Here is a 62,529-nt window from a genome sequence, read left to right as displayed (position 1 = left end):
TAGTGAAGTAATTTTTTCTAGTAGGATTTTTCCAACTGCCATGGCTGTTGCTTGCCTGCAGGGAAAAGCTTCAACCCAATGGGAAAACATGCAGACTATTACTAAACTATAATATACTAGACTATACCGATAACCTTGAGATGATGGCAGCTGGATAAAATCATGCTACCATACCTCAAAAGGTCCAGCTGGAAGGGGAAAATGACCCTGGACCCCATGGAGGGGTTTTCCTGGGTTATATTTGGGACAAATAACACATCAAGGGTAAACTTTTTGTGCCACTGTGAGGATGGTTTCCAGTAACATTGCTTACATCAGGATATAATTTTATCTGGATTCCAGTGGGTTAGGTTGTGAACACATTCCATAAGGGAGACCTGACATCCCATTGGAATAATGGGTTTATTATTAGGTCCACACCATATTTCAGTTTCGGGAGACAAAAATCCCCCTGCCCGTTTCCAGGTAGATTTCTCTTTTGTAGGAGCTATGTTCTGGGTTTCTTTCAACATGTTTTTAAGTGTTTCAGGCTTTATGGCCATTTCCCAAATTAGGGCTCATGGATCAAATGCTGCTCTTTTAACTGTGATATCAGCCAATTGGTTACCCCGACCTTCTGTGGTATCTGAGAGTGACCTGGGATTTTTATAACTGCCAACGTTTTGGTTTTAGAATGGCTTCTAACAGCTCTGATACTTGTTGTCCATTTTTTATGACTTGCCCTGAGGAAGTTAAAATATCCTCTCTCTTTCCATAGCCTCCCAAAGTCATAAGCAACCCCAGAAGCCTAGCACTATCAGTATAAATGTTTGCAGCCTTGTCTCTTGCTAATTGACAAGTTCAGATCAGGACAATCAATTTGACCACTTGAGCTGATCTGACTTGGGGAAGAGGACTGGCTTCAATTACCTCTAGTAAGGAAACCACAGCATATCCTGGTCTAAAATTTCCATTCTCTCCTCTTAAATAAGCCCCATCTGTACACCATTCTATCTCAGCATTATCCAGTGGCATCTCCTGTAGGGCTGTCCTGGGTGTGAGAAATAGGTCAGTTACCGGAACAGAGGCATGACGGGTTTTGTTGGAAGGGCCCAACAAGAGTGGCCAGGTTAAGATTATTACAGTAGCAAATGGTAATATTGGGAGATGATACAAGAAGAATTTCATAAGAGGCTAACCAGTTGACAGAGAGATGTTGAGTATGATGAGAGTTTAGAAGGGTTTCAAGAGAATGCAGCACAAAAATGGTAAAGGAGGAATCCATATTTGTTTCTTCAACAGACTTGTAGAGAAGGGCCATGGCTACTATTGCTCTCACACAAGGAGGCAGCCCTTGAGTCACAGGTTCCAGCTGTTGGCTATGACAGCCTCTAGGTCTCTGCTGATCACTGTGTTTCTAGATGCAGTACCTCTGATTTCATGTGTGAAAAGGGAGAAAGGCAATTTGTAGTTTGGGTGCCCTAAGACTAGGGTATTATAATTTCCTTTATTTGTTGTACAACTAATTTTCCCTCTGGAGTCCACATGATGGGATCAGGTTGTTCAATTTTTAGGTATGCATACAGAGGTTGAGCTATAAGGGAGAAATTTGGTATCCAGTTTCTACAATAGCCTGCCAGGCCCAAAAGTCCTCTAAGTTGATTCTTGGTGGTGGGCATTGGGAAAGCTAAAATTCCTCTCACTCTATCAGGGTTAATACTCAGTCCTTTGACTGAGATAATATGCCCCAAATACATAAGTTGTGGTAAGCGTAGCAGCAGTTTGTCTTTAGACACTTTGCGTCCCTTGGTGGCTAACTGACTAAATATAGACTATCTTCCAGAGAGGAAGACAGTGTGTCTGAACAAAGGAGAAGGTCATCCACATACTGGATGAGTGTTGAGCCCTGGGGAAAAATTAATCCTCTAAATCAACTTTTAATATTTGGGAACAGTAAATGGGACTTTCTGTGTACTCTTGGGGGATTACAGTCCACGTATATTGCCATTCTTTTCAAGTAAAGGCAAACAAATACTGGCTGTCCAGACCTACAGGAATACTAAAGAAAGCACTGCAGAGATCCACAACTGAGAAATACTGACTGGTGGTGGGTATAGCTGATAGAAAGGTATGTGGGTTGGGGACTACTAGGTCTCTGGGTATTATATTTGTTATTACCCTCAAGTCCTGTACAAATCTCCATCCTCTCCCACATTTTTTTTTAACAGGGAACACAGAGCTGTTGCAGGGGCTTGTGGAGGGAATAATGAGCCCCTTTTTCAGATCATCTTATATGATGGGGCAATTTCATCTATGGTTTCTTGTCATAGAGGATATTGTTTAAGGTTGGGTAGGGGTTTCTTTGGGTTTATCTCTACCTTTATAGGAGTGGCTGAGAATATTTTCTCTATATCTGTATGTGACTGAGACCATAAGTGGGAGGGGACATCCTTGAGTAAGTGTCCCGCTTCTGGGGTTAACAGGAAGATTGTGGAAGCCAAAAGGAGTTTTACTGTTTCCTGCTCTTTATTCCAATGTCCTCTCTTCTCCCCTAATATTTCCTTCTCTGTCTCCATTTCACTTTCCTGGTCACAAGATGACGTTTTAACATTACTAGTACTAAATTGTGGTACATTGTCAGGACATTTTTGAATTTGGTATTTTTGGTCTCCTGGCTCCAATTCTTAAAAGAGTTCATTTTTTGATGAAAAAGATAATGCCATAATCCCATGTGGGCATTATGGATGTTGAGGAGATCCTGGCCCAAAAGATTGATAGGGGCCCCAGGGCACATTAGAAATGCTTGGGACAGACTGTGCCTGTCACACTTAGAGCCTGTGGCGGGGGAGCTGAACCCAACAAAATGGTAAAGTATAGGCTTGGACTTAAAACATGAGACAGTTTTATTTAGCCACACCCACCATGTTAATTCTTTCATTACTCGGAGGAATGGGGTTTCTAAATAAGGTGGGATTTATAAGAGACGTAGTTGCTCCTGTGTCAATTAAGGCAGTTGTAAGCTCATGGTGTATTATTATACAAATCTCTCCCAATTTCTTTGTCAGGGTAGGCTGTTTGGAGAGGTGAAACACCTGAACTTCCTCGGAGCACCCCTAGTCTTCCCAGCTCGCTGAGTTGCACTTACCTGCCTTTTCTTTCGTTTCCCTCTAAGGCAGTCTCTTTTAAGGTGTCCTGGTCTCTTAACGGTGGAAACAGACTGGGCTGGAAGAGTCCTTAAACTGAGGGAGCTTAAAGTCTTTCCGGGACTGAGAGACTTGAGAAGTTAATTGCTTTAGCTGTGAATGCATAACTCAGGCAACCTTTTGTTTTTCGTTTTTTAGCATAGTGCAGGATAATTGGTCAGCTAAGTTAACTAGTTCATTAGTTCTGGCCGTGGCCCAATTTGTCATGTGGCATTTTACAAGGGTGGCTAAATCATCATCTAGTCCATTTAAGAAATTTGCACTTGGCCAGGCGTGGTGGCTCACGCCTGTAATCCTAGCACTTTGGGAGGCCAAGGCAGGTGGATCACCTGAGGTCAAGAGTTTGAGACCAGCCTGGCCAACATGGTGAAACCCCCGTCTCTACTAAAAATACCAAAAAAAAAAAAAAAAAATTAGCCAGGCGTGTGGCTAATTACCACAACTTATGTATTTGGGCACCTGTATTGGGCACCTGTAGTCCCAGCTACTCAGGCGGCTGAGGCAGGAGAATGGCATGAACCCAGGAGGCGGAGCTTGCAGTGAGCTAAGATCGCACCACTGCACTCTAGCCTGGGCAACAGGGTGAGACTCCATCTCAGAAAACAAACAAATAAACAAACAAAAAACTAAGACACACACACGTGAGCCTAGGCTTGTAGAGGGTCAAGATTATTAATATCACTGTCTGCCACCTCCACATTTTGTCTCACTGGAAGGTCTTCAGGTGCAATAACATGCATGGAGCTGTCATCTCCTATGATAACAACATCTTCTTCTGGAATCCCTTCGAAGGACCTGCCTGAGGTTGTTTTACAGTAAACTACTTTTTTATAATTACTCTAAAATAGTGATAAAAAGTCAGTGAAGTAGGTTTATTTACAACAGCATCACCAAAACTGTGAGTAATGTGTTGCACTATAATCATGACAGCTATATCATTAGGTGATTGAAATTTTTCAGCTCCATTAGAGGAGCTAAAAATGGTAGCCTTATGGGACCATTGTTGACCAAGATGTCATCATGCAGTACATGGCTGTATTTTTAAGACAATAAAAACTGATAGAGCTTATTGCCATCAGACCCTCACTAAACAAAGGCATAACTCAGGGTGGCCTCAACAGCCAGAATGGAACTGAGGCTTCCATTCAACGGTCTAAGAACCCAATCCTGTCAACAGTCACCGGAGTGAGCTTTCTCACTTGAGCCTTGAGATGACCCCATCCCCAGGTGACACTTTGATTGTGGCCTATGAGAAAAACCCTGAAACAGTGGATCCAGAGAAGCTATGCCAAATTCTAACCTCCAGAAACTGAGATAATAAATTCGGTTTCAAATTGTCAAGTTTTGGAGTAATTTGTTAAGCAGTAATAGATACATAGCAATGCAACATTCTTCAAGAATAGTGAAATGGAACCCAAAGGATGGGGCAAAGAGGCAAGAAAAAATGATATGCAAAAAATTAGCAAAAAATGATATGCAAAAATTAGGGTAAATCCAAGCAATGACCAATTAGAAAATAATGACAACTACTATATTCTCATCAGAGGATTTTTTTGAAAAGCAAGATAGAACTATATTACTGGACCCACATTCATGTGGAACAGGAACGGAGTAACAAGAGCTCATGAGTGTTATTGGCAAGACGCTTTCTCCCTTTCCTCCTTTTAATAATGGAATACCATGAATTCTAGTGGAGCACATGGCTTACCAGACGGAGACCATCTTTCCCAGCTTCTGCTACAGATAGGTGTGTTCCTATAACAAAGTTTTTGCTAATGGGATGCAAGTAGAAGTGATGAATGCAACCAGATAACCATTTTACAAGAAAGCTACTTGTTTTCCTCTCAATTGTCTTTTCCATTGGCTAGAAAATGACAACTGGAGTGATCACATGAGATCTGAAAATGAAAGCTAAACAAGATGGCAGAGCCAGTCCACCAGCCTGGGTCTTTGCATGACCTCATGCAGCAGAGCCACCCACCGCTGGGGAAGGCACAGTGCCCAAGCCCCAGCCTATTCTGAACGGTTGCATGGGAGAGAATAAACATTTCTCCTAGTTAAGATACTTATTTTAAAGTCTCCTTGTTACAGCAGTTCAGTGTCTATCCTGAAAAAGACATCATTTGAACTCCAAAAGAAAGAAGAAAAGGAGGGAAAAACATCATAGGAAAAGCACATATTTTAAAAAGCATGACATGAAAGGTTGAAAATAAGACCAAATATATCAAAAGTAAGTAGGTTAAATGCACCAATGAAAAAGCTGATTTTCATTTAGGCTGAAAAAAATCTGACTCTACCACATTTAGGAAAGACATATCAAAAATATAAAGGCACAGAAAGGTTGAATATCAAATAATAGAAAAAAAAAACTAGGTAAATCCAATGAAAATAAAGCTAGTTTGCTATATTGCTGTCTGATTAAATGGACTTTCAAGGAGAAAATGCGTTATAAAGGATAAATGTGTTACTATGTAATGGTAAACATCTAAACTAACCTGGAATATATAGCAACTCTAAGCTTGCAATTATTTAATCTGTGTGTGTGTGTGTGTGTGTGTGTGTGTGTGTGTGTGTATGTACACATATATATGACAGAATTACACGGAAAAACAGACAAATATACAATCACATTCGGAGATTTTTTGACATACCACTCTCTGTAACAGATCAAACATTAAGTAAGGATGTAGAAAACTTGACACATATATTAACCTTTACTTTACAAATAATCCAATTCCCCAGTAAACATAGAGGGAACACTTATAAAAATGGGCAATGTACTGGGTAATAAACAAAGTTTCAGTAAGTCTCAAAAAATTGGTATCATAGCGACCACAACGTAGTTGAAATAAGCTAGAGTAAAGGCTATTTACCCACCTCCATTCTAAAATGTAAGTACTTCAGAAAATGGATAGAAACTTCCCAAATGGATTTATATGTGGGCTAACTACCCCTGAGCTCTGTAGAGAGTTCTGGTATTTTAAGGTTGGCGTATTATGTTTTCAGTACTATCTTGCACTGCAGCATGGAAACATGGATTAGTAGCTCTTAATTCATACTCTCATTATTAATTAATAAAAGTGAACTGCAGAATGTTATTTAAGTTTTAAGTCAGAAAAAATAGCCGGGCGCAGTAGCTCACACCTGTAATCCCAGCACTTTGGGAGGCTGAGGTAGGCAGATCACAGGTCAGGAGTTCAAGACCAGCCTGGCCAACATGGCAAAACCCTGTCTCTACCAAAAATACAAAAATTAACCGGGCATGGTGGCAGGCACCTGTAATCCCAGCTACTCAAGAGGCTGAGGCAGGAGAATGGCTTGAACCTGGGAGGTGGAGGTTGCAGGGAGCCAAGATCCTGCCATTGCACTCCAGCCTGGGTGACAAGAGCAAGATTCTTGTCTCAAAAAAAAAAAAAAAAAAAAGGTCTGAAACTTCTTTAACTCTACAATTTTAGAAATGTAGTATAGGCCGTGTGTGTGTGTGTGTGTGTGTGTGTGTGTGTGTGTGTGTGTGTTTTGAGACAGAGTTTCGCTCTTGTCACCCAGGCTGGAGTGCAATGGCATGATCTTGGCTCATTGCAACCTCCGCCCCCTGGGTTCAAGTGATTCTCCTGCCTCAGCCTCCCTAGTAGTTGGGATGACAGGCATACGCCACCACGCCCAGCTAATTTTGTATTTTTAGTAGAGACAGGGTTTCACCACATTGGTCAGGCTGGTCTCAAACTCCTGACGTCAGGTGATCCGCCCCCTTTGGTCTCCCAAAGTGCTGGGATTACAAGTGTGAGCCACCATGCCCGGCCTAGGCTATATTTTTAATTTTGGAAATTTGAGCCAAACCATTTCTTGCCAAGAGTTTCCAAAGATCCAGTTTCACCAGGAGTAAGAAAACCACCCAGTGCATTTGTGCATCTATGTGTGAAAGTCCCAGTTGAAACAGATTTGGCATTGCCCTTAAGTGACAGCAGTGATTTTATTTTCTTGCCCATAGCTCAAAAGTTTTCTTTAGCCTCAGACCTGGACTAAGCCATCTCAAATGTTTATAGAATAACAAATTGGAATATTGTGCATCAAATTCATCTGTGATTCAGATGAATGTGTAGCATGTGGTGCTGTTTATTCCTTCCTGGCATGTTTCATTTTAATATTTTTAGTACAAAACATGTAATAAGTGGACTTAAGTTTTATGTCCTTGCAAAATATTGCTACTGTGGCATATTCATTGTCTATTGCTGCTGTAACAAATGTATTATTTTACAGTTCTATAGGCCAGAAATCTGCAACAGGCCTCGCTGGGCTAAAATCAAGGCATCAGGTGGGCTGTACTCCTTTCTGGAGACTCCAGGACAGAATTTGTTTCCTTGCCTTTTCTGGCTTCAAGAGGCTATTTGTGTTCTCAGCTTACTTCCTCTATCTTCAAAGCCAACTAGCTAGTCAAGTCCTCCCCTCACATCTCCCCGACCCTTCTTCTGTCATCGTCTCTCTCTGACCTCAGCAAGAAAGCTTCTCTGCTTTTAAAGGCTTGTGATTAATTTGGGCCCAGGCTGATAATCCAAGATAATCTCCCATCTCAAGGTCCCTACCCTGAATCACATCTGTGAAATCCCTTTAGCCATGTTAAGTAGCATATTCACAAATTTCAAGGATTAGGGCATGGACATATATGGAGACCATTATTTTGCCTCCAGTACATCAAACAAGTTCAGCATTGACACTAACCACGAGAGAGTCCTTTCTAAGGACAGAATTGTAACACAAATATAAACAATTGTGTCTTTGTTCATTTTTCCACTTTCCAGGCTTTTTCTGACAACTGTGCATTAATTAAGGTTTCAAGACTTTCTTCAACATACACATTAGAAATAATGTATGTGATGCCTACCATAGGTACTATGTCCAAAGAGTCTGCAGTCATAGGAAAATTTTCACTAACAAAAGAATAAATATAATAATAGCTGCCATGTGTTGAGTGTTTACTGTATGCCGTGCATTCTTCTAGATGCTTTACATGTTTTGATTTAATTTTTTTTTTTTTTGAGACAGTTTCGCTCTTGTTACCCAGGCTGGAGTGCAATGGCACAATCTCAGCTCACCACAACCTCTGCCTCCCAGGTTCAAGCGATTCTCCTGCCTCAGACTCCCAAGTTGCTGGGATTACAGGCATGCGTCACCATGCCTGGCTAATTTTGTGTTTTTAGTAGAGACAGGGTTTATCTATGTTGGTCAGGCTGGTCTCGAACTCCTGACCTCAGGTGATCTGCCCACCTCAGTCTTCCAAAGTGCTGGGATTACAGGTGTGAGCCACCATGCCTGGCTGTTTTGACTTATTTAATCTTCACCAAAAACCCTATGAGGTGGGGATCAGCATCCTTAAAATTTTACTGATGAGTAAACTGAAGCACAGTGTATATTTAAAGTAAATGAGGTTTGGGGTGTTACCAAAAGAAATGATATTAGACAGCCTTTGGTATAGTAGTTTTTATAACATGTAACCACAGCAGATATAGTACATATTTTATATAGCATTCAACTCCTTAAAATTGATTTATTTAACTTAGAATTAAGAGGACAATAGAATGGAATGTACACATTTCCATTTCTTTTAATCTGAAAGAAATGCTTCTGCTGGTGTGTGCGTGTGGAGAGAGAGAAAGAGAAAGAGAAACGGGGAGAGAGGGAGTTTAATTAACTTGATATAAAACAAAATTTCCTCCAGCTCTGTTTCTCATCTTGTTTCTGCCATTCTGCTCAAAACACCAGATATGTGTAATGTCACCTTTGGAGTTTATTAACATGCAGTTATTAATTTGGAGTTACTAATACAAAGGATGGATAAGAGCCCAACAATAAAGAAACTCCAGTTAACAGTGCTGGGAGAGTTAACAGTTCAAGGCCAGTGCTCACGAATGCACCATTTCATCTCTCTGGTTTAAGATTGAGTAATTTAAGATTGAGCAATCGCCAAGCTTCCTTGAACTTGGCCGACAATATGCTTTGGATTACAAAGTAATATTTTGCTTTCAATGCCAATTGTTATTTACAAGAGGTTTTAAATATTAACTGTGAAGCTTCCTATTTGGGGGACACTTTGAAGAATCTATTTCTGTCAAAACTCACCTTAAATTTCAACTTCTCTTTCTTTAAAAGCTCTTCATGCAGATTAAAATCGCTCTGCATATCATTTTTCCTATCAGATTAGTTAAAAATCCAACATTTGAACACATTGTGTTGATGAGGCTGTTGGAAAACAGGTGCGCTGATATATTGCTAGTTGTGCAAAATAGTCTGAATTTTGTTGAGAGCAATATGACATTTTTATAATGCACAATTTAATTTACTCTTTAACCTAGGAATCTGACTTCTGGGAATTTATTCTACAGATCCACCTGTACATAATACAAAATGATGTCTGCACAGTGTTATTTATTTGCAGCATTTTCTGCAACAGCAAAATGTTAGAAACAAGTGTCCTTCTTTAGAAGATTCATTCAATAAACTATGGTTCTGCCCCACAGTTGAAAAATATGAAGCTGAAAAACAAAATAGAGAGAAGGTGGCTCACTGTGTACTGATGTATGGTAATTTCCAGAATATATTATTAAGTGAAACAAGTAAAATGTCTAACAGGAAAAGGGAGAAAATTAGAAAATTTATATTTATATCTTTTGAACTTGGCATAGAATAACACTGGAAGGATAGATAGGAATAAGATGGGAGCAGGAAAAAGGGTAAACAGGTAAGGTAGGGAGCTGGACTCTTCATTGTGTCACTTGTGATAGTGTTTTAAATTTGGGCAATGTAAATGCATTGTAAATGAAGTGTGAGACCAGTCAGGGGTCTGCATGTAAATCAAAACTAAACGCAACAAAATAAGTGAAAGTTTCAAAAGAAAAAAGATTCCTCTTTCTATGTGTCACAGATTTTCCTAAGCATGTTGTATTTTGTAATAATCATGTATATGAACTCATTCAGCAAGGCAGGAGCAAAGGGGGCAAATGCAACAGTCTCTTAATGGAGAAAACTTAAAGGCTGGGTATGGTGGCTCACACCTGCAATCCCAGCACTTTGAGAGTCCCAAGCGGGAGGATCACTTCAGCCCAGGAGGTTGAGATCAGGCTGGGCAACACAGGAAAACCCTGTCTCTACAAAAATTTTTTTTAAATAGCTGAGTGTGGTGACATGAGCCTGTAGTCCCAGGTACTCGAGCGACTGAGGCAGGAGGATCACTTGAGCTGAGGAATTTAAGGCTGCAGTGAGCCATGGTCATGCCACTGCACGCCAGTCTGGGCAACAGAGCAAGAGCCTATCTCAAAAACTTAGAGCCAGCATGTGAGAAAAAACTAGATTTAGGAGATCACAAAATGATATATTTCCTAGCTAGTAGGTTCTAAATGATACTTTGTCATTTTTATAGATTGAGAAACCTGAAGCCCAAATGTTAAATGACTTACCATATTTACTCAGCTAATTTATGGAGAACAAGAGTAGAATCTCAGGACCCTTGATTAATGATCTCAGTGTTTATGTTGTTATACCTTATTGACGCTCTATATATTAACGAATAATAAATCACTCAAATGAGGTAAAAATAACATGTGTAAACTCTTTCAGCATTTTAACAGACATTATCTATTTTGACTATCATAGTATTATTATGATAAGGTAGTTGTCTTAGTCCCTTTTGTGTTGCTATAACAGAATACCTGAAGCTGGATAATTTATAAAGAAAGGTTTATTTGGTTCATGGCTCTGTAGACTGAGAAGTTCAAGGGGTGCGGCTTCAGCATCTTCTTGGCTTCTGGTGAGGGCTTTTGTGCTGGGTCATAACATAGGGAGAGGTCAAGAGGGAAGCAGACACGTGTGAGGATGCAAAACACTAGAGGCAACCTCACTTTTATAACAACCTGCTCTGGCAAGAACTAATCTATTCCTGTAAGAACTAATCCAGGGGAGGCCGGGCACGGTGGCTCAGACCAGTAATCCCAACACTTAGGGAGACTGAGGCAGGTGGATCACTTGAGCTCAGGAGTTGGAGACCAGCCTGGGCAACATGGTAAAACCCCATCTCTACTAAAAATACAAAAAATTAGCCGAGCGTGATGGCTTGTGCCTGTAGGCACAGCTATTTGGGAGGCTAAGGCAGGAGAGTCGCTTGAACCCAAGAAGTGGAGGTTGCAATGAGTCTAGATTGTGCCACTGCACTTCAGCCTGGGCAACAAGAGCGAGACTCTGTCTCAGAAAAGAAACAAACAAACAAAAAACGGAACTAATCCAGGGGAGGCACAGCAAGATGGTGAAATATAATGGAAGGCTCCACTGATTGTCCCCCATGCAAGAACACCAGTTTAACAACCATCTACGCAGGAAAAGCATGTTCATAAGAGCCAAAAATCAGGTGATCCCTCATAGTCCCTGGTTTTAACTATTCTGGGATTCACTCAAGACAGTGGCAGAAATATTAAAGGGAAATATTAGGGAAAGTTATAGGAAATAGTCACAAACCTTTTGGAAGGCCAAAAGGTTACATAGCTTGTAATAATTGAACAGGCTGAAGGCAGCGGGTTCTTACCTTAGAGCATTAGGTCATAGGGTAAATACTAGGGACAATAGAGGCTTCCCCAGTTAAGTCTGTTTACCCTACCTCCATTAACCAACCTTTTAGCCAGATGGTCCTCTCACGGGGGAGGTCGACCAGGGATATTGCCCCCTAATGGTTATTTACTTTAGACCGGTGGGTACCTGAACTTTAATCATTCATGGAACTATGTTCTTAACCATGTTAATTACCCTCAAGTGTGTTTACTCAAAGCGTTTGTTGTTAATTCCATACTCAATAAATGCTTTCAGTGCGAGCTGCTCACAGTGTGAGCTGCTCAGGTTCAGCTGCAGTGACAAGCCTCTCGGTGTGCAGGCGGTCGGACGCCCAGCAGGACTGGCAAAACAGAGTATGTGTGTGTGACAGTATGTTTTATTCATCCGTCTTTTGGGTCAGGGTCTGCGGGCAGACCCCTGCAGCTAATGCCCTCTTGTGAGGAGCAATACCTCAATTGGTATGAGGCACAAAACCACAACTGGTGCCCCATGTGAGGAGCGCTACCTCAACTGGTGCCCTCTTGGGAGAAGCAATACCTCAACTGGTGCCCTCTTGTGAGGAAGTGTGAGACCAGTCAGGGGTCTGCAGAAACAGACTCCCCACAGTTGGAGCCCCTTGTGAGGCAAGCTGCAAAGGAAGTGTGAGGACCACCCTCATGAGGAAACCTGTGAAGGAAGTGTGCAGGAAACGTGACGGACCCCCCAGGAAAACGAAGGTGAAAAACGGAACCACGCAGTCAGGTCAGTGAGTAATCAGTAAGTCATTGGTGCCTACTTGAGATTACCAAGTTCTGGGGGAAGTTTGTTCAAGTGGAGTTTTATCATGGGACAACAGTTACCAGCTCAACACAAACAGTATATAGAAGTGTTAAAACAATTGCTTAAGGCTAGCAGAGCATCAGTTTCACAGGCTCAATTAAGGGACCTAATCACCCATGCTAGACAAACTGTTGTAGTGCAAACTGTTGTGATCCCAAGCCCATGGTTTCCAGAGGAAGAAATGCTAGACATAGAACTCTGGGAACAAATGGGGAGAAATCTTAAACAACATCATGTGCAAACGCAGCAGGTCCCAGCAACAGCTTTAACGTTATGGGCTTTAATTAGAGCAACCCTGACTCAGTTACACACAGAAGAGCCTAAAAAGAGGAAGGAGGAGAAAATGTCACCTGCCATATCACCTCCTCTTCCCGGCCCTAATACTGTGTCCGGAATTGGTTCCTTCTGGTGGGTTCTTGGTCTTGCTGACTTCAAGAATGAAGCCGTGGACCCTCATGGTGAGTGTTAACAGTTCTTAAAGATGGTGTGTCCAGAGTTCCTTCTGATGTTCAGATGTGTCTGGAGTATCTTCCTTCTGGTGGGTTCGTGGTCTCGCTGACTTCAGAAGTGAAGCCGCAGACCTTTGCAGTGAGTGTTACAGCTCTTAAAGGTGGCGCCTCCGGATTTGTTTCTTCCTCTTGGTGGGTTCATGGTCTCGCTGACTTCAGGAGTGAAGCTGCAGACCTTCACAGTGAGTGTTACAGCTCAAAAAGGTAGTGCAGACTCAAAGAGTGAGAAGCAGCAAGATTTATCGTGAAGAGCAAAAGAACAAAGCTTCCACAGCTTGGAAGGGGACTAGAGTGGGTTGCGGCTGCTGGTGCTGGTGGCCAGCTTTTATTCCCATATTTGGGCCCACCCACGTCCTGCTGATTGGTACATTTTACAGAATGCCAATTGGTCCATTTTACAGAGTGCTGATTGGTGCGTTTACAAACCTTTAGCTAGACACAGAGCACTGATTGGTGCATTTACAATCCTCCAGCTAGACACAAAAGTTCTGCAAATCCCCAACCAACCCAGAAGCCCAGCTGGCTTCACCTCTCAATCTCCCCTCTAAACAGGACACCCCAACTGCTGTGGGGAATTGGGCGATGACCACTCTAGCCACTTCCTGCTGGATAGGGGTGAAGAAGGGGCCCTGCAGTTGTAGTGACCTCCAGAGGGGAATTCTCTAGGCCAGTGAAAGGGCAAGTGGATCAGTCCAGGTGTCCTTGGTAGACATTTTTAGTTGAGCCCTTTTGGGGTTCCATTTGTAAGATCATCAGTAGCTTGATGGCCTTGATCCTAGAAGAAACAAATTTGATAAGGAGGTTAAAAATACAGGGCCCGAATGTGAGTAATAGCAAGATGGCTGCCACGGGACTTAGAAAGGAGAGAAGCCATGTTGCCCAACTCCAGAGACTGGTATAAGAGTTTGAAAGGCGTTGTCTGATTTCAGAAGCCTTTTCCTGTAAATGCCAGGCAGCATCTCATACTAACCCTGACAAGTCAGTGTAAAAACAACACTCTTCCCCTAAGAAGGTGCAGAGTCCTCCTTTCTCAGCAGTGAGGAAGTCTAGGCCTTGGCGGTTTTGGAGAGTCACTGCTGCCAAAGAGTCTACTCGGGATTGTAGAGTAAGGATAGATTCTGTTATCTCTTGCAAACTGTCTGAGAAATCCTCTGAGAGTGTGGGTAGCAGGATAATGAAGTAGATAAACTGGCTATTCCAGTTCCTGTAGCAGTAGCCATTCCTAACCCAGTAAATAGGGGTATTAGTTGTATGGCTCTGCGCTGATGGACTTGAGCTTTGAGGGGCACTGATAGGGTCTGATTTCCTGGGGCAATGTTAATGTTGGGACTTAGAAAGACTAAGGTGCAGGCGCCTGTCCAGTTAGTGGGGAGGCAGATGTAGGTCGACATTCCACATAAGAAGAATACACCTTGGCTGGGTAGACAGAACTGGTTATGTATGTTAGAAAGGTGTGTGAGTTTGTTGTTTTCATTTCCCATACTCCTAGAGTACTTGCCAAGGTAGCTCTGGTGAGTGGCTGGAAAGGGGTGTTGGGAGCAAACTGAGTGGCTCCCTGTGTTCTATTTTCCCATTGGAGAAAAAACAGTTTTCTATCTACTAGGAACCATTCGAGAGTGATTGAAAGAGGAGATGAGAAGGCATTCACTAGTGGTGGGGGCGCTGCTGCAGGGGGTCCAGGGGTGAATGGTCACGCAGGGAGTATGTTTGCCATTACAAAATCTGGACTGTTTGTTAAGCAGGCAGGAGGTGATGATTTTGGGGGGCCCTGAGAAGTGGACAAGCCATCTAAATGGAGTTATTTCTGTGATCAGTTGGGGCTTGAAGTTGTAGTGTGTAATTACACTGACGCGGTAGTAGGTGCCCCAGGGGCAGACCTGATAACAGGTTGCGTTGGATGCATAAAGGGGCTTGGAAAGTTAAGACGGTATTCGTAGTTACAGGGCCATGTATGGGCTTTTCATTGCTTGTGCAATAGGTGAGATTGCAAATGTAAGGACATAAAAGTTGGATTGCACGTCCTGTTAGAGTATTCTTGGTCCTGTCAGAGACGGGGAAGTCGGCTAATGATTGCATACTTAGAAGTCGGAAAGGTTCTTTTCTTTCACAATGAGGGTGGTAGGTTAAGTTGGTAAAGACCCAGGTATTTCCAGGAATGGGAGTGGCAGTGTAAGCAGAGGTTGATAGAGAGATAAAAAGCCTACAGTCATTTGCCAGGGAAGGATTGGTTTTAAGTACTTTCCACTGACTGGCTTCGGGTATAAGTACCTTTCCTTCTTCTGTCATTAACCACCCAAGGGGAGAAAACTATGCCCCCATGAAAGTCCCCATTCTGTTTCAGTCGGGGAATACTGGGGTTTAATCTTTTGGAGGGGGTTGTTCCATACCAAGGGTCCTTCCATAGGTACTTCTAATGGGAGGTTCTGCCTGGCAGCAACTTTGGCCTCAACATCTGCCCAACAGTTTCCTTCTGCTTTTTTCCCTTCACCTTTCTGATGGCTTTGGCAGTGTGTCTGCCACCTCCTTGGGTTTTTGCACTGTGTGCAATAAGTCCATAATTTCCTTGTGGTATTTAATGGGTGTTCCCCCAGAGGTTAGGAACTCCTTTTCTTTCCATACTGCAGCATGGGTATGTAGGATTAGATAAGCAACTTGCTATCTGTATACACATTTATTATTTTTCCTTTTCCCATTTCTAAGGCTCAGGTAAGTGCCACTAGTTCTGCTAACTGGGCGCTAGTCCCTGGGGTAAGAGGCTTACTTTCAAGTACAGTTACATCACCAACGATGGCATAACCTGCCTTTCGTATCCCATTTTCCACAAATGAACTTCCATCCGTATATAGGTTAATGTCAGGATTAGCTAAGGGGACTTCTAAGAGATCATCTCGGGCGGCATAAGTCTGGACTATAATTTGTTGGCAGTCATGCTTGATTGGTTCCCCATCCTCTGGGAGAAAAGTGGCAGTATTGAGGGCTACACACGTACGTATTTGAAGCACTGGTCCCTCAAGGAGTAGTGCCTGGTATCTAAGTAGGCAGTTGTCTGATAGCCATAAACTTCCTTTGGCACTTAGTATGCCATTTGCATCAATGAGTAGTCCAGACAGTGAGATCCTTTCCTTGTATTATTTTGATAGCCTCTGACAGTAAGACAGCCACTGCCGCAACTACCTTTAAACAGTGAGGACAGCCTTTTGCTACTACATCAGTTTCTTTACTTAGGTATGCCACTGGTTGTGGGGTTGTTCCACGAGTGTGAGTAAGGACTCCAAGAGCTATCCCTGCTCTCTCTGTGATGTATACAGAGAAGTTTTGGCCTGTGGGAAGGCTTAAAGCTGGAGCTTGTACTAGTGCCTGCTTTAAGGTTTTGAAGGCTGTTTCTGCCCCTGGTTCCCATTCTACTATTTAAGTATTTGCCCCCTGGGTCTCCTTGATTACAGTATAGAGGAGCCTGGCTATCTCACTGTATCTGGGGATTCATAGTTGTCAAAAGCTGGTGATTCCAAGGAACGCCTGCAACTCTTTTAATGTCTTAGGGCGAGGATAAGTATAGGCTGTATTTGTTCCTTTCTGAAGGTCCTGGTCCCTCTGGCTAAGATTAGCCATAGATATTTGACCTGCTGTAGGCAAAGCTGGGCCTTGTATCCTTGATTAGCTAGAAAGTTCAAGAGATCTAGAATAGCCTGCTGGCATGAGGCTTCTGAACTGGTAGCCAAAAGTAAATCATCCACATACTGAAGGACCAGAGTGCCTGGACTTGAGAAGCGGCCTAGATCTTGGGCCAGTGCCTGACCAAACCGATGAGGGCTATCCCTAAACCCTTGAGGCCAGACCGTCCACGTAAGTTGGGACATGTGGTCTGTGGGATCCTCAAAGGCAAAGAGAAACTGGGAGTCAGAGTGCAGGGGAATACAGAAGAAGGCATCCTTGAAGTCCAAAACAGTGAACCATTCTGCTTCCTCTGGTATTTGAGAGAGCCGGGTATAGGGGTTTGGTACAACTGGATATAGAGGAATTACTGCCTCATTGATGAGTCTAAGATCTTGCACTAGTCTCCACTGACCATTTGGTTTTTGTACTCCCAGAATTGGGGTGATGCAAGGACTGCTGCATTTACTTACTAAGCCTTGAGCTTTTAAATGTTTAATAATATCCTGTAATCTTTTATGAACTTCAGACTTTGAGGGATATTGCCTTTGATAAGGAAAAGTGGTGGGATCTTTTAGCCTGATTTGGACTGGGCGGGCATTTTTTTTTTTTTTTTTTTTTTTTTTTTTTTTTTTTTGAGACGGAGTCTTGCTGTGTCACCCAGGCTGGAGTGCAGTGGCCCGATCTCGGCTCACTGCAAGCTCCGCCTCCCGGGTTTACGCCATTCTCCTGCCTCAGCCTCCGAGTAGCTGGGACTACAGGCGCCCGCCACCACGCCCGGCTAGTTTTTTGTATTTTTAGTAGAGACGGGGTTTCACCATGTTAGCCAGGATGGTCTCGATCTCCTGACTTCGTGATCCACCCGCCTCGGCCTCCCAAAGTACTGGGATTACAGGCTTGAGCCACCGCGCCCGGCCAATTTTTTTTTTGTATTTTTAGTAGAGACGGGGTTTCACCGTGGTCTCGATCTCCTGACCTTGTGATCCGCCCGCCTCGGCCTCCCAAAGTGCTGGGATTACAGGCGTGAGCCACCACGCCCGGCGCTAGGGCGGGCATTTTTTACCCTTCCAAATTGTCCTTCCAATGCCCAGACTTCAGGGTTGATTCCCTCCTCAAGTAGGGGACAACAAATGGGTAACTTGTTCCCCATATTCATGTAGATAATAGCTCCAGCTTTGGCTAATATATCCCTCCCTAATAAGGGTGTGGGACTTTCAGGCATAACAAGAAAGGCGTGTGAAAAGAGCAAAGTCTCTCAATTACAACTGAGGAGGTGAGAGAAATACCTGGTTACAAGCTGTTCCAGGATTCCTTGGTTGGTAACAGACCTTGAGGACAGTCATCCAGGACAGAAGATTAATACTGAGAAGGCCGCACCAGTGTCCAGGAGGAAGTCAGTTTCCTGGCCCTCAATGGTTAAACATACCCGGGGCTCAGTGAGGGTGATGACATGAGCTGGCACTTGCCCTACACACCCTCAGTCCTGTTGTTGGATCATCTGGTTGGGGGCTTCTGGCCTAGAGAACCACTGCAGTCTGGGGCAGTGTGCCTTCCAGTGATTGCCTCAGCACAGTGGACATGGACGAGGGGGCAGTTTCTCATTGGACAATCTTTTTTAAAGTGTCCTTGTAAACCACACTGATAACAAGCCCTACAGTGTGATTGGCCTGCTCCATTTTCTGTCCTCTCTGAACCACCAAGGTTTGTTTGAGGGCCATGACTAAGGCCACAGCCTTTCTCTGATCTCGCTTTTCCTTTTGGGCCTGTTCCTCTTGGTCCCTATTATAGAACACTGAGGTTGCCAGGTTTAATAATGCCTCCAGATTTTGTTCAGGGCCCAGGGCTCCCTTTTGGAGCTTTCTCCTGATATCTGCGGCTGATTGGGTAATAAACTTATCTTTTAGGATCAATTGACCCTCGAGTGAGTCAGGTGACAGGGGAGTATATTTTCTTAAGGCCTCCCATAGCTGCTCAAGGAAGGCAGAAGGATTTTCTTCCTTTCCCTGAGTTATGGTGGACATCATTGAATAATTCATGGACTTTTTCCTAATTCTCTTCTAGAACACAGGTCAATGGATGTTTACAACTCCAGTCCCCATGATCTGAGTCAAGGTCCCAGTGGGGATCCATACTGGGCATGGCTTGCTGACTGGTAGGAATTTGTCCCTTTCTTCGACTTTCATTCTATCATTTACTTGACTAAGATATCTCCAAACTCTCGGGCTGCAGCTAAAGCCACATTCTTTTTATTAAAGGCCAGGGTTTGATCTAACAATAGTATGACATCTCTCCAAGTGAGATCGAAGGTTTGCCCTAGACCCTGTAGGACATCTATGTACCTATCAGGATCATCTGAAAACCTCCCCAGGTCTGCCTTGATCTGCTTTAAATCAGAGCAGGAGACGGGGACATGTATCCGGGTTAGGCCAAATTCCCCTCCCCATACAGCTTGAAGGGGACATAACCAATAGCCTGGGGGGGTTTATGGTCCTTTGGACATTTCTTTGCTTATTTCCTTCTGTGAAGGGGAGATTAGAGGAGGCTTATCATCAACAGGAAGGAAGCTATAGGGAGGTTAGAATATGGGGGTAAGCTGAGAGGTCTTCCTGTGGGATGTAAATTGCAAGCTTTGCATAGTTGTGTATTCTCCTTCAATGAAAAGAAAGCTTGGATGTAAGGTATTTCACTCTATGTGCCTTCCCTCTTACAGAAAAGTTCAAGCTGCAGGATAGTATTGTAATTTATATGTCCCTCAGGTGGTCATTTTTCCCCATCAGAGAGAGAATATTGGGACCAGGCTGTAGTACAGGAAAAAAATGAGCCACCTCTTTTTCAGGGTTTGCAGGTCAAATTGGTCCCAATGGCTTAGGATGCATTTCAAGGGTGAGCCTATTGATGCCTGAGTGTTTCCCATCTGAAAGACAAAACTGCCTGCAGTTTTGGTTTGTTTGTTTCTCCCCCTGCCCAGGAACATGCAACAGTCCCTGGACCCTGCTGATCAGAATAGTTGCACTCACCAATGCAGCAGCAGAAACACTAGTTTTCTTCCTAGACCACAAGGAGGAACGAGGAATGTCAGATTTTGTGGCCCTTACCAATGCATTCTCGAAAACCTGTTACAGTCCTAAGCATTCTTCTGTTAGTATTGGGACTTTACTCTTGTCCTATAAAGATGTTATGCCCCAAAAATGAAGTGGAGGGCCACACCCTGAGGAAGGGGAGGGATCTCCAGAGTTGGAAGAGTGACGCCTTTTGTCCTCACTTGCATAGGAAAGATATCATTTCTGAAGCTCCCCATATCCTAGCTTCAGGAATAGCTTTTGTTAGGCCTGCTTGTCTGAGGAGGGATCCTGAATTCCAGAGAGTCCCCCCTATGATGGGGCTTTGGGCAAAAATTATGTCTTTCTGATAGGTGAGCCCGGGTGCTAAAAGAAGGAAATAGAGTCCTGGAGTTAATACTATAAATAATTCTTAGAGGAGAAACTAGAAAACACCAGAGACAGGGAGTGGTTTTTAGAAGTGGGACTAGCCTCGGAGAAGAGAGGTAAGAGAAAGTTTGTCTGACAGGCATTAGGACCCGACAGGGGAGGGTCAGGATAGATACGATAGATGGGCGAGTCTTGCTTAGGTGACATGACTCTGAGTGTTCTGCTCATGGCCGCAGGGTCAACCAGCTTGTTGTCGGAACCCTGGAGCTGAATGGCTTTCCTCTCTGTTGACCCTCGTCTCAGCCCGGAAGTTTAGGAAAAGTGGAAGCTGGTTCCAGGCAAACCAATGCTCTTGACTCCAAAGAGTCAGGGGTTGTTAGAGAGCCCTTTCTCAGAAAACCTGACTCCTGTGTCTTTAGTCTGGTGACCCCGCTAGTTGCCTTTAATTGACCAACAGATACCCGGTATTTAGCCCCCAAATTCTAAGGAAAAATAGGACAGAATAGCAAGTGAAAGGGGTCCAGTGGTACTCACCACTTGGTGATAGTCCCTTTATGGTTGCCAAAATGTGTCTGGAATTGGTTCCTTCTGGTGGGTTCTTGGTCTCACTGACTTCAAGAATGAAGCCGTGGACCCTCACGGTGAGTGTTACAGTTCTTAAAGATGGTGTGTCCAGAGTTTGTTCCTTCTGATGTTCAGATGTGTCTGGAGTTTCTTCCTTCTGGTGGGTTCGTGGTCTCATTGACTTCAGACGTGAAGCTGCAGACCTTCGCAGTGAGTGTTACAGCTCTTAAAGGTGGTGCATCTGGAGTTGCTTCTTCCTCCTGGTGGGTTCATGGTCTCACTGACTTAAGTAGTGAAGCCACAGACCTTCACGTGAGTGTTAAGCTCATAAAAGTAGTGCGGACCTGAAGAGTGAGCAGCAGCAAGATTTATTGTGAAGAGCAAAACAAAGCTTCCACAGCTTGGAAGGGGACTGGAGCGGGTTGCCACTGCTGGTGCTGGTGGTCAGATTTTATTCCCTTATTTGGCCCCACCCACGTCCTGCTGATTGGTCCATTTTACAGAGTGCCAATTGGTCCATTTTACAGAGAACTGATTGGTCCATTTTTACAGAGTGCTGATTGGTGTGTTTACAAACCTTTTGCTAGACACAGAGTGCTGATTGGTGCGTTTTTGCAGAGTGCTGATTGGTGCGTTTACAAAACTTTAGCTAGACACAGAGCACTGATTGGTGCATTTACAATCCTCTAGCTAGACACAAAAGTTCTCCAAGTCCCCAACCGACCCAGAAGCCCAGCTGGCTTCACCTCTCAATATCACCAGGCCGAAATAACAAAGAGGAAACGTAGGTTTTACCTGAGCCTCCTCCTCCAATAGATAAGAAAAAAGACAGAGGGTACACTATAGCTATCAGTCCCTGTCTTACACAGGCAGCATTAGAAGGCGAGCCCTTAGCCTGCCCAGTGATGCAAAATTGGCAAGGCAATCAGTTACATAAAGAAATAAGAAAAAGCATTAGAGGCTGGAGTCATGTGACCAAGCGGGCAGCAGACAATGTGGCTTCCACAGACAACACAGGCCCCAGACATTATGCTGAAGAAGCAGAAGGCTAAGCCAGATAATTTATTCATTTTTAATTATCTCACTTTGCCTACTACCTGTACTTGCTACACTCCATTAAGCCCATCTTCTAAATGTGCCTTTTTTCAACCCTGTTATCTGGGCAAACATTCCCTTCTCAGCTTCTAACAACGCAACTGCTTGGCTGGAAGGAGTTAACATACCCCTGGTGGGGTTCCTTACTAACAGCACTCATCAAACTAAGATGCCATATAATACTACAGGTCACTCTTTGACTAGAAAAGAATGTTGCTAATTGTACTCGTAATTGTCTTTTGTTACTTGCTAATTCTAGGATGCAAAACCAGAATAAGAGCAGTGACCGCCTCGCCTGACAAACCTACAGCTGCACATATCTGCGCTCTGCAATCAAAAAGTCCTAACACAGAAAACAAAAAAGGGGGAGATGTTGGAATTCACTCAGGATGGTGGCAGAATTATTAAAAGGAAATATTAGGGAAAGTTATAGGAAATAGTCACAAACCTTTCAGAAGGATGAAATATTACATAACTTGTAATAATTGAACAGGCTGAAGGCAGCCGGTTCTTACCTCAGAGTATTAGGTCATAGGGTAAATACTAGGGACAATAGAGGCTTCCCCAGTTAAGTCTGTTTACCCTACCTCCATTAACCAACCTTTTAGCCAGATGGCCCTGGGGCCGGGGTTGGGGGGGGGGGAGGTCGACCAGGGATATTGCCCCCTAATGGTATTTACTTTAGACCGCAGTACCTGAGCTTTAATCATTCATGGAACTACTCTCTTCACCATGTTAATTACCCTCAAGTGTGTTTACTCAAAGCTTCTGTTGTTAATTCTATACTAAATAAATGCCTGGAGCGCAAGTCGCTCAGGGCCTGCCGCGGTGACAAGCCTCTCTTGATGTGTAGGCAGTCGGACACTCAGCAGGACTGGCAAAACAGAATATCTGTGTGTCAGTGTACGTTTTATTCATCCGTCCTTTGGATCAGGGTCTGCGGGCAGACCCCTGCAGCTAATGCCCTCTTGTGAGGAGCAATACCTCAATTGGTGCCCCGTGTGAGGAGCAATACCACATAACGACGTATCACTGGAAAGGGACTGAGGAGATGGAGAAAACAGTCTTGAATGACCGACATCACCCCTATCTCTGGCAGCAGCAGTATACTGCTGAGAGCCTCTCTGGGCACTGGAGGAAGGCAAACATAACAATTGTGAGGCATTGAACTCAGTGCTGTCCTATTAGAGCAGAAAGGAAAACCAGACTAAACTCAGCTGATGCCCACCCATGAAGGGAGCTTTTAAACCAGCCCCAGCCAGAGGGGAATCGCTGATCCCAATGGTCTGAATTGGAGTTCCTGCAAATCTTGCCACCTAGGGCGAAAGTGCTCTGGGTCTCTAAGTAAACGTGAAAGGCAGCCTAGGCCATAAGGACTGCAACTATTAATATTAGGTGAGTCCTAGGGCTGAACTAGGCCCAGAGACAGTGGGCTATGGGGGGCACATGACCTACTGAGACAGCAGTTGGAGCAGCTAAGGAAGTGCTGGTATCACTCCTCCCCTAACCCCAGGCTATACAGCTCGTTGTTCCAAAAGAGACTCCTATATTCCACTTGAGAAGATGAGAGGCAAGAGTGTGGAGGACTTTGACTTGCATCTTGGGTATCAGCTCAGCAAAAGCAGGATAAAGCCTCACTCAGAGTAGTGAGGCCCCCATTCCATGCCCTAGCTCCTGGATAGTATTTGTAGACACAACCTGAGCCAGAAGGGAGCCCGCTGCCTTGAAGGGAAAGACCCAGTCCTGGCAGCATGCATCACCTGTTAATTAAAGACCCCTTGGGCCCTGAACAACCAGCAGCAACACCCAGGTACTACACAGAGGACCTTGGGTGAGCCTCTGAGACTCGCTGGCTTCAGGTGAGACTCAGCACATTACCAGCCGTGGTGGTTATGGGTCAAAATTTCTGCTTGAGAAAAGCAGAGGGAAAAGTACAGGGGGCTCTGTCTTGCACCTTAGGTACCAGCATAGCATAGCCACAGGGGAGTAGAGGACCCAGTGGGCTCTTGGGGTCCTCAATTTCTGGATTTGACTCTCCAACACCATCTCTGGACCTGTTCTGAGCCAGAGGGGAGCCCATGCCCTGAAGGGTGAGTTACAGGCCAGGAAGCATTCACCACAAGCTAACTTAAGAGCCCTTGGGCCTTAAGGGAACTTTGGCAGTAGTTTGGCAGAACTCCCCATGGCCTGTAGTAGCAGTGGGATGGGGTGAGGCTACTGTGCCTTTGGAAAGGCGAGGGAAGAGTGGGAAGGACTGCATCTTGTGGTGTGACTGCCAGCTCAGCCACAATACCAGAAGAACACCAGGTAGACTTCTGAGGTTTTTTATTTTAGCCCCTGACTACCAGATAATTGCACCTCTGGACTTACCCAAGACCTAGGGGAACTCGCTGCCCTAAAGGGAAGGACACAGGCTTGGCTGCCTTTGCCACCTGGTGATTATAGATCCCCAGGGCCTTGAGTAAACATAGACAGTATCCAGGGAGTAGTTATAGCAGTCCATGGACAGGACCCAGTGCTGTACTAGCTTTAGGTCTGACCCAGTACAGTCATAGTGGTGGTGGCCACAGGGGTGGCTGTGTCACTCCACCCCCAACTTTAGATGTCTCAGAATAGAAATAGAGACTCTTTGTTTGGGAGAAAGTAAGAAGGAAGAGTCTCTGCCTGGTAATCCAGAGAATTCTCCTGGAAGTTGTCCAAGACTATCAAGGTGGTACCTCTATGAGCCTGCAAGGAAAATAATGTGACTGAGCCTAGAGTGCCCCCTAAAGTATATACACCTTAGATCACAACTCCCAAGTCCTTTCAAATATCTGGAAAGCCTTCTCAAAGAAGGACAGGTACAAACAAGCCCAGATAATGAAGACTACAATAAATACCAAACCCTTAAATGCCCAGATACTGAAGAACATCTACTAGCATCAACACCATTCAGGAAAACATGACCTTCCCAAATGAAATAAATAAGCCACCAGGGACTAATCCCAGAGAAACAAAGATATGTGACCTTTTTGACAGATAATTCAAAATAGCTATGTTGAAGAAAATCAAAGAAATTCAAGATAACACAGAGAAGTAATTCAGAATTATATCAGATACATTTAACAAAGAAATTGAAATAATTTTTAAAAATCAAGCAGAAATTCTGAAGTTGAAAAATGCAATTGGCATATGAAATAATTCATCAGAGTCTTTTAATAGCAGAATTGATCAAGGAGAAGAAAGAATTAGTGAGCTTGAAGACAGGCTATTTGAAAATACACAGAGGAGACAAAAGAAAAAAGAACTAAAAAAAAAAAAAAAAAAAATGAGGTCCAGGCACGGTGGCTTATGCCTGTTTTCCCAGCACTTTGGGAGGCGGAGGCAGGCAGATCACATGAGGTCAGGAGTTCAAGACCAGCCTGGCCAACATGGTGAAACCATGTCTCTACTAAAAATACAAAAATTATCTAGGCCTGATGGTTCATGCCTGTAATCCCAGCTACTCAGGAGGCTGAGGCAGGATAATTGTTTGAACCCAGGCAGTGGAGGTTGTAGTAAACCGAGATCATGCCACTGCACTCCAACCTGTGTGACAGAGTGAGACACTGTCTCAAAATTAAAAAAAGAAAGAAAAAAAAGAAGCATGCATACAGGATGTAGAAAACAGCCTCAAAAGCAAATCTAAAAGTTATTGGCCTTAAAGAGGAGTTAGAGAAAGAGATAGGGGTAGAAAGTTTATTCAAGGGGATAATATCAGACAATTTCCCAAACCCAGAGAAAGATATCAATATCCAAATACAAGAAGACTTTAGAAACCAAGCATATTTAACCCAAAGAAGACTACCTCAAGGCATTTAATAACAAAACTCCCAAAGATCAAGGATAAAGAAGGAATCCTAAAAGCAGCAAGAGAAAAGTAAAAAACATACAATAGAGCTCCAATACATCTGGCAGCAGACTTCTCAGTGAAAACCTTACAGGCCAGAAGAGAGTAGCATTACATAAAATGCTGAAGGAAAAAACTTTTACCCTAGAATAGTATACCCAGCAAAAATATCCTTCAAACATGAGGGAGAAATAAAGACTTTCCCTGACAAACAAAATTTGAGGGATTCTATCAACACCAGACCTGTCTTGCAAGAAATGCTAAGAAGAGTACTTCTATCAGAAACAAAAGGACATTAGTGAGCAATAAGCAATCACCTGAAGGTACAAAACTTACTAGTGATAGTAAGTAAACAGAAAAACACAGATGGTTATAACACTGTAACTGTGGTTTGTAAACTACTGTTATCCTAAGCAGAAAAATTAAATGATAAACCAATCAAAAATAATAACTACAACAACCTTTCAAGACAGACAGTACAATACAATACGATATAAATAGAAACAAAAAAGTTAAAAAGCAGGGGGATAAAGTTAAGGTGTAGAATTTTTATTTTGCTTTTGTTTGTTTGTTGGTGTTATGCAAACAGTGTTAAGTTGTTATCATTGTAACAACTGTGTTAAAGTATTATTTTTAAGTAAATAATGGGTTCAAAGATAGTATTTGCTAATCTCATAATAACCTCAAACCGAAAAACAATAAATACACAAAAAATAAAAAGCAATAAGCTAAACATATCACCAAAGAAAATCACCTTTACTGAAGGAAGACAGGAAGGAAAGAAAGAAGAGAAGACCACAAAACAACCAGAAAACAAACAACAAAATGGCAGGAGTAAGTCCTTATCAGTAATAACACTGAATGTAAATGGACTAAGCCGTCCATCAAAAGATATAGACTGACTAAATGGATGAAAAAAAATTGATCTGTTGCCTACAAGATACACACTTCACCTATAAAGAGAAATAAACTGAAAATAAAGGGATGGAAAAAGATACTCCATTTTAATGGAAACCCAAAATAAGGCAGGAGTAGTCATATCAGACAAAAATAGATTTCAAGAAAAAAAAATAAGAAAAAACAAAGAAGGTCACTATATAATGATAAAAGGGTCAATTCAGCAAGAGGTTATAATTTTAAATATATAGGCACCCCACACTGGAGCACCCAGATATACAAAGGAAATATTATTAGAGCTAAAGAGAGAGACAGGCCCTAATACCATAATAGCTGGAGACTTCAACATCCCAATTTCAGTATTGGACATGTCTTCCACACAGAAAATCAACAATCAGTGTTTGATTTTCTGTTGAAAATTAACATTGTACTTAATTTGCACTGTAGACCAAATGGACTTCATAGATATTTACAGGACATTTCATCCAATGGCTGCAGAATACACAATATTTTCCTTAGCACATGGATCATTCTCAAGAATAAATGATATGGTAGGTCGCCAAACAAGTTTTAAAACATTCTAAAAAATGAAATAATATCAAGCATCTTCTCTGACCACAATAGAATAAAACTAGAAGTCAATAAAAAGAGAAATTTTGGCCGGGCGCGGTGGCTCAAGCCTGTAATCCCAGCACTTTGGGAGGCCGAGACGGGCGGATCACGAGGTCAGGAGATCGAGACCATCCTGGCTAACACGGTGAAACCCCGTCTCTATTAAGAAATACAAAAAACTAGCCAGGCGAGATGGCGGGCGCCTGTAGTCCCAGCTACTCGGGAGGCTGAGGCCGGAGAATGGCGTAAACCCGGGAGGCGGAGCTTGCAGTGAGCTGAGATCCGGCCACTGCACTCCAGCCTGGGTGACAGAGCGAGACTCCGTCTCAAAAAAAAAAAAAAAAAAAAAAAAAAAAAGAGAAATTTTGGAAGCTATAAAAACACATGGAAATTAAACATTATGCTCCTCAATGACCAGTGGATCAATAAAGAAATTAAGAAGGAAATTGAAAAATTCTTGAAACAAATTATAATGGAAACATGACATATCAAAACCTATGGGATACAGCAAAGGAACTACTAAGAAGGAAATTTAGAGCTATAAGTACCTACATCAAAAAAGAAGGCAAACTTCACACAAGATTGGGCACTTTCAGGTGCTATAGCCGTAGACCAAAAAAGAAACTTTAAATAAAAAAATCTAATGATGCATCTTAAAGAATTAGAAAAGCGGCCGGGCATAGTAGCTCATGCCTCTAATCCCAGCACTTTGGGAGGTCAAGGAGAGCAAGTCACGAGGTCAAGAGATCGAGACCATCCTGGCTAACATGGTGAAACCCCATCTCTACTAAAAATACAAAAATTTGCTGGGCCTGGTGGTGGGCATCCGTAGTCCCAGCTACTTGGGAGGCTGAGGCAGGAGAATCGCTTGAACCCGGGAGTCGGAAGTTGCAGAGAGCCGAGATTGCACCACTGCACTCCAGCCTGGCGACAGAGCAAGACTCCTTCTCAAAAAAAAAGATAAAACAAAATTTTAAAAAAAAATTAGAAAAGCAAGAGCAACCAAACCCAAAATTAATAGAAGAAAAGAAATAATAAAGGTCAAAGCAAAAATAAATGAATTTGAAATAAAAACAATACAAAAGATCAATGAAACAAAAAGTTGGTTTTTTGAAAAGTTAAAGAAAATTGACAAACTTTTAGCCAAACTAATTTTAAAAAGAGAGAGAAAATCCAAATAAAATCAGAAATGAAAAAGGACACATTATAACCGATACGGCAGAAATTCAAAGGATCATTAGTGGCTACTGTGAGCAACCATATGCCAATTAATTGGAAAATCTAGAAAAAATGGACAGATTCCTAGACACATACGCCTACCAAGATTGAATTAGGAAGGCCAGGAGCGGTAGCTCACGCCAGTAATCCCAGCACTTTGGGAGGCTGAGGCAGGCGGATCACTTGAGTTCAGGAGTTCAGCACCAGCATGGCCAACATGGTGAACCCCTGTCTCTACTAAAAATACAAAAATTATCTAGGCATGGTGGCATGCGCCTGTAGTCCCAGCTACTTAGGAGACTGAGGCAGGAGAGTCACTCGAACCTGGGAGGTGGAGGTTGCAGTGAGCTGAGATGGCACCGTTGCACTCCAGCCTGGATTACAGAGTGAGACTCTGTCTCAAAAAAATAAATAAATGAAATAAATAAATAAGATTGAACTAGGAAGAAATTCAAAACCTGAACAAATCAATAACAAGTAACAAGATCTAGGCAGTAATAAAAAGTATCCCAGTAAAGGAAAGCCTGGGTCCTGATGGCTCCACTGAATTCTACCAGTCAATTAAACTTATTCTATGATGCCAGTATTACCCTGATACCAAAATTAGACAAAGACTCATCAAAAAAGAAAACTACAGGCCAATATCTCTGATGAATATTCATGCAAAAATTCTGAACAAAATACTAGCAAACTGAATTCAACAATACATTAAAAGAATAATTCATCATACCCAAGTGGGATTTATCCCTGGGATGCAAGGATGGCTCAACATACACAATTCAATCAGTGTGATGTTCATTCATATCAACAGAATGAAAAAAAGATCATATGATCATTTCAATTGATGCAGAAAACCATTTGATAAAATTCAACATCCTGGCCGGGCTCAGTGTCTCATGCCTGTAATCCCAGCACTTTGGGAGGCTGAGGCAGGCAGATCATGAGGTCAGGAGTTCAAGAATAGCCCGGTCAACATGGTGAAACCCTGACTCTACTAAAAATACAAAAATTAGCTGGGCATTGTGGTTGGTACCCGTAATCCCAGCTACTCGGGAGTCTGAGGCAGGAGAATTGCTTGAACCTAGGAGGCAGAGGTTGCAGTGAGCTTAGATCACGACACTGCACTCCAGCCTGGGTGACAGAGTGAGACTCCATCTTGGGGGAAAAAAAAAATCAACATCCCTTTATCATAAAAACCCTCAAAAAAGTGGGTATAGAAGGAACATACCTCAACATAACAAAAGTCATATACCACAGACCCACAGCTAGTATCATACTAAATACTAAATTAGTATCATACTAAATGAGGAAAAATGAGGAAAAACTGAAAGCCTTTCCCCTAAGATCTGGAACACAACATGGATGGCCACTTTCACCACTGTTATTCAACATAGTACTGGAAGTCCTAGCTAGAGCTATCAGACAAGAGAAAGAAGTAAAGGGCATCCAAATTGGAATGGAAGAAGTCAAATTATCCTTGTTTGCAGATGATATGATCTTATAGTTGGAAAAACCTAAAGACTCCACAAGAAAACTATTAAAACTGATAAACAAGTTCAGTAAAGCTGCAGGATACAAAAACAACATAGAAAAATCAGTAGCATTTCTATATGCCAACAGTGAGCAATCTGAAAAAGAAATTAAAAAGTAATCCCATTTATAATAACTACAAATAAAATTAAATGCCTAGGAATTAACCAAAGAAGTGAAAAATCTCTATAATGAGAACTATAAAACACTGATGAAAGAAATTGAAGAGGACAACAAAAAATTAAAAAATAGTTCATGTTCATGGATTGGAAGAATCAATATGGTTAAAATGTCCATACTACCCAAAGCAATCTACAAATTCAATGCAATCCCTATCAAAACACCAATTACATTCTTCACAGAAATAGATAAAAACTATTTTAGGCCGGGCGCAGTGGCTCAAGCCTGTAATCCCAGCACTTTGGGAGGCCGAGACGGGCGGATCACAAGGTCAGGAGATCGAGACCATCCTGGCTAACACGGTGAAACCCCGTCTCTACTAAAAAATACAAAAACCTAGCCGGGCGAGGTGGCGGGCGTCTGTAGTCCCAGCTACTCGGGAGGCTGAGGCAGGAGAATGGCGTGAACCCGGGAGGCGGAGCTTGCAGTGAGCTGAGATCCGGCCACCGCACTCCAGTCTGGGCGACAAAGCGAGACTCTGTCTCAACAACAACAACAAAAAAAAACAAAAAAAAAAACTATTTTAAAAATTGTATGGAACCAAAAAAGACCCAGAATAACCATAGCTATCTTAAGCAAAAAGAACAAAACTGGAGGAATCACATTATCTGACTACAAATTATACTACAGAACTATAGTAACCAAAACAGCATGGCACTGGCATAAAGACAGACACATAGACCAACAGAACAACAGAAAACCCAGAAACAAATCCACACACTTACAGTGAACTCATTTTTGATAAAGGTCTAAGAACATACACTGGGAAAAAGACAATCTCTTCAATAAATGGTGCTGGGAATACTGGATATCCATATGCAGAAGAATAAAACTAGATCCCTATCTCTCACCATATACAAAAATCAAATCAGTCTGAGTGCAGTGGCTTATGCCTGTAATTCCAGCACTTTGGGAGGCTGAGGTGAGCAGATTACCTGAGGTCAGGAGTTTGAGACCAACCTGTCCAACATGATGAAACCCCATCTCTACTAAAAATATTTTTTAAAATTAGCTGGGCACCTGTAATCCCAGCTACTCAGGATGAGGCAGGAGAATTGCTTGAACCCAGGATGTGAAGGTTGCAGTGAGCCGAGATCACATCACTGCACTCCAGCCTGGGCAATGTAGCGAGACTCTGTCTCAACAAAAAAAAAAAGAAAGAAAAAAAAATCGACTGAAAATTAATTAAAGACTTAAGTCCAAGACCCCAAACTATGAAGCTACTAGAAGAAAACATTAGGGAAAATCTCCAGGACATTAGTCTGGGCAAAAATTTTTTGAACAATACCCGCACAAGTGCAGGCAACCAAAGCAAAAATGGACAATTGGGATCACATCAAGGTTAAAAACTTCTTCACAGAAAACGAAACATTCAACAAAGTGAAGAGACAACCCAAGAATGGGAGAAAATATTTGCAACATATTCATCTCACAAGGAATTAATAACAAGAATATATAAGGAGCTCAAACAACTCTGTAGGAAAAAAAAAATCTAATCATCCAATCAAAAGATGAGCAAAAGATTTGAATAGACACCTCTCAAAAGAAGACATACAAATGGTAAACAGGCATATGAAAAGGTGCTCAACATCATTGATCCTCAGATAAATGCAAATCAAAACTACAATCAGATTTCTATTATCTCGCCCCAGTTAAAATGGTTTATATTCAAAAAGCAGGTAACAACAAATGCTGGCAAAGATGTGAAGGAAAGGGAACCCTTGTACACGGCTGATGGGAATGTAAATTAGTACAACCCGTATGGAGAACAGTTTGGAGGTTCCTCAAAAAACTAAAAATAGAACTACCATATGATCCAGCAGTCCCACTGCTGGGTATGTACTCACAAAAAAAGGAAATCAGTATATTAAAGAGATATCTGCACTCCTATGTTTGTTGCAGCACTGTTCATAATAGCTAAGATTTGTTTTCTTTTTTTTTTTCTTTTTGAGACACAGTCTCGCTCTGTCACCCAAGCTGGAGTGCACTGGCACAATCTCAGCTCACTGCAATCTCCACCTCCCAGGTTCAAGCGATTCTCCTGCCTCAGCCTCCCTAGTAGCTGGGATTACAAGTGCACATCACCATGCCTGGATAATTGTTGTATTTTTAGTAGAGACAGGGTTTCAACTCCTGGCCTCAAGTGATCTGCCCACCTCAGTCTCCCAAAGTGCTGGGATTACAGCGTGAGCCACCGTGCCCGGCCCATAATATCTAAGATTTGGAAGCAACCTAAGTGTCTGTCAACAGATGAATAGATAAAGAAAATGAACATATACACACAATACTATTCAGCCATAAAAAATAATGAGATCTTGCCAATTGCAACAACATGGATGGAACTGGAGTCATTATGTTAAGTGAAATAAGCCGACCCAGAAAGATAGACATCACGTGTTCTCACTTATTTGTGGAATCTAAAAATCAAAACAATCGAACCCATGGAGATAGAGAGTAGAAAGATGGTTACCAGAGGCTGAAAATGGTACTGGGGAGCGGCGGGGAGGTGGGGATGGTTAAAGGGTACAAAAAAAAAGTTAGAAAGAATGAAGATGGTCTAGGATTTGATCACAAAACGGGGTGACTATAGTCAATAGTAACTCAATTCTACATTTTAAAATAACTAAAAGAATGTTATTGGATTATTTGTAACATAAAGTATAATTGTTTGAGGAAATGGATACCCAATTCACCATGTGATTATTTCACATTGCATGCCTGTATGAAAACATCTCATGTACCCTGCAAATATACACACCTACTATGTACCCACAAAAATTAAAAATTAATTATTTTTTAAAAAGAACTAATCTGGTTTTTCAAGAGTGAGAAAGAACTCAGTACTGCAAGAATGATACCAAGCTGCCTATAAGGATGGAGCTCCCATGACACAAATACCTCCCATGAGTTCCCACCTCTTAAAAGTTCCACCTCTTAGGCTGGGCATAGTGGCTTATGCCTGTAATCCCAGCACTTCGGGAGGCCAAGGTGGACAGATCATTTGAGGTTAGAAGTTCGAGACTAGCCTGGCCAACATGGTGAAACACCATCTCTACTAAAAATACAAAAACTAGCCGAGTAGGGTGGCACACACCTGTAATTCCAGCTACTCAGGAGGCTGAGGCACAAGAATCGCTTGAAACTGGGAGAAGGAGAATGCAATGTGCCGAGATCACACCACTGTACTCCAGCCTGGGCGACAGAGTGAGACTCTGTCAAAAAAAAAAAAAAAAAAAAGTTCCACTTCCCAACATCCTTACATTGCAATTAAATTTCAACATTAGTTTTGGCAGGGACAAACCACATGCAAACCATAGCAGTAGTATAGTGTAATAATTAAGGCCCTGGGTTTCAGAATCATGCTTTGAATCCCTGCTTCATCACTTACTTGCTGCATGACCTAGGGAGAATTACCTAACCTCTCAAGCTTTAGTTTCCTCATCTGCAGACTGGGGTTATAACAGTATTACGGTACCCACCTCACATGGTTGATGTGAAGACTAAATGAGATAATGCACATAAAAAACTTAGCCTGAGATCTGTAGTATGTGCTTTCTGAAGGCTATTATTGTTATTGCTTTTATCTCACAGATGAAAAACTGAGGTTCAGGGGAATGGCTAAGTACCTTGCCCAAGGACAAACAGTTTACAAATAGTGACTCAAGAACTCAATCTATTTTTTTTTTCACTTTAAAATCTCGTGCTCTTTCCATGTCTATATAATTTATAGGTTTAATGTACCTTGTTTTCTTCTAACTAATTCTAGTAGTTTTCTACTTCGACTTGCAACTCAGTCAACATGAGCTTTGTTACAGAAAAGTAAAGATGATAGCCTGATGTGTTTGGGTGAAGTAAAAGAATAAAATACTCTCATGTATGCAATCAGATTTATTTTTTGCTATCATCACATAATCTAACAGATTATGATAACTATTAATTATCTTGCGCATTCTGACACTGTATTCTTTGACATCTAGTTAATTGCTGGTTAGAAAAGGTTTTCCTCATATAAAAAAATTCATCCTGATATAAATTAAATGCATATAAATAATTATAAATTTTGTAAACATAATTACATATAAATAATTTATATAACATTAATATTTACTTTATATTACATATATTTTCTTTTCTTTTCTTTTTTGAGAGTAGTGTTGCTCTGTCGCCCAGGCTGGAGTGCACTGGCACCATCTCAGCCTCTAAAGTAGCTGGGACTACAGGTGTGCACCACCACCCCCAGCTAATTTTTGTATTTTTAGTACAGACAGGGTTTCACCATGTTGACCAGGCCAGTCTTGAACTCCTGACCTCAAGTGATCCCACCTCAACCTCCCAAAGTGCTGGGATTACGGGTGTAAGCCACCACGCCTGGGCTGTATTTCTGGATTTGATCTGCTAGTATTTGACAGGGGATTTTTGTATTTATGGTAGGAAGGGATTTAATTTACAATTTTTTCTCTTTCAATTTCTTTGTCAGGCTTGGTATCAGGCTTATACTAACCTCATAAAATGTTTTGGGAAGTGTTCACCCCTCTACTTTCTCAAAGAGTTAGCATAATATTAGTATTATGGATCTTTAAATGTTCAATAGAATTAACTAGCAAAATCACACGGGCCTGGAGTTTTCTTCATGGGAAAATTATTTGTAACAAAGTCATTGATGTGTGTATGTGTGTATTTTTCAGGGAACTGGTCAAACTTATCAAACCTTTTAAGTATTTGTAGGATTCCATAGTGATATCCTCTCTTTTATTCTTCATATTGGTAATATGGCCCACAAATATAGAAATAGAATGTATAGATCTTGGTTTCTAATAGCATTTCCCAATTTTTTTAAAAAAGGAGGGATCCTTGGAGAAATGGTTAATTCTACAACTAGAGCAGAAAACATACAAAATGAGCCTGGAGCATTTTGTAGCGCCAGAATGTAAGGAACTGTTCAGAAACAGACACGTGCAATAATTGGGGCATGTCAAAGGGACACAGGAACCAACTGGGACAGTTCCCAATGGCCAAAGAAAACAATTTCAGCAGCAAAAATTAAAATGGATTGTAACCCAAAGCATAAAATAAGTATCCATACTGACATTAAAAAAAGACTGAATAAATAAACAGTGAGAAATAGACAAATCTTTCCGGCAGAAAGATTCCAAATCATTTTATATAGATACTCTACCCTCAAGAAGTGAAGATTAAGTCCCCATTCTAAGTGAAAGTTGTACATAATGGCCTCCCTTCCAAAGAGTACAGAATGGAAAGGGGGAGAAAAGATTACTTTACACTGGAGAGACCTGACAAACACTACGTCATCCAACTGATCAAGGTCAACATCAACACAATAAGTCATGTTGACAGTGTGTAGCATTGATATGTTGTTATGAGACTGTCACATCACCTCTGTGGTCTTCCTCCCAAAACCCATAACCCAAGACTAACCATGAGAAAAACATCAAAGAAACCCCAGTTGAGCAACATTCTACAAAACACTGGACCAGTACTCCTCAAAATTGCCAAGGCCATCAAAACCAAGAAATTTCTGAGAAACTGTCACAGTCAAGAGGAACCTGAAGAGACATGAGGACTAAATGTAATGTGGCATCCAGGAAGAAATCCTGGGACAGCAAAAAAACAGTAGGTCCTAAGGAAATGTAACTAGGGAAATCTGAATAAGGTATGAACTTTGGTTAATAACAAAAAGAAATTTAAGAAAAGTGAAGGAAGGAAGAAAGGGAGGTTGAAAGGGAATGAGAAAGAGCTGAACCAGGAAGTAGGAACCACATCTGCAATGGTCAATCGACTTTCAACACAGCATCCAAAGTACTTTAATGAAGAAATGATAGTGTCTTCTGCAAGTGGGGATGGAATAAAGAGATACCATTTTCAAAGGAAAAAATTAACCCTGACCCTTTCTTCAAACGATATATAATATTGACTCAAATGGATCACATATCTGAACAAAAAAGCTGAACAATAAATCCTTTATAAGAAAGCACAGAAAAACATTTTCATGACTGTGAAGTAGACAAAGATTTTCTAGACAAAACACAAAAACACAAATCATAGAAGAAAACAATTGCCTCCAAAAAAAAAAGGAAGAAAAGAAAAGAAAAAACTCGGCTGGGGCTGGGTGCTGTGTGGCTCACCCCTGTAATTCCAGCACTGTGGGAGGCTGAGACAGTGGATCTGAGGTCAGGAGTTCAAGACCAGCCTGACCAACATGATGACACCCCATCTCTACTAAAAATACAAAAATTAGCCAGGTGTGGTGATGTGCTCCTGTAATCCCAGCTACTCAGGAGGAATGAGGCAGGAGAATCACTTGAACCCAGGAGGTGGAGGTTGCAATGAGCCAAATTCGTGCCACTGGGCTCCATCCTGGGTGACAAAAGCAAACTGTCTCAAAAAAAAAAAAAATTAGCTGGGCTCAGTCATTCATGCCTGTAATCCCAGAACTTTGGGAGGCCGAGGCGGGCAGATAGATCACTTTAGGTCAGGAGTTTGAGACCAGCCTGGCCAAAATGATGAAATCCCAACTCTACTGGCCAAAATGATGAAATCCCGACTCTACTAAAAATACAAAAATTAGCTGGGCATGGTGGCACACACCTGTAATCCCAGGTACTCGAGAGGCTGAGGCAGGAGAATCGCTTGAACCCTGGAGGCGGAGGTTGCAGTGAGCCAAGATCATGCCACTGCACTCCAGCCTGGGTGACAGAGCGAGACTCTGTCTCAAAAAAAGAAAAGAAAAGAAAAAAATTGATGAATTGGACTTTTTTTCTAATTAAAACTGCTGCTCCTTGAAAGACATTGAATTGATAAGAAAATAAAAAAGATAAGCCATAGACTGGGAGAAAATATTCACCACACATATATCTAACAAAGGACTTGTATCCAGGATATAAAGAACTCTTACAATTCGGTAACGAGAAAAACAACCCAACCTAAAATGGGCAGAAACTTTCTGAACAAATACCTCACAAAAGAAGTAATAGGATTTGCCAGTAAGCACTTGAAAAGATACTCAGCATTATAACTAACTCATCAAGAAATTAAAATTAAAACCACAGAAATATATACTACTATACATTCATTTTAATGACTAAAATTTAAAAGACTGGCAATATCAAGTGTTGGAAATGATGTGAGGCAACTGTTACGAATGTGAAATGGTACACTCACTTGAGAAGGTATTCTAGCACTCTCCTATAAAGTTAAATATACAGTTAATATATACGCTTATTACACGACCCAGAATTACACGGTCAAGAGAAATGAAATGCTAGCCATACAAAGATTTGCACACGATTGTTTTCATGGCTTTATTAGTAATAGTCCAAACTAGAAACAACCCACTATCTCATCAACAGGTGAATACATAACCAAATTATGCATGTCTATAAAATAGAATACAAGTCAGCAAGAGAAAGGAATAAGCTGCTGATAAGAACAACAGGAACAAATCTCAAAAACATTATGCTAAGCAAAAGAAACCAGTCAGAAAAGATTGCATACAGGCCAAGCGTGATGGTTCATACCTATAATCTCAGCACTTTGGGAGGCCAAAGTCAGAAGATCCCTTCAGGCCAGGAGTTTGAGACCAGCCTGGGCAACGTGGCAAGACATCATCTCTAGTAAAAATAAAAACTTAAATTTAATTAAAATAAAAAGATTACATACTGTATGATTCAATCATATTAAGCCTAGAACTAGCAGAAAACTAAATCTGATCAGTAGTTGCCTGTGGGTGAGGGTGCAAGAGTACAAACATGATGGAAATATTCTTTATATTGACCATGGCAGTGGTTACTAATGGTGTATGTGTACATTTGTCAAAACTCATAGAAAGGTGCAATTAAAATATGAACATTTTACTGTACATAAGTTATGCCTCAGTGAAGTTGATTTTCTTGATGTCACCTTGCCCTCCAGCTACTGTTTCATTTTTCTGTCCCTCTTTATAGAAAAATTCCTCAAGAGTTACAGATACTTGGCTGGGCACAGTGGCTCACACCTGTAATCTCAGCACTTTGGGAGGCTGAGGTGGGCAGATCACAGCTCAGGAGTTCAAGACCAGCCTGGGCAACGTGATGAAATCCCATTTCTACAAAAAATACAAAAATGAGTATTTTTGTATTTGGGTGTGGGTGTATTTTTGTATATGGGTGTGGTGGCTCATGACTGTAGACCCAGCTACTCTGGAGGCTGAGGTGGAAGGATCCCTTGAGTCCAGGAAGTGGAGATTGCAGTGAGTCAAGATCACACCACTGCACTCCAGCATGGGCAACAGAGCAAGAGCCTGTCTGAAATACATGCTGAAGCATATATGTATACCTCCAGCTCAGGCCTCTACCCTGAATTCCAACAAACAAACAAAGAGTTACAGATAGTCTATCTTTCATATCTTTCCTCTCCTTCCCTCTTTATACTCTTTATACACAATTTGGTTATGTATTCACCTGTTGATGGGATAGTTGAGTTGTTTCCAGTTTGGATTATTATTTTTAAGAGATCACCAATGGATACATTGTCTTCCATTTCTATCCTCCCATCCTTTCCTTAAACTATCAAATTTAACCTTTCACTTCATCACTTTACTGAAATTGCCGTAATCTACGTCATCAATGATTTCCACATAGCTAAATGTCATGGTCAATTTTCAGTCCTTGTCTTACTTGATTCCACATGCAGCATTTGTCATGTCGCAAATACTTCCCTCCGTTGTCTTGGAGGACAGCATTCTTGGTTCTGCCCCTATCTTGGGGTCTTTTCTCAGTCTCTTTTGCTGGTTTATCCTCATGTTCCGAATTCTAAATGTTGCAGTGCCTCAGGGATCAATCTTCAAACTTTTATTTTCCCCTGTTTCTGTTTGGAAATCTAATGTAGGTTCCTGGCTTTAAAACATATCTAAATATCATCTGTTGCTGAAGTATATATTTATATCTCCAGCTCAGGCCTCTATCCTGAATTCCAAATCTGATTTTCCAACTACTTACTCAACATCTTTACTTGGATGTCTAATAGGCCTCTCAGATTAACACATGCAAGATGGATATATTGATTTCTGCATTACTTCCCATGGAAAAAAAAAATCTCTCTCCTCTCATTGTCTTCTCCATCTCAACTAATCATAACTCTACCCTCTAGTTTTCTTAAGCCAAAAACCTTGCAGTCATGCTTATGGCCTCTCTTCATCTCTCATCTCACATCCAATCAATCCATGAGCAAATTCTGTCAGTTTAATCCTTAGGATCTATTGAAGTCAGTTCGCTTCTTATCTTCCATCTTCTACCACTCTGGTCCAAGCCGCCATACTTTCTTGCCTGGATTGTTCCAGTAGCCATGGGTTTTCTCTCTGTGCCTCTGCATTTGCTCTTCTTGTTGTCTATTCTCAATATGACAGGCAGAACAATCTTACAATAAATGTCACTCCTCTGCTCGAAGTACTCAAATGGCTTCCTATCTTACTCAGTGCAGAGGTCAAATCCTTATAGTGGCTTACAAGGCCCCGCATGATCTGCTGCCTCCTGCCTGTCTGATCTTATTTCCTATCCCTCAATTCCTTTCCAGCCACACATGCCTTTACCTCAGGGCTTTTTCATTTACTATTCTCTTTGCCTACAATGTTTTTCCCCCAGATAGCCACATACCCCATTCTCTCACTTTCTTTGGGTGTCTTTTCAAATGTCACTTTATTAGTGAAGCTTTTGCAAACCATATAATTTTTTTGCCCACCCCCTACTCTCCATCTCCTTTTCCTTGCTTCACTATTCTCTATACCATAGAGTCTATTGCACCAATCGACCATCTCGCATTCTACATATTTACTTATTTATTGTATGTCCTCATTTCAACACTTCCCCCTACCTCCCAAAATATACTCTTCAGGACGGCAGCAACTTTAATACACTCCTGATGCCTCAACCAGTGTTTTGCCCATAGGACGCATTCAATAAATATTCATTGAAAAAAATAATGAACTGAAGAAACTCATCCTTGAATGTGAGAAACAAACTCACCCATTCAAATCAAAGAACGGACTCGGAGACCTGGAGAACAGGGAAAGCAAGACTTTTAATGACAGTCTTGCAAGATTGGGTGTTTGATAGGCAGGCACACCCAGCACGGTTTCAACAAGCAATTTATGCCCTCATGCGCAGGTCCCTCCCCCAGTTCCTCGTAGGCTGAGTACTACAGGGTCACAATCTTCCCGGACGTCACTTAATGGTGGTTGGGTAGGGGCTTTAGGTGCCTTCTTTATGGTTGTCCTGCAGCATTTTTTTGTAGCCCACATTACATTGCAATCCTAGTTAACTTAAGGACTCTTCAAGTATTTGACTTATGACCTGAGTAGCTGGGCAGGTTGATAAGAACAAACAAAGTGAGCTATTTTGCAGGCTAGTAAACTTTCATCTTAAACTTATTTGGTTCAGGTGAGGGCAACTAAGGTGGTGGGAGGGAACCGGGGATGACAAACAGGCATTGGCTATCCAAGTAGGGACCTAGTATATCCTATTTCTTCTGTAGTTTGCTGACCAAAGCCAATTCAAGGCACTTTGTCTTGGAAATGGAACACTTTATATATTATTTCTTTCATCAAACCTGAGGGTAGAAGTAAAGTGAAACAGCCAGAAATGCAATTCCAACTATTAGAAATGTATAGATAGGCTGGGCGCAGTGGCTCACACCTGTAATCCCCACAATTTGGGAGGCTGAGGCAGGTGGATCTCCTGAGGTCAGGAATTCAAGACCAACCTCACCAACATGGTGAAACCCTGTCTCTACTAAAAATACCAAAATTAGGCCGGGCGCGGTGGCTCAGGCCTGTAATCCCAGCACTTTGGGAGGCTAAGACGGGCGGATCACGAGGTCAGGAGATCAAGACCATCCTGGCGAACACGGTGAAACCCCGTCTCCACTAAAAAGTACAAAAAACTAGCCAGGCAAGGTGGCGGGCGCCTGTAGTCCCAGCTACTCGGGAGGCTGAGTCAGGAGAATGGCATAAACCTGGAAGGCAGAGCTTGCAGTGAGCTGAGATCCGGCCACTGCCTCCAGCCTGGGCGACAGAGCGAGACTCCGTCTCAAAAAAAAAAAAAAAAAAAATACAAAAATTAGCCAGGCACAGTGACACGTGCCTGTAGTCCCAGCTACTCAGGAGTCTGAGACCGGAGAATCTCTTGAACCTGAGAGGCAGAGGTTGCAGTGAGCCAAGATCACACCACTGCACTCCAGCCTGGGTGACAGAGTGAGACTCTGTCTCAAAAAAAAACAACAAGAAATTTGTAGATAATCTCTTGGACCAGATTTCCCTGAGAGAAGGAGGGTAAAGGGCCTGGAAAACTATAGAAGATATGTGTTCACTGAGAACCACCCAGCACTTTGGGAGGCCAAGGCGGGCAGATCACGAGGTCAAGAGATAGAGACCATCGGGGCTAACGTGGTGAAACCCTGACTCTCCTAAAAATAAAAAATAAATAAAAATAAATAAAAATAAAAAATTAGCTGGGTGGGGTGGTGCGTGCCTGTAGTACCAGCTACTCAGGAGGCTGAGGCAGGAGAATTGCTTGAACCCAGGAGGTGGAGGTTGCAGTGAGCTGAGATCCCACTACTGCACTCCAGCCTGGGCAACAGAGCGAGACTGTCTAAAAAAAAAAAATTTGGGAGGCTGAGACAGGTGGATCACAAGGTCAGGAGATCGAGACCATCCTGGCTAACACAGTGAAACCCCGTCTCTAATAAAAAATACAAAAAAATAGCCGGGCGAGGTGGCGGGCGCCTGTAGTCCCAGCTACTCGGGAGGCTGAGGCAGGAGAATGGCGTGAACCTGGGAGGCGGAGCTTGCAGTGAGCTGAGATCCGGCCACTGCACTCCAGCCTGGGCGACAGAGCGAGACTCCGTCTCAAAAAACAAAAAAACAAAAAAAACAAAAAAACCCCCAAGACTCAGGTCAATCCATGTGACCCTAATAGAGATAAAAATTATCAATGGAAGGTCCTTCAGAAATGCAACTTTTGCACACTGAAAACAGCAATATAGGACCTGTAACATAAAGGAAAGGCTGTAGCTTCCAAAAGTCTTCACTAGTCCAAATAATTAGTTACTATGAAAGGACACTAGAACTTTCCTCCAAAAAGGAAAATGTGTCCAGGGCCAGGCATGGTGTCTCACATCTGTTATCCCAGCACTTTGGGAGGCCCAGGTGGGTAGACTGCTTGAGGCCAAAAGTTTAAGACCAGCCTGGGCAACATGGCAAAGCTCCATCTCTACAAAAAAAAATATATATATATATATACACATATATATATATATATGAAAATTATCCAGGCATGGTGGCAGTAGTTGCAGCTACTGGGAGGCTGAAGTGGGAGGATCACTTGAGCCCGGGAGGCAGAGGTTACAGTAAGCCGAGATCACACCATTGCACACCAACCTGGCCAACAGAGTGAGAACCTGTCTCAAAAAAGAAAAGAAAATGTGTCTAGGAGGTAGGACCAAAAACCGTTTAAACTCTTTGTGTCCAGGAATAGAGCAGAGACCTTGAAAAGGCAAAATTAAGTATAATTGCTGTGGTCTGAATGTTTGTGTCCCCGGCTAATTCGTATGTTGAAATTCTAACCTCCAAGGTGAGGATGGTACTTAGAAAACAGGCCTTTGGAGGCCTAGAGCATGAGGGCAGAGTCCTATGAATCAACTAAGTGCCCTTTTAAAAGGGCATCTGCCCCTTCCACCAAGTGAGGACACAGCAAGAAGTCATGCTCTATGAGAAAGCTGGCTCCCGCCAGGCACCAGATCTGCTGGCACCTTGATCTTGGACTTCTCAGACTTCAAAACTGTGATAAATAAATTTCTGTTGTGTATTAGCTACCCAGTTTACAGTATTTTGTTACAGCAGCACGAACAAACTAGGACAATAATTTTAATGTGTAAATTTCAATTTAAATGTTAAATTAACTTTAGGCTAAAGCTACTTCCTTACATATTTTGAGTTCAACCTAAAGGTTTCTCCATACATAGTGAACTGTAACCTAACTGAATGTGCAAACAGACTATGACCTACTCTTGTGACAAGCAGCTGAGGCTCAGCCAATCACAGCAGCTGAGTTTCAGGCAATCACAGGTGGCCAACTGTTTGTATAAGGCAAACACCCAGCTGTTACCAATCCAGCTGTTTCTGTACCTCACTTCTGTCTTTCGTCTGTCACTTTCCTTTCTCCATAAATGTTATTCAAGCATGTGGTAGCCCTGGGTTTGCTCTGAACCTATTCTGGTTCTGGGGGCTGCCCAACTATTGTATCATTCTTTGTTCAAACACTGTTAAATTTGTCTAAAATGTTTCTTTTAACAAAGAGAAGATGTATTAGATTTCCACCTAATTTGAAAATTTCAAAGCCATAATGGAGAAGCATAGGCACTACTGGTCATTTTTGTCCAGTAGATGGAGCCCGAGTAGAAAGGAAACAGTCTGGCAGGTAGCAAAATTTCTCAGAGGAAGATTCGAACTGGAAATTCACTGTGGATTCCACACCTTAAGAGTCCATTAGGCAGCCTGCCAGAGTTCTCCCGTCAGTCTGAGTGAGGAGAACTCCCAGGGGAAGAACCCTGAAATTAACTAATAAAGTAACCAGCAGGACAACCCAATGTGCCAAGGAAAGCACAACAGATTTGATTTTAATCTGAATGCCAAGAGTTTGCTTTTGCAAACATACAAAACTTTAGGAATTAAGGTAAATTGGAGGTGGATTTGTGATACTCATTGGATTAGAAATAAAAGATTAACACTTATGTTAAAATTAAAGCCGTAAAGCTGTGATTTTATGGCATGCATGTATGTGAGGGAAAGAGGAAAAAATATATTTAAAAGGCTTGTAATTCCCTAAATACCCATGACTTACTAATTATACATGGAGTAATTAATAATACATGGAGTAATTATTACAGTAATACATGGAGTAATTAAAATTTCTGCAAAATTTGATTATCGAGATGTGATATAATTTATTGAATTGGATTATAGTTTGTGGATGTGCTTAGTGCTCTACTACTTTCAAAACGCTCTCCCACACATCGTCATCAGAGCACATCTCAGAGATGGAAATTTATGATTTGCCCAAGGTTAGCGGGGCAACTGATAAAAAAAGGATCCTGTCTTACATACTCCCACCCTTTGTTGTAAGCTCCTGTTGGCTGCCAAGAATCACCTGCTCCCTTAGTTCTTTGAACAGGTTTTATGTATTTGATGCAATAAGGGCACTTTTCAAGAGAGAGAATAGCTGAGCTTTGAAGAATGGAATGACCAGGGTCTAAGTAGAGAGAGTGACAGGAAGGAGAGCTGGGGCTAGGCAAGCTTGGGTTCACAGAGCTGCCCCTCTCTTATCTACCTGGCGAAGGGGGAGTGGAGATCATGATACTCCAACCCCTCTCTTCATCAACCTGGAGTAGGGAGAGTAGGAGAGAGGAAACAGGAATTTCATAAGATTGCTTGGTAGCATAACGACCTCAGCGAATTTAAAGTGGAACTGAGGTCCTTAGTCTTAGTCCATTTGTGCTGCTATAACAAAATATCTTACACTGGGTAATTTATAAACAATAGAAACGTATTGCTCACAGTTCTGGAGGCTGGGAAGTCCAAGATAAAGGTGCCAGCAGGTTCAATGTCTGGTAAGGGCTCATTGCACATAGATGGTACCTCTTGCTGCATTCTCACATGGTAGAAGGGAGCAAACAGGCTCCTTTTAATCTCCTTTACATTATCCCATTTATGAAGGCAGAGTCTTCACAACGTAATCACTTCCCCAAAGTCTCCACCTCCATGCTATGACATTGAGGATTAAGTTTCAGCCTATGATTTTGGAGAGCATACCAACATTCAGACCGTCGTACCAGCCAAGGAGATTGTGGGCTATTCTTCCACCATACTCAATGGGTAAAGATATGGAGTAGGGCGGAGAGCTGGATTTCACCAGGGTTGGAGTTTGGCCAAGTGAGTTTAAAGTACAATTAAAAGGACAAGGGGGTTTGGGATCTATTCAAGAGGGTGACTATAATGATGGACCATTGAATTTAAGTTGGATAAGGGAGTTGAGGACAGCAAGTCACAGTCACAGTCTGAGCCAATTCTCAGTGGCCAGGGCTATAGAAGGACACAGGCCATAAGAAGATAAGGAGGAACCTTGCACTGCTGGCCTCTGACAGCAAGTAGAACCCAATCTCTCTCTAAGCCAGTGACCCAATTTCCTCTGTCTTAAACAGCTCATAGCACGGCTGGTTCTTTCTCATTCTTCAGGCTGCTGTGAAATCTTCCCCAACTTCCCCGGCACAGGACACAGGTCCTCCTTACTGTTCTTAATAACACACTTTTTAAAATTTCTTTCGGGGCTTCTCACCACCTGGTTATTTTATTGATTTGTTTACATGTCTATTGTCTGTTTTTCCCACCAGAATGCAAGCTCTACAAGGCCAGGAATCTCACCTGTTCTATTCATCACAGCAGCCTCAACCTGGCAGACAGTTCAGCATACAGTAAATATTCAATAAATACTCATTTAATAAATTCGTTGACATTCTGGGTTGCTTGAAATGCTAAGCACTATACTAAGATTTTATACACATTTTCTCATTTACCTCTCATCAGTCAAATATTTACTAGGGAAAAGCTAAAGCTTAATGAAGTTATATAACTTGACAAAGGTCACAGAGCAAAGCCAAAATTTGAAACCCAGGCTTTCTGATTCTGAAATTCCTCCTCTCGCCTTTGCAACTTTCATAAACAAATAAATATTTTGTAAACCAAGCAGCCATGCCTTATGCTAAGGTTTATGCAAGAAAACCAAAGAAAAAAGGAGGAGATGCAAGAAAAGTGGCTGTGGCCCTAATTTTTGTTAGAGCTATGGCATCTCTTCGTGTACAGACATTCCATAGAGTTCCAAATTAAATGTGCTTTCTGATACTGACTTCAAAGTTGGGTTTGGTTTGTTTGCTTGTTTTTCAGATGGAGTCTCGCTCTGTTGCCCAGGCTGGAGTGCAGTGGCATGATCTCAGCTCACTGTAACCTCTCCCTCCTGGGTTCAAGCAATTCTGTCTCAGCCTCCTGAGTAACTGGGATTATAAGCACGTGCCACCATGCCCAGCTAATTTTGTATTTTTTGTAGAGACGCAGCTTCACCATGTTGGCCAGGCTGGTCTTGAACTCCTGACCTCAAGTGATCTGCCGGCCTCAGCCTCCCAGAGTGCTAGGATTACAGGTGTGAGCCACCACACCTGGCCAGGGTTCCAATTTTAAAGAAGGGCTGGGCATAGTGGCTCATGCTTGTAATCCCAGAACTTTGGGAGGCTGAGGTGGGTGGATCATTTGAGGTCAGGAGTTCCAGACCAGCCTGGCCAACATGGTGAAACCCCCACCTCCACTAAAATTACAAAAATTAGCCAGGAGTGGTGACCTGTGCCTGTAGTCCCAGCTACTCGGAAGGCTGAAGCAGGAGAATCGTTTGAACCCAGGAGGTGGAGGTTGCAGTGAGCTAAAATTGCACCACTGCACTCCAGCCTGGATGACAGATTGACACTCTGTCACAAAAAAAAAAAAAAAGAAAAGAAAATTAAAGAAGAAAAAGATGCAAGATCTTTGTTTAAGAGCCACTACTTTTCCTCCTTACATCTCCTTCTTCTTTTCTTCTTGCTTTGTCCACAGCTTCCTTTCAACACATTGCCTCCTTTCTCCTGAAGTATTTGTTTGGCATACCCCAAAGTATAAGAGAGTCAAACTTAAAGAGGATACTAGCAGGTATGAAAGCAACAAAATAGAATATACCAAAATTTGATCACCCGTAAAGATCTAGCATATCAGAGAAATGTGTATACATGTGATCAGGAGACAGTGAGTTCAGGAGTGAAGGAGAACAAAACCAAATGATAATGACTCACATGTAAAAGAAAGGGAAGGTTGTGAAATTGTTTGCTACATTAGTACACGGGACAAAAATGTGATTCAAATTGTGTCATTCTTCTAATAATATGAATTTCACAATTAAGACTAAAACTAACAAGAGAATGTGAATAAAAGGCCCAGCTTGAAATCTCAAGCTTTCAGAAATAATGTTTTTCTATTTGCATCTCTTAGCACTGCTACAGAAAATGACTCATACATAGACGGTCCAGAAAGGAACTAAATTACAGTGCTTTAAAACAAAACAATTACCCTGTCGTACTCTCAGTTGTTTTTAAATGAGCAAAAAGAAGGCTGAGATAGAAACCTCCTTATTCACAGCCTACACAGAAGCTCCTATGAAGGCAAATGGCTATTCTTGCCTCGGGGTATGCCAGAATCAGGGCGAAAACTTGAATGTTTTGCATTCTTTCAGTTTCAGTTTGAGGAGCAGCAAGACCTGTCATCCCAGGGAGGTCCAATAGGGGACCTAGTGTGCTTTGTCCTCTTACCACCCCCTGCATGAATTGCAGTGACAGGCTTGTAGGCCACAAAGGGTGTTAATCCTTTTAAGACTGGGAAGGGCCGGAAAGAGTGTAAGGGTATCATTCCTTTCCACACAGTTCCTCCCACTCTTATTTGTCTATAGGAGTATAGCTAAGTGCCTGTAATACTCCAGCTTGGTGCCTGGAGCTGAGGTGTTCTCCCAAGGTAAAGTGTGATCCTGGAGAAGGGGCTTTCTGTTCTCCATGCACAGATGGACCTGTCCATCACTCACACCTTCCAGAATCCACAGTGAGCAAAGGCAGTTTCTCCAAAATTATATCTATTTTATTTTACTTTCTTTTTTTTGTATTTTTGCATGTTACAGGAAAATAAATGTGTTTTAATTTTACTCTCTTAAGACCTAATCACTTTTATTTCATATCTAGGGAGAAAAGACAAAATATTTTAAAATTGGCAGCCAAGCATGATGGCTCACACTTATACTCCCAGCACTTTGGGAGGCTGAGGTAGGCAGATCACTTGAGGTCAGGAGTTCAAGACCAGCCTGGCCAACATGGCAAAACCCCATCTCTACTGAAAATACAAAAAAGAAAAAAAAATTAGCCAGGCATGGATGTGGGCACTTGTAATCTCAGCTACTCAGGAGGCTGAGGCAGGAGAATCACTTGAACCCAGGAGGTAGCTGTTGCAGAGAGCTGAGATTGTGCCACTGTACCCCAACCTGGGTGACAGAGCAAGATTCCATCTCAAAAAAATAACATAAAATAATAAAATAAAAAATTGGCATTTGGGATTACAGGGAAGCTCCATTCTGAAATAGATTTCAGTTAGATCAGAGATTGAAATACTAAAAGGAAATTGTAAGGCACTGGAGGAAAACATGGAAAGAACTCCCATTAAATATGGTGGACTGACCATATGCTTTAATCTTCTCTCCCTGTGGTAGGCTAAATAATGGCTCCCAAATAAGTGTCTACATCCTAATCCCCAGAATCTGTGAATGTTACTTTATGTGGCAAGTACTTGGCAGATGTAATTAAGTCAAGGATCTTTGGATGGTTATCCTGAATTTTCTAGGTGAACCCTAAACACAATCACAAGTGTCCTTATAGGAGAGAGGCAGAAGGAGACTTGGTACCAACAGAAGAGGAGGAGGCAATCGTGATCAGGCAGAAACTGGAGTGATGGAGTCACAAGCCAAGGAATGCCGGCAGCCACCAGAAGCCAAAAGAGGCAAGGCAAGGATTCTCCCACGGAGCTTCCAGAGGGCACATGGCCTTGCCGACACCTTGATTTAGGCCTAATGAAACTGAGTTTAGATTTATGGACCCCAGAACTGTGAAAGAATAAATTTCTGTTGTGTTAAGCCCCTAATTTTGTGGTAATGTGTCACAGCAGCCCTTGGAACCTAATACACTCCCCAAACCATCACGATGACAGTTAAGGGAACTAAAATGGTAAAATTCACAAAGATAAAGAGAATAACAGAAAAAGATTTCAGTAAGTGCTTAGAAGATGGAAAAGGAAAGAATGAGAAGCAACTTACTTATCAGAGTAGAGAAAGTTACCTGAGAGCCTGGAGAAAGGGAAGTGAACAAGACACAAGTCAATTCTCCCCAGAGAAGCCAGACACTGGGTCATCGAGCACCAACCAGGGGCAGGCGTTGGGTGTGGGGCTGGCACTGGGGATAGAGTGGAAGCATTAATGTGGACCTTGGATCCCTGGGCCCTGAATCCTCTGACACTGGTCTTCCTGAACTAGGTGCATCCCTTCTTGTCATGCCCTCCACCCCAGTCCCTGCCGTTGACCCTACCACCACCACCTCAGCTGACACACATCAGTTCAGCTCACACTCCTTCCGTTAGAAAGAACCAGTCACAAGGTTCTTCCTGGATACAATGGGGCTGAGAAATACTGAGCAGCACCAGGCACAGACTTCCTCTAAACCACTCTGCACCACGGAAGGAGGACATGTTTTTTGATGGTCTAATAGCCGTCTCTGCCACACTCTTAAAGGCAACTAATTTTAAAATTTTAGAAGACTGGAAATAAAGAAAAGATATTAAAAACTTCCAGAATGAAAAATCAGGTCACGTACTGCCTATGGATCAGCAATCTGATTGGCATCAGGCTTTTCAATAGCAATACAAAATGCTAGAAGACAACAGGGTAATGCCCTCAAAATTCTGAGAGAAAATATCTTGCAAACAAGACATCTATTATACCTAGCAGGAAATCATCCCAAAGGCAGAAGGCTATGGAAGAATAAAAAGGAGCTATCTAGGGAGAAAAACAGAACTGTTATTATTATTATTATTATTATTATTATTATTATTATAATATAATTTGAGAGACAAGTTCTCTGTCAACCATGCTGAGGTGCAGTGGCACAATCATAGCCCACTGCTATGGGCTGGAATTCCTGGGCTCAAGTGATCCCCCCACCTCAGCCTCCCAGGTAGCTAGGACTAGAGGTATGTACCACCACACCTGACCTATTTTTGCTTTTATTTTTTGTAGAGGGGTCTCCTTATGTTGCCCACGCTGCTCTGGAACTCCTGGCTTCATGCAATCCTCTTGCTTTGGCCTCCCAATGTGCTGGGATTACAGGCATGAGCCACCATGCCCAACGTTTAATAATTATTTAATGTGTTTGGGAATTCGGAGGAAAAGGATTACCAAAAGTTTGCCAAATCTCCAGTATCCTTTGAATAGAAAAAATTAGTAATTGTATGTAGAAAACTAAGCAATTTGGCCAGTGATGAGGGGGATTAGCAATTATTAATGTCAGAAAAAGCAGGTTATACAAGAAAGAAGATATGATGACAAGATTCTATTTGGTTCAGTGGTGAATAATATTTAATAGTGACAAAAATGTAAACACTGACTTTTGGCTTAACTAAGCTTTTTTTTTTTTTTTGAGATGGAGTCTCGCTCTGTTGCCCAGGCTGGAGTGCAGTGGCACAATCTTGGCTCACTGCAACCTCCGCCTCTCAGGTGCAAGCAATTCTTCTGCCTTAGCCTCCTGGGTAGCTGGGATTACAGGCACGTGCCATTATATCCAGTTAATTTTTGTATTTTTAGTAGAAACAGGGTTTCACCATGTTAGCCAGGATGGTCATGATCTCCTAACCTCGTTATCCACCCGCCTCGGCCTCCCAAAGTGCTGGGATTACAGGCATGACCCACTGCACTCAGACAACTAAACATTTTTATACAACTGTATTGGAAAAATGAAGAGAGGGAAATAGGAAGGGTTAGAGTTGGATAAGAAAACAAAAGTTTCAACAATTTCCTTCCTAGGATCATACTCTACACATATTTTTGACACATATGCAAACATTTATGTACAACGATTTATGTACAAAGATTTCCATCATTGAATAAGAAATAACAAAAACAGAGACGACTTAAATATCTATGAGTTGGAGACTGTAAAACAGATTATGGTTCAATGAAATACAATGTTTCTGTGGGGGTTTTTTGAGATGGAGTTTCACTCTGTTGCCCAGTGCAGTGGCGTGATCTCAGCTCACTGCAACCTCCACCTCCAGGGTTCAAGCAAATCTCTTGTCTCAGCCTCCCGAGTAACTGGGATTACAGGCACACGCCACCACGCCTGGCTAATATTTGTGTTTTCAGTAGAGACAGGGTTTCACCATACTGGTCAGGCTGATCTCGAACTCCTGACCTCAAGTCATCCACCTGGTATGGCCTCCCAAAGTGCTGGAATTACAGGCATAAGCCACCGTAAGCAGCCTATTTTTTTTTTTTTTTTTTTTTTTGAGGCAAAGTATTGCTCTGTTGCCCAGGCTGGAGTGCAATGGTGCAATCTCAGCTCGCTGCAACCTCTACCTCCCAGTTCAAGCCATTCTCCTGCCTCAGCCTCCGAAGTAGCTGGGACTACAGGCACAGCCCACCATGCCCAGCTAATTTTTGTATTTTTGGTAGAGAAGGGGTTTCACCATGTTGGTCAGGGTGGTCTCGAACTCCCGACCTCAAGTGATCCACCTGCCTTGGCCTCCCAAAGTGCTGGGAGTACAGACAAGAGCCACCGTGCCCGGCCCCCATTTGTTTTAAAGCCAGCCCAGTATATGCTGACATGATCTCCAGATAGTGAAAACAAAACAAGACAAAATACACAAACAGAAACAAAGTGGAGAGTAATGGGTTCATATTCTACCCCTTATGAGGAAAAATAAATACATGTATCAATATACACATACACATGCACAAACATTGAGTCTTATGTATACACAGACTATCTCTGAAAAAATACACAAGAAACTGCCTGTAGCAATTGACTTTGTGGAGGGGAATTACGGTTAGGAGGGCAGAGATAGGTGGGGAACTGATATTGTTTGGATGTTTGTCCCCTCCAAACCTCATGTTGAAATATGCTCCCCAGAGCCGGGCACAGTGGCTCATGCCTGTAATCCTAGCACCTTGGGAGGCCGAGGCAGGCAGATCACGAGGTCAGGAGTTCTAGACCAGCATGACCAGCATGGTGAAACCCTGTCTCTACTAAAAATACAAAAATTAGCTAGGCAAACTGAAGGGTGCCTGTAATCCCAGCTACTCAGGAGACTGAGGCAGGAGAATCACTTGAACCCAGGAAGCTGAGGTTGCAGTGAGCCAAGATCATGCCACTGCACTCAGCCTGGGCAACAGAGTGAGACTCTGTCTCAAAAAAAAAAAGAAAACAAACAAAAAAAAGAAATATGCTCCCTACTGTTGGAGGTGGGCCTGGTGGGAGGTGTTTGGGTCATGGGGGCAGAACCATCTTGCCATCCTCATGGTAATGAGGAAGTTCTTGCTCCATTCATGCTTTGTTCATTCACATGAGAGCTGGTCGTTTAAAGGAGCTTAGCACCTCCTCTCTCTGTCTGTCTCTCTGTCTCTCTCTCTCTCTCTCTTGCCATGTAACACACCAGCTCCCTCTTTGCCTTCTTTCATGAGTGGAAGCTTCCTGAGGCCTCACCAGAAGTAGATGCCAGCACTATGCTTCATGTACAGCCTGCAGAACCATGAACCAAATAAACCTCTGTTCTTTATAAATTACTCAGTCTCAGGTATTCTTGTATAACAACACAAACGAACTAATACAGGGACCTACTCTTCACTGTATATAATTTTGTCACTTAAAATTTTATGCTAGTGAATATATTACTTATATAATAAAATATAAGAATATTCATTATTAATATTACTCATGAATAATATAGTAATTATTCATTGATTCAAACGAATACTTTTTCAAATGGAGGAGAAAAGCAACCTGGTAAAAGGAAGAAAAATTTTTAAAAATATACAATTAGCCCCCTTAATAGCTTCATATATCAAAAATAATCTTAAAATGTCTTTTCAGTATGTTTAACATTTTCCTTTAGGTGGCAGTAACTGCATTTTTTTTTATAATAGCCACCTGACTAGCCTTTAGAATCAGTTCAACAATAGTATTTGATTGTCTTATTTTTCCTTTTCATAGGAAAAAAAAAATGTTTAAATATTAAAACCTACATTTACAAAATGCATGGCCCAGAAATGTTCCTGACTATTGTTATTGAAAATGAGAGAAAACAAGTTACAATTCAAGAGATATAAAACAGACTAGAAGGATATTCACCAAAATGTTGACAATGATTATCTCTGGGAAGTAGAATAATTAATAGGTGAGTTTGTTTTGCTCTTTTTGCTTTTCCAAATTTTCTACTATGAACATGGTTTTTTTGTTTGTTTGTTGAGACAGAGTCTTGCACTGTTGCCCGGGCTGGAGTGCAGCAGCGTGATATCGGCTTCCTGCAACCTCCACCTCCCATGTTCAAGTGATTCTCCTGCCTCAGCCTCCCAAGTAGCTGGGATTGCAGGCGCCTGCCAGAACATGGTATTTTTTAAGAGCTTGTTTATCCTCCAATCCTGACCCATTAAAGACTTCCTAAGCCCTGGATAATTGAACGTGGTGTGGGCTTAAGTCTTATCTGGCACTCAAGTATTTCTAATATCACCAACCCTTTGATTTCTTAACTGTGGAATGAAAATAATGACAGAAACTTTAGGCATTTCATTATATGACTATTGAGGGAGAGATTTGGGAGTAAAGGATCTTTTTAATACTCCTCAAATCCAGAAATGATTTACTACGAAGTTAATAAAACCCATTTCAGGACCTTCCTCCCATCCCACCCCACCCATTTGTATTAATCCCTTTCAAAACCTTATAACTAATTGTGAATTCATAATTTCATATTTTTTAGAAGGCCCACAACACTAGATCCACCATTGCCAAAACACACCAAAATACTCTTTAACAACTTTTTAAACATCCATGCTCTGAAAGGATGTGGGGGGGAATATCTGTAAGCTTTCCACTGAACTGAAGTTCCCCAGGCCAGGGACCAAGCTTCCCACACTTTTATAATCTTGTTGCCTAGCACATGTCTGGCATACTTCAGGCATTTGAAAACATTTGTAGAACTGTTGAACAGAAGTAACTATTCATGGATAGGTAAAAACCTCTCTAAATGTTTTCTTATTCATGGGGTAGTTGAAAGTAAATTCTTACAGAGCTGTGTCTGGTGGCTAGCAGAAAGGCTATACCTACCCAAATCAACAGGACACACAGAAAAGTCTCCTTGTCCCCAGAAGGGCCCTCGGGAGTGACTGGAGAGCAGATCGCGCTAGGTCACCATGGTGCTACACTGCAGGTCGGCCCTGTGCCAGGCTGAGGAAAAGGAATGCATCTCCCCTCCTTGAAAACATGCCTCAGCATATTTATCTGTGAAACAGAGAAGAGAACAAATATGGTATGTGATTTACAAATATCTCAAACAGGAATGCAAACTGGTGGGAGACACCAAATGAGAAGAGTGAGAATTTAAAAGCCAGCGCCCTGTGATGCGACAATTCCACCTCTGGGTGTATACTCCAAAACATGGAAGCAGGGGCCGGGCACGGTGCAATAAATGTATGGAAATATATTGAGAGACGACCGGGCGCCGTGGCTCACGCCTGTAATCCGAGCACTTTTGGAGGCTGAGGTGGGCGGATCACGAGGTCAGGAGATTGAGACCATCCTGGCCAACACGGTGAAACCCCGTCTCTACTAAAAAATACAAAAAATTAGCCAGGTGTGGTGGTGGGCACCTGTAGTCCCAGCTACTCCGGAGGCTGAGGCAGGAAAATGGTGTGAACCCGGGAGGCAGAGCTTGCAGTGAGCCGAGATCGCGCCACTTCACTCCAGCCTAGGCACAGAGCGAGACTCCATCTCAAAAAAAAAAAAAAAAAAAAAAAAATGGAAGCAGGGACTTGACCAAATATTTATACACCCATATCATAACAGCCTTATTCAGAACGGCCGAGAGCTGAAGCGCCCCAAGTGTCTATGGACAGATAAGTGGATAAACAAAACGTGATATACACATACAGTGGAATATTTTTCAGTCTTAAAAAAGAATGACACACCTTTAATCCCCACACTTTGAGAAGACAAGATAGGCAGATCACTTGAGACCAGGAGTTTGAGACCAACCCAGGCAATATGGCGAAACTCCATCTCTACAAAAAATTAGCTGGGTGTGGTGGCATGTGTCTGGAGTCCCAGCTATTTGGGAGGCTGAGGTGGGAGGATCACTTGAGTCTGGGAAGTCAGGACTGCAGTGAGCCATGATCGCACCACTGCACTCCAGCCTAGGCAACAGAGCAAGACCCTGTCTCCAAAAAAAAAAAGAAATTTCAACACATGCTACAAGAACCTTATGAACATGATACTAAGTGAAAGAAGCCAGCACAACAGGACAAATACCGTATATATCTACTTATATGAGGTATCTAGAGTAGTCAAATTCCTAGAGACAGACACTAGAATGGTGGTTGCCAGAGGCTGGGGAAAGAAGGAGGTAGGGAGTTATTATTTAGAAGAGAGTTTCAGGTTTGCAAGTTAAAAAGAATTCTGGTGATGAACAGTGGTAATGGCTTTACAGAGTTGTAAGTATTTTTAATGTCACTGGACTGTACACTTAAAAAGAGTTAACATGGTAAGTTTTATGTTGTGTGTATTTTACTATTAAAAAAAAGAACAATGCCAAAATAATACTATCTAGATGGAACCAGGAAGTAAGGAATATTTCTCCATATTTTATGAATATCAAAATAAGAAGGAATTGTTTATTCCATAACTGTCCTATAATATAGATATGAATTATTTGCAGATCTTAATGATAATTGCTAAATCTAATGAGGCCCATACTGTGTGTCTGGTAATGTGCTAAGCGACTTATGTATACTATCTTAATATTCAAAACTGTTCTATAATAACTGTTCTATAATATAGATACGAATTATTTGCAGATCTTAATGGTAATTGCTAATATCTAATGAAGCCCATACTGTGTGTCCGGTAATGTGCTAAGGGACTTGTGTATACTATCTTAATATTCAAAACCATCCTATGAAATAGGTACTATTATTATGGTCAATTTAAAATTCAGAAAATGGAGGTTTAAAAAACATAATCCTTTTCCCAAGACCACAGGGTTAGTGAGTAGTAGAACTCAGATTTGGCCTCAGATTTCCTAGCTGTTGAGCACCTTGCTCATTTCAGAGTTTGGGTTCTGTTTCTTATAATCAAAATGTCTGTGGTTTTTTGTTGTTGTTTGTTTTTGTTTTTGTTTTTTTCCCTTTTTGAGACAAGGTCTCGCTCTGTTGCCCAGGCTAATGTGCAATGCCGCCATCTTGGCTCACTGCAGCCTTGACCTCCTGGGCTCAAAAATCCTCCCATCTCAGCCTCCTGAGTAGCTGGGACTGTAGACATGCACCACTACACCTGGCTAATGTGGGTTTTTTTTTTTTTTTTTTTTTTTTTAAGAGATGGGATCTCACTATGTTGCCTAGGCTGGTCTTAAACTCTTGGGCTCAAGCAATCCTCCTGCCTTGGCCTTCCAAAGTGCTGGGATTACAGGCATGAGCCACCACACCTGGCCTGTGGTTGTGTTTGTCTTAAGTTAAACACTTGTTTAAGGAATTTGTAAGGATGGGAATTTGAATTAGGAGAATCCAAATGGCATTTATGTGCCTAGAGGATATGAGTTGAACAGCAGCACTTCTTACAGAATTGTGCCTAAAACAATGCCTTGGCAAGCTGCCCCTCATATTTACTGAGGAACTGAGGTACTCAAGTCAAAATCCCAAGGTAAAGGGACAGGGAAGACACTAGCAACAATGACCATGTCTTCCTTTTCAGGTACAGATAATTCTGTAAAATAATGCTAAAATGACAATGAATTTTTTTTTTTATTTTCAGACTTCATAGCTGTAATTTCTGACACATTGCTGAGCATTAATTTTTAAAATAAGCATAACCTGGGCAAAACACTGGAACCAACTGAGAGATCTAGTGCTTGTATTCTGATAATTTATATTAATAGGAATCTCTTTCCCCCAAAAGATTAACTGGATGCATTATTGTATTTAATTTTTACATGTATGTGTATTGTGTGCATGTGCTTGTGCATGTATGTGTACTGTGTGTGTGTGCTTGTACACAAAATGGTGGATGAGCACATGTATTTACCTCTTCTATCTTCCATATTCCCATAAAAGTGACAGAAAATATTATTTAAAGAAAATGAAGCCGGGCGCGGTGGCTCACGCCTGTAATCCCAGCACTTTGGGAGGCCGAGGCGGGCGGATCACAAGGTCAGGAGATCGAGACCACGGTGAAACCCCGTCTCTACCAAAAATACGAAAAATTAGCCGGGCGCGGTAGTGGGCGCCTGTAGTCCCAGCTACTCAGGAGGCTGAGGCAGGAGAATGGTGTGAACCCGGGAGGCGAAGCTTGCAGTGAGCCGAGTTCGCGCCACTGCACTCCAGCCTGGGGGACACGCGAGACTCCGTCTCCAAAAAAAAAAAAAAAGAAAGAAAATGAGTGAGTGAATGACAGCAATAGGAAACAAGAAAGAGTGTCATCAGCACACAAGAGTTTTGGGAAATTTCTAAAAGATACAAAGCAGATGGGTGGACCGATGAGAAACTGCAGGCCAGGGCACAGGAAATAAGCATGTGTCTTCCCAAGGGGACCCAGAGAAACTCCTCACTTGGTCAACAATACAATGATGGGCTGTGGGGCAATCAACAGTGGCCTCATTAAAGAACTGGACTCAGTGCCTTGGGACAGCTGGGTCCCTTTCCTGTGACCTGTGTAAACAAAGCTAGGCAGCTGAGACTTTTGGCCTCAGGCTACAAGCCAGGGCACTGCTCTTCAGAAAGAAAGGGCAGAGAGAGTGTTACTCCAGAGGGTCTTGTGGCTTAAAAGGAGATCACTGAAGAAACTTTGCATCTCTACATTTATAAACTCAGAGGGGAAACAATCAAACTCAAAATGCATCTCTACCTCCTCCGGGGGAACCTCAGGTTCCCCAGCCTCGGTGCCTACCCTGCCCACAGGAAACCCTACAGGGAAGCCTTCCTGTACAAAAGTGCCGCCCGCTTACGTAGAACTCGTGCCAGTCATTCTATTCAGGGAAAACCTTCCTGGAGAAACAAACCTAAACAATTGAAGAGGAAACCCACACAAGCTGGTTGTGCTAAATTAAGGCATTTGTTTGGTTCTGAATTCATTCAAATGAATGGACAATAGAGAACACCACACTTCTGAGAAAAAACAATACAAAAGTGAAAGCTTTAGAAAATGAAACAACTGACCCAAAGGAAAAAGATAATCCAAGCAGAGGAAAAGAACTAAAAAAAAAAAAAAAAAAAAAAAACCTAATTAACACACACGCAAATCAATCATATCCCTAACACCTAAATTAGCAAATAATAAAATTAGTATTTAAAACAATACTAGTAAAAATGCTAATTGGGATAATCAGAAATTTATAACCTACTACAATCTTAATTACAGTTTGCTATGACAAGTAGCAATCAGAGAACACAAAAGAGTTCTTAGGAACTAAAAATAAACATTTCAAAGGAATTGCTAAACAATATTATGGACACAACCAAAGATCAATTTGATTACCTGAAAGATAAAGTAAAATGACAGAAAATATGAGAGAAAATTAAAATACATAGAAGTTAACTCTGAGAAATCTAATACCTATAAAAAATGTGGTTTTAGAATGTCTTTAGGACTATGGAGAAAAATAAATAATCCAGAAAATAAAATTTTCCTATGCTGAAGAGTTTTTAGGACCAGGCATGGTGGCTCATGCCTGTAATCCTGGAACTTTGGGAGATCGAGATAGGCAGATCACTTGAGGCCAGGAGTTCGAGACCAGCCTGGCCAACATGGCAAAACCTCGTCTCTACTAAAAATACAAAAATTAACTGGGTGTGGTGGCACACACCTATAGTTCCAGCTACTCAGGAGGATGAGGCACAAGAATCACTTGAACCTGGGAGGTGGAGGCTGCAGTGAGCCAAGATTGCACCATTGCACTCCATCCTGAGTGATAGAGTGAGACTTGGTCTCAAAAAAAGAAAAGAAAAAAGGTTTTAGATTGAAATCTCACCAATTTTTAAGCAGGGGGAGGAAAAATATGCATACACATCACACACATACACACACACACACACACACACACACACACATACATACACACAGAGCTAAAGATATCCTGGTAAGGCCAGGTGTGGTGGCTCATACTTGTAATCCTGGCACTTTGGGAGGCCAAGGCGGGCAGATCACCTGAGGTCAGAAGTTCGAGATTAGCCTGGCCAGCGTGGCAAAACCCCATCTCTACTAAAAATACAAACATTGGCCAGATGCAGTGGCACGCACCTGTAATCCTGTAATCCCAGCTACTCAGGAGGCGGAGGCAGAATAATTGCTTGAACCCAGGAGGTGGAGGTTGCAGTGAGCTGGTGTCACGCCACTGCACTCCAACCTGGGCAATAGAGCGAGACTATCTTAAAAAAAAAAAAAAAAAATGGCTGGGCACAGTGGCTCACACCTGTAATCCCAGCACTTTGGGAGGCCGAGGCAGGTGGATCACAAGGTCACATGTTCGAGACCAGCCTGGCCAACATGGTGAAACCCAGTCTCTACTGAAAATACAAAAATTAGCCGGGTGTGGTGGCACACACCTCTAATCTCAGCTACTCAGGAGGCTGAGGCAGGAGAATCACTTGAACCTGGGAGGCGGAGGTTGCAGTGAGCCGAGATCACGCCACTGCACTCCAGCCTGGGCGACAGGGAGAGACTCTGTCTCCAAAAAAAAAAAAAAAAGATTATCCTGATAAAATTGTAGAACTCAGAATAAGAAAATCCTAGAAGGTAAAAAAAAAAAAAAAAAAAGAAAGAAAGAAAACAATAATAAGATTGTCATCCAATTTCTTTTTTTTTTTATAGGAAAACATTTTGAAGCCTTTATTTACAAAAGCTTTAAAAACAAATAATACCCTTTGTTTTGCAAATAATGTTTTGTTTAAAAAGGACCACCCAGTTACAGCACTGTAATATCATGAATAAACAATGTACAAAGGAGACAAACCAATGTGACTAACATTTAGAGATTTGCTAATACTACTGATTGAAGTGTAGGTAACACACATTGTAACTTGTAGTCCATCATTTCAGGGTAGAGTTAATGATTACCAAAAAGTCTTCCTACACATGCTCTGGTCTGGTCACATACCCTGCATGGCTAAATATTTCACAGTCTCTTTTGTCGATATATATAAAATAGATTGCAAAGATATACACAAAAACATAAACAAGCATTACACTCCTCAGGTAATTTTATTAGCTATATATATATATATATATGAGAGAATATATATATGAGAATATATTATCTGTATATATATATATTTTGTTGTTTTGTACCAAATCTCTCCATTATTTGCCTTTGTAGCAACTATGAAAGCGCGATTTTTGCCTTCTAATTTAATTTGGTACAAAATATACCTAAAGACTTGTTATCTTTGGCTTTTAATAAAATTGATTTGTGTAACCAATAAATCAAGAGCATCATAAGTATGGCTACAAATTTTTTTTTAAAAAAGGGTAAATGGTGATGGAATAAAAATAGGCAGATCAAGGGAAGTGTGCTATCATAAAATAACCGTAGCTTCAGCATCTTGACTACCAGTTTCCTGGCAGATACTAAACATCCAATCACAAGGGATTTTTTCTGAAGGGTGTAAAGCTGGTTTGAAAATTCTTCAGTCACAGAACAGCCTACACATGCCAGTTAGAAACTGGATTGTCATCCAATTTCTTTTCAGCAGTACTAATCACTGGAAGATAATTAATTAATAAAACTAATATATATTGAGTGTATATTGTGTGCTAGACATTGTTCTAGATTTTTGGGAGACATCAGTGATCAGTGGATCAAACAGACAAAAATCTTGCCCTCATGAATCTTACATTCTGTTAGTAGAGAGTCTTCAAAGTTTTGAAGGGAAAAAACTGAATCTTGGAATTCTGAGCCTGGTCAAACTATCAATCAAATGTAAGGGCTAAATAAAGACATATTTAAACTGTCAGGAATTCTGGAATATTACTTCTTATACAAACCAAAACAAAAATTCCAAGTATTCCGACAAAATATGAGCCAGGCATGGTGGTGCACCTGTAGTCCCAGCAACTTGGGAGGTTGAGGCAGGAGGATTGCTTGAGTCCAGGAGTTCAAAACTAGCAAATTAAAAGCCATCCAAGAAAGAAAACAAGAAACAAACCATTTGAATGTGGCCCACAGGAAATGGAGAAAACCAGAAAAGAAGACAAAGAAGGAAAGCAGGAGGGAGGGAGGGAAGGAAAGTAGCAGGGAAGAGGGAAGGAAAGTAGGAGGAAGGAAGGGAGGGAGGGAAGGAGGAGAGAAGGAAAGTAGGAGGAAAGGAGGAAAGAAAGGAAGCTTCAAAGGGAGGAAGAGAGGGAGAGAAGGAAGGAAGGATCCATTAGACCTTGCAGCTTAGAGGAATCTCATCTGAGTCGGAAAATTTCCATTAAATAAGATTACTTATGGCTGGGCGTGGTGGCTCACACCTGTAATCCCAGCACTTTGGGAGGCCAAAGTGGGCAGATCACGAGGTCAGGAGATCAAGACCATCCTGGCTAACACGGTGAAACTCCGTCACTACTAAAACTACAAAAAAAATTAGCTGGGCGTGGTGGTGGGCGCCTGCAGTCCTAGCTACTCGGGAGGCTGAGGCAGGAGAACGGAGTGAACCCGGGAGGCGGAACTTGCAGTGAGCCGAGATCGTGCCACTGCACTCCAGCCTGGGCGACAGAGCGAGACTCAGTCTCAAAAAAAAAAAGAGAGATTACTTTTTCTTCCACATGCGGTTTATCCATACGAGTCAATTATAGAAAACCTATGTGCCTACCACTGTGCTGAGTGGAAGGATTACTTCCACTCAGGATTCTCATTTTTATTCCTCAGAAGACTTAATTATAATTACAAAGCAGAATGTAAACACAGTAAACCATGAATACACACACACAAACACACACAATTGAGAGGTGGACTCTCTTATATAAATGGGAATCAAAAGACTCCATCTAAATAAATAAATTTAGAAATGGAAGTTTAGGTACATTATTTAAAGTTATAAATAATAATTTTAAATATAATTTTTAGAAAAATTAGGGCTGAGTGTGGTGGCTCACACCTGGAATCCCAGCACTTTTGGAGGCCGAGGCGGGTGGATCACGAGGTCAGGGGTTTGAGACCAGCCTGGCCAACATGGCAAAACCCCATCTCTACTGAATATACAAAAAAGAAAAAGAATTAGCCAGGCATGGATGTGGGCACCTGTAATCCCAGCTACTCAAGAGGCTGAGGCAGGAGAATTACTTGAACCCATTGCACTCCAGCCTGGGCGACAGAGCAAGACTCTGTCTCGAAAGAAAGAAAGAAAGAGAGAAAGAAAGAAGGAAGGAAAGAAGGAAGGAAGGAAGGAAGGAAGGAAGGAAGGAAGGAAGGAAGGAAGGAAGGAAGGAAGGAAGGAAAGAAGGAA

The 62,529-nt window shown here is 41.9% G+C and overlaps 1 long non-coding RNA gene across 2 annotated transcripts; it reads right to left on the bottom strand.

The window, feature by feature from the left end:
- Window positions 1-12,571: 12,571 nt before the first annotated feature.
- Window positions 12,572-54,267, bottom strand: LOC135967116 (uncharacterized). Of its 2 annotated transcripts, none has more exons than XR_010580991.1 (3): window positions 54,167-54,267; window positions 20,713-21,086; window positions 12,572-13,874 (listed from the first exon to the last, which is right to left on the bottom strand). It is a non-coding gene; the product is annotated as an uncharacterized lncRNA (long non-coding RNA). The 2 variants fall into 2 exon arrangements; XR_010580990.1 differs by lacking the exon at window positions 54,167-54,267 and adding an exon at window positions 37,678-37,771.
- Window positions 54,268-62,529: the final 8,262 nt, after the last annotated feature.

Source organism: Macaca fascicularis, chromosome 14 (genome assembly GCF_037993035.2).
Source record: "Macaca fascicularis isolate 582-1 chromosome 14, T2T-MFA8v1.1".
In the NCBI taxonomy this organism is placed as follows: Eukaryota; Metazoa; Chordata; class Mammalia; order Primates; family Cercopithecidae; genus Macaca; species Macaca fascicularis.
The sequence above is the reverse complement of the archived record's forward strand: the minus strand, read 5'-3'. Positions and strand labels throughout refer to the sequence as shown.